A 72,089-nucleotide genomic window follows, 5' to 3' on the forward strand; every position below is an offset into this window, starting at 1 on the left:
ATTATATATATTTTTGTGAAAAATAATTAGAATGGTAATATAATGTAAAATTCATCTTCTTACAAAGACAACTTATGATATGGTTTGCCACTAAAAACTCTTGACCAAAACAACTTTAAAAGGTGCTTCATTACGTAACTTTAATGGCATTTCAGGCTCTCACATATGTCAGAAACTTCAACATTGAGTTCAGATGGGTTTTTAACTCAAGTGAAACAGGTTCCTCACAGCTTGTGATCATTAATTTGCAAGCTATTTGTCACTTACATGGTAAGCAGATAGAGAATACTCATCAGGGCGCAACTTAAATGTGAAACAAAAAAAAAATCAAAAATTATATCACAAAGCTGCCGAGACATTCAAAGACTTTGAACCATGAGAACTAAAGAGAGCTGAAGTTGATACAAAACCAAAACAAAACAAATCACAATATACAGAATGAAAGCATTTTTTCTATCCTATTTCCTAGCTGTATTTTGGGAAGCTCTTCTGTAGAAAGTTCTAGCTGCTGACTTAGATTCAGAACAGAAAAAGACTTCAGTAAAGAAAAAGAGATACAAAGATTAGAGGATTAACTCTAAAATATAACACATATTCTAACTTTTTTTCATACTCTAGTGACTTCTGGCGTTGTGAATCTGAATCAGCAGTGCAGTCTTCAGTGTACTTTCAATGCTGGACAAAGGATAAACTGGCTTTATAAAATTAATTTAAACATACATTACTCTGAAACTGCTGTGAAAGCAGATTTCCAGTCCTTTCCTGAATAATTGTACTGATTTAGAATCTAAACCAGCATCATTTCTGATACTATACTCTTACATAAACTGAATTATAACAAAGTCATGAGCATTAATCCTTTCACTCTTCAAACTTTTTTTCATCAGTATTTAGTAACCTTCAGGACTGATATCTAGAAGTTGTAGTACTTATGTTGGTGACCTCTCTTTTGACAGTTCCTGTTTGTAACTTGTTTTCTCAGATAAGAATGTGAGAAGGTAACATAAAATATAAGAATACATACTAATAAACTTGTAATGAGGTAGGTTTAGGTATTTTTTTTTTGTGAAATATAAAAGCATATATATATATTCTGTGTATGCTTGTATATGCAAGCACATGCATATCTGACAATGGATCTGTGGCTTTTCAGGTAGTTTATACAGTCCTGAGGGTAGATGAGGCTTCAATCCTTCTGTTATCTCTCCTGTAATGTGTTTTTTTTAAAATTTTTTATAGAATATTTATATTAGCCCTACTTTTGATGTGTTGTATCTCCTACATTGAAATCATAGTATTTAAACAAAAATAATCCTAAAAATAAAAGAAATTGTGGTTTGGGTTTTGTGTTTTGATTGGTTTCTTTGTTTGTTGGGTTTTTTTGTCTGTTTATTTTCAAACTTTGTATTTTCTATTCATAATTCTAAACATCTGTCTAATTTAGGGAACACGATGTGACAAAGGCAAGTTTTAATTTCAGTTTGTCATTAAGATGTTATATCTGAATTTAGTCACTCGTCACAAATATAAAACGTAATTTTCATCAAAGTTGAAATCAGCTTTGGTATTTGATCTTTTTTGATTGTCTGAAACTTTTACAAAGTTTATATGGGTGATGTAATTAGATATAATTTATCCAGTTTGATATGACTCCCTAATCACATTTACAAAGGAGGAACCATGTTAAATGAGTTACAGAGATGAAGAAAAGAGAGGTCCCTTAAGAAATTCCCCTTGATGTATATAATTAAATGTCTTGTTAGAGACAACTCTAGTGATTCCCTTTAGTTAAAACAATATTTTCTCCTAATTTATTCTAATTAAGCAGGTTGTCATGAGGTCACTTATTTGGCTGTTCATCATTCTTTGAAGTTCTTTCTATGAACCAAACACAAAGTAGTACAATTACTCCTGTCAAAGCAGAGATTTTCTACTTCATTATTGAAAATATTCAAACTATTCTATTTCCATTATTTAAGTAGAAAAATCACTGAACTAGTCATGTCAAGTGGTGACTAATTTGAAAAATGACCTGACACATTACAGAGGAAGGAACAACCTGACTAGCACAGTAACAAAATGGGAGGACCTGTTGCACAAAACACCCCCTCCCTCGAAGACCCTGTTTCTCTGGGCTGTCCTTACACCTCCACTGTCCTCAGCCCCATGCACACAAAGGTCTATGGTTTACCAGGCAGTGACTATGTCAAAGGGTGTCACCCTCTCCCCAGTGGGGCCACCATCAGAGCAGAAGCTGGAGCAGGAAGGCAGCAGTCACTGGGCCCAGCACAGGGGTTAAACCAGCAACACCCAGCTCAGGCCATGGCAAGCCTGAGCCTCTGTACTGCCAGGTGAGCGCACAGCTGGGCCTCCCCCTGCTGAGGGCAGAAATCATACTTATTGGGATAAAAGTCAACTTCGGTAGAGATTCCTGAAAATACACGGAAGCAAATTATTCACATTTGAAGAAAGGACCTTAAATATAGGATTATCACAGTTAGATAGACTCACTTCCTATAAAGCCTTTGGTTAACTTGCAACTGAAGCAAACTAAAGCACTAGAAGAAGCAACTGAAAAGGAAAAAAAAACAAAACAAAACTTTATTTTGCCTAACAAGAGATCGAAAGTCCTTAATCTAGTTGCATTGTTACTAATTCAGATTAATAATCTTCCTGTAAATTATGTAATTTCCAAATGGAAAAATAATCAGAGGAGAAGCAATAAATAAATAAATAAATATTGAAGAAATGAGAAGAAAGCCATTCCTGAAACTGTATCTAATATATCAATACTGTAGCTAGGTATTCTTTATTCAACATTAGCACCATTGTTTTTTGCTAAGGACTGAAATTGCCAAAAGGAATACAAGGTGTTCACACTGTGAATAAAATTCAATATGGTACATTGAAATGAAGGTTACAACGGCATAGAGATATGATATCAGGAGAGTGGCTTACTTTTCTTAGTGTCAAATATTTTGTAACATAGCTTTTGCAATGAAAATTCTAGTGCTTCATCTACCTGTTGGATGAGGAAGCAAAATCATCAGTGGTGTCCCAGATGCCTTCTTGTTAATCTAATCAGAAAACATGATTTCCCTTTCTCACCAAAATGCTTTCATACTTAAACAGTAACTTCTAATAAAAGAAATTAAAAAAAAAAAAAAAAAGAGAGAGAAATAGAGACAAAGCGATAAGGGGCAGACAGGGAGTGAGTGGAAAGAAGAGGGAAGAAGGTTAATATTCATATAGGAAATATATTACACCAGAACAATATGTTTGACATAGATCTTCCAGTCGGACATAGGTCTGAAGGAAATCTTACCTGCATCCATGACTAGTCATTGACAAGCATACCATGTCCCCCTTTTAGGCATAATTTATTCAAGTTCCATTTTAAATTTTTTTTTTCTGTAATAGTCATGTAAGAAAATTGTTTCTGAAACAATCATATTCAGTGTTTTAAAATTTTGCTGATTTTGCTTCTGTTTTCAGCTTAATGCAGACATGGTAATTTATGTTATTACCTTCTTTTTCTTTGAATTTTTCTCTATTCCATTGATTGTTTTGAAGCTGCATAGAGAGTGTTGAAACTGAATATTCGCAAATAAATACGTGTGTTTCAGGGTACCAGAGATAACAATGATAAGAGAGTTTTGAACATTGATATATGAGGCTGATTTTAAACTTCAAACTTTAAAACTTTAAAACTAATATCATTCATTAATAGTGCATTCTGTGATGATGGTTATTCTGTGCACAATATTTATCATCATCACTACATACACAAAACTGTTAATCATTTACAGACAAAAGTAGCTGTTAGCATACAATACCATGGAGCTGATACTATATAGTTTGTGTGATGGCTACATTCCTTTGCGGTTCTTAGTTGCAGAGGTTGAAGGGATGAGGACTGAAAAATCTTTGACAAATGAACTTGTTCTCTTCTCATCCATTATTCTTCTTCATGCCTGATGTTTTTATGTTCCATAACTCCTCCTCAAAAGGAAGAGCCTAGTTGTTTCCAGAAGCAAGATCTCAGCTTCTCCCAGTATTGCTTCTCCACTTTTTAATTCTGACAGTCATGCTTCTTGTGTATTCATAAGGATGTTCTGCCTATTTGCAGTCTTTTTTTGTTATTCTTACCCAGCTCCTTTTTGCTGCTTTAGTAGCTCTCTGTGCAAGGATACAACTTTTTTTTGCCATTGGTGGCCAGTTTAGTAGTGTTCTTCAGCTATAATGGTGCACTTCAGCTAATATATCAGACATGTCAACAGAGCTTAATGATGGGAAATTATTTAAAGATTATTAGATGTCAACATAATCAAATAGATTAAGCAGCTATGTCCAATAATTATTTGTTAGCAGAAGATTTGTCATGTTGAATAGGATCGAAGGTTCATCATGCTTATATATTGACTCCTAGAGTGATCAAAGCCAGATACATGGAGAATAGTATTAGAGGTGAGTGACCCTTTCTTCTGTGGGTCTAGTTCAACCTCCAGCCATTTTTAGAGAATTTCTGAGTTGGGTGTAGTGTCTATGCATTCACTGTCACACAATAGATTTATTTTCTAAGAACTTCTCTGCCATGCCTGGAGTCGATCTATATTTTGACCATCCTTAACATCCTAGACATTATGTGAGGATTCCTCTACCTTTGTTTTTCAGTTTCCTTCTACTTCACTCTCCTTAGAGAGAGGTAAGTAGCTCATGACTCTGTTTTAGTCTCTAGCTTTATTTGATGTCTCTTTTCATTATTAACATTAAAATTTTTTAAATCTGAGCTGCTCCCTGATTTTTACTAATACTTATTAGTCCCATTGATCAATCATCTATGAAGAGATGACACAATTCATTACACAGCAAAATTAAAAATCTGAAATCAAGGAGAAACACAGGATAAATGCACTTTTATTGAAAGGACATTTACACTTGCAAACACTTATTTATATGGAATAACATTCCATTAATAGTAGTTGATTTGATTACATGAGTTTATCTCTTGAACTTATTCTGTGCTCTGATTGATAGAGGGATTGGAAAGATCACTCTTAAAAATGAACAAACCTTTTTCTAAATATGTCGGTATCCACTGTTTTAGGAGGTGAAGTGACATATTTTTGCAAGAATTCATTGTGAAAGTCTCAGCTATCATACTAATTTCTCATCTTCTCATCTTCTAAGGCAAGCATGTACTAATGCAATATTATTTTTGTTTCTGTGTTTATATTTTTTCCTTTTTGATTCAGTGAAATTCATTACAGAAATAGAGTGGAGGTGAGCTACAAGTCTATTTTAAACTTTATAGCTGTCATTTAATAACTTATCTGTGACTGGTGTTTCCTGGTTTATAATGAAAAATGTTTCAAAATTTTGTTGGTCATGGTATTTGTTAAAATACTGTATTCAGTATTTTCTTTTATTTCTAACTAAGGAGATAAAACTGCTGTTTCTGTGTGCTTCCAGTGTACCTTTTCTAAAAGACGTTAAATGTTCAAGGAGATCTCAACTGTCACAAAATCAGTGTCAGAGGCTATAGATAGAGAGGCAGCAGTTTGTGTATAGCTTCAAAGCAAGAAAAAAACCTACCTTTGATGGCAGTCCATTTCACACTGCTGGGTGCAATTTAGCAATTCTTTCTAGATAGCTCTGCTGATTTGGAACCTGACCTAATACCCATAAAGGTTAGTTGTAGTTGTCAGTGTAGACGTTAGATGAGTTCTATTCAGGTCTTTCACTGTGGAAAAAAAGGCTTAAGATTGAAAGAGGAAATCTCTGATAAACTGCTAAGCAAATACTGGTTACATTGTAGAGTAGGTGGATAGAGAAAGACATGATCAAAACCAGCCATAAAGAAAGGCTGGAAAGTGAGAAAACTTCAGAAAATCACGGATGCATTCTGTAACATATAGGAGAATTGATTGTATAGATTTTTATTTTTGCACTATAATTTATGTTCACAGCTAGATATTATTTCCCATTATGGAATGACATATTTTTAGGACAAAAGATTTTATCATGTCATGACAGTAGTGTGTGATTTCTTACTCATTAGTATCTGTCATGTTTCGTTGAGTGAAGTGGACACTGGAAGCAAGATCAGCATTTTTTAAGTTATACCAAAATGCTCTGTGAACTTTCTTAATTAAATGGCATTCTGCTATCATCAGTAAACTGTACTGACTGAGGCTCGGAAAACAAAAAGTTTTAGCACACCAACTCTATGAATTCACACTTTAGCAACTTAACATGGCTTTTCTTAAGCCACTGTCATGTTACTTTAAACTACAAGTTCAAGGTGTGAAATTCTCACAAAGATGGGAAAGTTACACACTTACGTTGTTTTTCATAGGATTCAGCTCACATGTTCTGTAAATTATACACCCTAATTCCAGGATTATTCTGGAATGAATTATATTTAAAGTGGAGGAAAACCTACTTCTGATAAACAGATTCCACTCAACATGTATGAATTAATGATTCAGAGAGTAGAGGAATGAGTAACATGCTCTTGTACTACCTTTAATGCTTCAAATGGAGATATCAGGTAGATTCAAGTCCTCATGGGCTGTTAAAGTACTTTAGTGGCAGATGTTATGTAAGACAGAGGAGTAACTAATCCCCAGATTCCAACATAATGAACTGTGAGCTGTTCGAGTCCATGAAGTCTGCAACATTCTTGACAGATAAGTAATCAAAACTTAATTCCTCTGCATATGAAAGAAAGTGTAGCTCCCTCCTTTATGGTCTTTTTTTTTTTTTTCCCAGTTCATTTTAGTAGCTGGACTGGACCAACCAGGAAAAGGTTATGTAACTTATTTTTCTACCAAAAGCTCATTTGCCTGTTTAAAGTTTCTCTACAGCAGATGGTCTTCTAGAAAACTGCTTCCTGCACAAGTACTAAATAATAGCACACCTTTTCAGGGAAATTCATTCTTCACTTGATGAAACCATGAATATAGTTTTCAGTCATTAGATAACATTCTTCTCATGCCTTGAAAACATACTTGTTGTCCCTTGTCCCTATGAATTATTTTTTCTTCAAGGATTTTATCCAGTAGACAATTAAAAGTACTTCTGTATGATACCTCTGAATGGCATTACTAGTGCTAGTGCCCTGCTTTAGCCATGCTGTACTAGGATTAGGTAGAGCTGCTCTGGTTAGACTTCTTCTGAAATCTACTTGTCCAAAATTAGCCTACCTATTTCTGCACAAATCTTCATTGTGCCATTTAGACAGGAATTGAATTCCTCCAAGATGTTGGGGCATTTTTGAGAGAATGAAAAAAGAAACTGAGAATGAAGAAATTGGCTGGAAAGTCCAGGGACTGGTTTTGAGTATAGGAATATAGATCTGTAGTTAATGAAGTGACATATTTTAAACTACAGAAAAAGACTTGTGTTTTATCTGACTTGGATCACATGGATATGAAAGAGCTACACGTTCCTCATAAAACTTCAGTGAAGATCTATTCATTAAGTAATAAAGCAAAGGAACAGGATGAGCATTACCTGTAAGGTACTGGGGGAAAAAATTAAGATACAACCTGTCCTTGCCTTTGGTAGATAGCAGTAAGAGCTGAGATTCGAACTGCAAAATCTGACATTCTTAATTGAGAAAAACTTTATTGAAGAAAGGCAGCTGACAACAGTTGTCAGGAGTGAGATGTTATTTGGTATCCAATTACATATAGGAACTGAACATGACTCTGCATTGGTGGCATCTTCGTAAAACATATTTCCAAGTAGACAAATATGCCTTTCAAGTGCTCCCCTTCTCAGATGAGTGGCTTGGTACCATTGAGTTAGAGAAAAAACAACTGTAGCAAGAGTATTTAATGAAAGTAACAGTTTAAATAATGTTGTTGTTGTTGTTCCCCATGCACCGACCCTTCCCCCTCCCTTCTTTTTAATATATGATAACTTAATATGAAAATCACAGCATATGAACAGAACGAATGGGAAAATGATATTATAGAGGGTCAGTATGCATCTTCTTCACCTCATAGGTGAAGCTTTTCTCCCCACACAGGATCCTTGGCATGATCTTTGGACATGGGAGGACAGGTGTAATGATATCCCACTATCAGAAGAATAAGCACTCAGGAAAAGCACTTCTTGATTCTTAAAATTTGCTTCTCCTGTAGTATGAGATTGGTCTCTTACAAATAGGCTTTCCTTCAAAAAACAACAACCACAAAAAGTCAAAATGAATTATTTTCTCTGATTTAGTTGAACATAACGATTTCACCTCTTTTACAAGTAACTAAGATTATATAATATACTTTACCAGGCAATTTCTGCATTGGATTAGTTTTTAGGGCATTTCATTCCTATTTGAGGCAAAATTTTGGAAATCCTGAAGTATTCCATTTATATATAATTCAAAAACTGTGGGTTATTTTTGTAAAATGACTATATCACATAATTTTTCTTTCAGCTTTTGCTGTTGTTACATAGTCTGAATAGTATAATAAAAATTAATGTCTCCTACTTTATATTTCTTTATACTTGAGTAACTAAACCAATAGCTACTTTCCAAAGGTTGTCTTTTCAAGAAAGATTCATTATATAATAATTCAATAAATTATTGTTATTTTTATGGAATAATTTATGTTTCACAACTGAACAAAAAGTTTGATATGTTACTAAGAAGGAGTAGAGAAACTTCAGCAATTAAAGATGAATCATCAGGAGATGCCTGTTCTCTAGAGTACCGCAATATATAACAGTGTGTCACCAACAAATGAAAGAGACTAAATCATGCTTAATGGCATATAAAGAAGTCATTATTACCACCCACTCTTGCCTTGGAAGTACCAAAGATATTACTAAAACAGCTCTGTTAACCTTATGTCATTTGCATCAAAACATACAATGAGTACTACAACTCAAACACTTGTCTACAATAGTTAAGAAAAGACAAGAGAATACACCTCATGGGGCGTTTACTGAAATAGAAAAAAAGGACTTTTGTTAAAACAGTAGAAGATGAATTCAAGTGTAAGATTATTGTTTTCCAAGGAACCTAAAAAGAAACCTAGTGAGCAATAGATACAATTTCTACTATTGGTATTTATTTTTTTTCTGAATCTGGAAAATTATATAGCTACAAAATAAATCCTAAACATTATTAAATTATATAGATATAGATATAGATATAAATAATATAAATAAATACGTACAGATACTTTTTAATACTTACACATAAATTTAAAAATATGGCTTCTAGCAACATGGTCTCCATCACAGAAAATGAATAATTTCCATTACTTGAGAACCTTGTGGACTATTTGCATGGTATACTAAAACGTGTTCTTACAGCATGGAGGCTCCCCAGAATGGTGAACATGCTGAAATGACAGCAACTTACTTTCTGGGTAAAATAATAGGTATTAGTTTAGGGGCTTTGTAATATGTCTTATTTTAAATTAACATTTACTCTCTTCAGTTATATTAAAAGAAAAAAGTAGCTATGTTCCCCATTCAGAATGAGGACAGAGAAAGATGTCTGGGCACAGAAGAGTTTTTAAACGTATTACTGTTTAAATATAAGTTCTCTCTCCATTATTCATTGCACTGTGATCCCACTGCTTTTTATTTAGTTATTTAAGACCTCTCTTTCTGTGCTAAAACCTTATCCAGAGTTAGATATTTTTTGAAAAGATCAGGTACTTAAAATTATTGCAGTGCCTAAGCTGAGTATCTAAGTTGTTTACCAAGTTTAACAACTGTAGCTCCTTATATTAATTTCAGTTTATGTTTCAGCCCAGTATCTGAAAGTACGGGAACTTTCTTAATATTCTAATTATTCATAACTGAACCCTGATATTATTTGCAATTAAAAATACCTCAAAATATCATGATGCTGATGTTAAAATTGTGAAAAGCTGAAACATATCCTTTTACGGGAAATGTTCCAAGTTGAATGTCTTCCCTTGCAAGCATGATGTTTATGTTGTGTGTATGTGAGTTTTGACCACTACAGAGAAGTCAGAAGCATTCAAAACCTGAAGTGTGCCACCTTTGTTTAGTGATGATTCTCCCCTCTTTAAAGAGGACGCTACCTCTACATTCTCTGCAGTCAGAGCAGGATATCATCATGTGCTATTATTCTGAGCTAGAAAGACATAAGGCCAAAAAGGGTGACAAGAGCCTGAAGTTTGACACTAGGCTTCAGGAACTCAGAGTGTGTTCAATATGATTCAGACAGTTCTAGCTTCTTTAATTGCTCAAACCACATTCAGCTTTCTATGCTGAAAGCTCCCTTCCATGTTTAAATCCAGTACTCAATCTTACCACAGGAATTGTGGTGGATTCCTGGCAAGAGTCTTTTCCTCATGGGTTGAAAGTGGGAAAATAGTTTCTTTCAGCTGAATAAGTAATTGCATTAAGAAAAATCGTCTCTTATCTTCAAGAAGCTTCATGACCTAGACCTAAAATTTGTCAAAGTTCTTATAAAGCTTTAAAATGAAGATTTTCATTAGTAGCTAATTTGTTAGACATTATAGAGCTACTTATCAAGGTTAAAGCTAATATTACAGATGGTAGGTTTGAAAGGAGTTAAGATCTCCCTCTACTCCCCTCTCCTCCCCCCTTCTCTCCCCACTTCACCTCCCCTCCTCCCACTTCCACTCCCCTCCCTACAAAACATTATGTGCCTGTATATGTGAGAAATTGCAGTTATACCACTAACCTTCATTTAGGCATTTTCCAACTTTCACTGTTAAAGTTTCAACCTTAATATTGCTTTTCTCTACTCATTGGCATGTTGAATGTATTGTTTCATGGCTTAATTGTTGTGAATTGAGAATTTCCAGAGTATTAAAGCCAAACAGAGCCGTAAAATAATCCATTTAATATATTATAAATAAACCAATAACTACTTTAAACTAATTCTTCAATTTAATCAATGTTTCCATGAAGTGTCCATACAGAAGTCTTTATTACAAGACATTTTAAATTCACAGCTTTTATATGGAAAATAAGTGCCATTCAAATAGTTTTGCTCATATTCATGCATATAATAATGTCTTTGTTTTTAACGACACTACAGGCTTTCCTGTTTTTCATGGTTTCAGTTTCTTCATGGTACAATGAATAGATGTTCCACAAAAATTATGTTAAAATAACAGAGGAATGCCCATGAATATTCATAAGACTAATTATTATTCTTGTTTCTTGATTGTGAGGGAACATGGGAAAGCTTGTACATGCTGAAAACGATGTAGAGGGTTTTAGAACAAGGAATTTGTGTATTTTGAGTTAGTTTTCAACACTTAAATTTATGTTCAGGATCAACTTTTAACAAAAAAATGCCAGTTATTTTGAAGGCATGGGAGGGCGGGGAAAGAACAAAAAGCCCATTAAAAAAAAATCTGATATATCATTCAGATAAAATAAAAGAATCACAAGAATATAATAACTCTTTAGAAATTACAAGCGAATATTATAGTGTTCCTGAATGGCTGTCGTCTTCCTTCCCAGTCTGATCTGCTACAATGGCCTTCAAAAAGTGCTGAGGTCAGTCATGAGACTACAGAAAAACAAACAAACAGAAAGAAAAAATAGAGTCAGTCAAGTGCTAAAATAGCATAGGAAGTGCAGTTCTGATCTGCATGAGGAAAAGGGATCTGCACAGCTTCACAGGCACTCCTGCAACACCTTCTCCATTTGGATGGTTTCCACACAACGGATAGGTCCAAATTTCAGTCCCATCTGCTGGGTATGCGCCTATGTCCTAGCTGTCCTTCGGGATGAGACCTGGCTGCATGTTATACTCCCATATGGGTTAACTACTTTTGGAAAGAAAATCAAACATCCTGTCAGGGCTAGTGCTTGTATACAATCCCTTTATTAAATGACGAGAAGAAAAAGACTATGAAGCATAATGTGCAGCATATTTGCCCTGCCCCGTAGACAGTCACATTGTGCAGGACAGAGCTAATGAAGATGTTATTCTGTTCCCTTGTACAACCAAATACCAGATACTTGTAGCAGCCATTACAAAAAAAGAATCAATAAAATTCCCTACATTATTAACACATTAATCTGTGTATAATTAATTGTATACATGGAAAAATGTTGTGTTTATGTACATACACTTTATCTTCTTCCTTTATGGAGTCTTATTGGCCAAGGATTAAAATGTTTTCTACAAAAAGTCTCTTAAAAATCATGAAAAAATAGTTGATGAAGAAATAAAATTAAGAAAATCCATTTCTTATAAGAGATCTATACAGATTATAGTTTTCAACATAAAACCCCCACCTTTGTCACAAGATATATCAGTGATCAGCAGGCTTTAATACATACATTTTTGAAGTGATTGTATATCATTGTTGCTGTTGATAGGCAAGTATTCCCAGTCTTATTATTTCTGTAGCAATCCTATAGCAAGGGTTTTTCTTAACTCTTTCATCTAATAGAAAGTGGAACAGCTGAAGACATCTTTTTGTCAATGCCCTGGGACAGGTATTTGCTTATGCTCTTATAGAGTGACATCACAGAACCAGTATTATCCACTATCAAAGTCCTTAGTTCTATGATAATGTAATATCAGCCTCATTTTCTGGTTTATTGCACCTCGCATTATCACTGACATGAAATGGAGTGCAAAATGCTAATGGGTCAGAATTTGAGGATGTGGTTTGTCTGATGTAATTTAGGTGTCTGCATTTGAGTTCATCACTGTAAGTTTCCTTTAGACCCAATGAAAGAAACAGGTATTTTGAAGAGGAAATCATTCTTATTTGGAAGTAGGCTTCTGTATTTCTTCAGATTATTTTGTCATAAAACTACATTTCCACCAACTGTGCAGAAATGTACAGATTGTGTTAGGATGACCAGCCCTTAAATGGACACCAACACGAAATGACTCCCAGTAGATGATATGTAGCCTATCTAGACTCCCTTTATGGAAACACATGACATCTCAAGGGGATGATTCATCTTAGCTTACAGTAGGCATCCAGAACAGATCAATACATGAATCAGACTTCTGTTTTTCTATATGATTTTCTCTAAGTGAATTCTAAAAATATCCCCCAGGTGGAAATTATTATACCCATTTTCCATGTGGCTAAGTAGTGGTGAAAAAGCAGATATGAGAAAATGATATGCAAATTCTTTCTCAACTTCTCCACTTCAATTCTGGTTTGGTTTTTGTTTGTTTGTTTGTTTGTTTGTTTTTTGTTTTGTTTTGCTTTGTTTTTACTTCTATGTAAAAATATTTACTTATTCAATGGGCTAGGGTTTTCTTCATGCATGCATTCAGAAGTCTTTCAATCAGCTATTAGTACAATCTTTCTTAATTATGTGTTAACTAATCATCTGTTACTCAATCTTACACTTAATAAGTCAAACAAACTAATTAGCAGTAACATTGGATAGAATTTGCAAGCTGAAGCACAGACTTAGTTTTATTATTAACAGAAATGTATGGATATATATATTTAAGTTTGAGGGTCAGATACAGCTTTCACTTACTTTCTACTACGGCTTTTAACGAATGTTGCTGTTATTTATTTGTAATGTCAAGCGGCAACTTTGTCAAATATCCATTATTCACATTTGGTTATCTTATCATGGCTGTATTCAAGTTACTTAGCAGTCCTTTTGCCTACCTAGTCGCCAGCTAAATGTGAGAACATGTGAAGAATGCCTCAATGTCTGCAGTTACAGTCTCAATTCCTTCCTTCAAATGAGTACAGTTAATCAGAAGGTTCCTAGGAGCCATATTTGCTGTGGCAGCTTGCTCCTTCTACTCAGAACTAGCTATGTGAAGTGGCAAATTACTCATAAACAAATACATGTATTTAAAAAATTATTTTCTCACTCCTTTTTCACCTGAAGATGAATCTCTGTACTGATATAAGGAAGATAAAAAAAGAAAAAAAAAAATTACCTGTAAAGAAATTTCAGCCTCACTTTGCAAACTGGAAAACAGACAGACTCAAAATACTGGGAATAGTCAGTTTCAACAAAACCACACTACAAAGCAGGGACACATATAGCAATATAACATAGGGACAGCTAGGCTAAGCATACTGGTCAACTAAGCCTCTTCCATCTTCTCCATTACCAACCAGGGAAGACCAATGAGTGCCAAGGAGTTCTCTCCTTCTTCACTTATGTTAAAACACCATAATAGTTCCAGTCACTTGTAGGAGTAAAGACCTGAAAAAACCAGGTGTGTTCCACCCCACTTTTCCACCTTGGAAACTGATTGCCTGGAAATGTAATTAAAAGATGAGGAAGGAAATCATTTAGTCTCTTTCAATTAATGCCATTAATTTTGTTGGCAGCAGACTAAATTGCAGTTACATTTGTAAATCTCCAGTTTGAACTTTTCCTCTGGGTTTTTATGTCTTTTTGTTTGGTTGTTTTTTTGTTTGTTTTGGTGTTTTTTTGTTGTTGTTGTTGTTGTTTTGTTTTGTTTTGTTTTGTTTTCTGGAAAGGTGCATGGAAAAGGCATCACTGGCAACAGTTTATCCAGTTATCCTGCATAATTTACAGAAAAGTGTGTTTCATTTACACAGATATCTTTCTCTTGTTGTTAATGGGTACCAGATTAACAAGGGGAAATGATAAGGAGTTCTTATCTGTATGGATACAGAATTTTGGTGGCTTCTTTGCAAGAAATGAAGCCGCAGCTTTTCAGGATGATCACAAATTAATTTATCAATCCCAAAGACATTCCAAGAAAGTAAAGTGGTGCAATTTATGCCTTCTTTCTTTTCTTAATTACTTTAATATAACTTCATTTTTCAATAGATTTTATCATATTTTTTTTTTACTTTTGGACATTCATAGGTACCTCCTTTCAAACTATGGAATGAAGTCCAATTTCTTAGTCAAAGTCTAAGAAAGTCATTGAACCTGAAAATACATTCTCACTATTAGCCTGGAATACACAAGACATGTAGCAAGAACACTACTGCCTTTTTCATAATCTGCATATTCAACAAAACAACTTGACACAGCTGTCCATACTGGAAGTTATATAAATCGAGGAGAAACAGGAATCAGTTTCACATACTGAACAGTAATCTTATATTCAGAGTTACTACTGGCTGATTAAAGGAGCTCTCCTGCTCCTAATTTAACATATTTATTGTTTTGAATCATGGGTACCTCATTTAGCACTGTGAATTCCACTGCTGTAGTATGATACCTAAAATTTTCATATGATGATACTGACCATTGTAATTCCTGACTCTACTTATGAATATAGGCTTGACAAACTAAAATAGAACTCATCAAGAAAAAATAAATCACTATTACACAGTATTCAGTATCAGGTACTAATAGCTATTTCAATCTTAACAAGATGTCTCAGGTTTGGAAATTGATTTTATTTTGGGCTATGAAAGCACAAGCCTTCCTTGTCTTAAATTACATATCTGTTTCCATAGTGTTTTGTATCATCTGCATGGCAGTATAGCTTTGTTCTCAATTTTTATATTTTTTACACTGGGGAATACAAACAAGAATATTGTAAGATATTCCTTAAACATTTATCTGTGCTGATTGAAAAGAAGCACTATATTCCTGTAGAGAAACTGCAGAAAGGTGCACTAAATTTATTTCTATGATCCCTAAAATTATATGTAGTAGTTTTATCATACAAAGAAGAATCTAAGAAACAATGTTCTTGTCTTTATAGCTATAAAACTTTACCATGATAAAAGGCAAATGTTAACTGAAATGCAATAAACGAAGAAGAATTATTTAATCTTTATCTTCCTCTACTCAACATCTGCATGCTTCTTATCATATCTGAAGGTCTATCTATGTCTATTGTGTCCTTTGCACCTCCAACAACTTACATGACAGAATGCCTCCAAACCCAACTGTGATGCCCTTCTTGCTTCAGAGGTGTTTGTCCTTACTAGCTCTAAAGCCACTCCACTAGTATTTCAAGAAAATAAGTCTGTGCTAGACAAAAGTTTTCTGCTATTTAACCCCTTCCAGAACATACAGCACTTTCTCAGTAGAGGGGAACATACTTCTTAAAAGTAGTTTAATTAGTAGTATAAATGCTCTGGTCTCCTTTCTGTGTACCCTGTCCCAGCTGAGCTATAAAAACATGTGTCTTGTTCTATACACAGGCATATACACTGATACGGTTCACTTAGTAGGCTAAGAACATGAAAAGTGTACTTTAATATAGCCATGGACGGAGGTATACGCCAAAGAATGCAGACTGGGAGTCCTTTGCTTGCATTACAGTGACAACACGGATGGACATCACAGGGAATGAAAAAACAAATTATTGTGTGGTTATATAGGTGGGAAGTCAAAATACAAAGGTGTTTTTACTTCTATGTGCAATACATGTGTTACAACGTGTACCTACATTTTAAAGTGTGGAAAAATTAGAGGAAAGGTTGGTAGATGAAGCCATATAAATTATTTAGGGACTAGAGAAAATGTCTGGCAGTAGGACCACTGAAGAGTTCAATCTATTTATCTAATTGAAAGTAGATAGAAAAGTGAATTGATTACAGCATATAAAAACCTTCAGGCAAAGAAGACTGAACATTGGAATGAGGATTTTGCTCTCTTTTTCCCCTCTTCGGTAAATTTCATATACCTCTGTACTTGTTCACCTTGGGTAAAGCTTCTGAACTTTGTGAAATCTATCTTAAAATAATCATTATTAAATATGATATATTTTTGTGAAATAAGGTTAAACCCTTTATTCTGAGCACTGTGATTTTCCAGAAAATTTAATATAATCTGAGAAATATATCACTTAAGAATGTCCTGAAACAGACAACATTATTGCTGCTAGCTTGAGACCAGCAAGAAAAGAGATTACACATCTTGGTGAAGAATATTTTTTCTGGTGACTGGAAACTCACATTTTAAAAAAGAGAAGACTCAAAATAGTGAGTTCTGTCTCAAAAAAAGAAAAAAAAACACAAAGAGGATTTAGAACAATATGAACTACTGCAAATGTGAATATTTGCTGAGTTGTGGAAAATTGTATGAATGACCTAATTAAAGCAGTTAGTGTCTCCAAAGGGAGTGTCAGCTCCTAAAGTCCCTTATCTTCAGCAGGGACCCTGCAAGCCTTGGCTTTTCAGACTTTCATATTGCTGGCTCTGCTGTAGGAAGTGTGGGATCCCTGAGCCCTGCCTGAAGCCTGGAACAGAAGAAATCTCATCTCTCTGGGCCTGAATGAGGAGCCAAGTCCTGGTGAAAGCCAAGTATCCATAGGAGTGTACGACAAGAAATAAAAGAACTTACTCAAGGCAGATTTTAAAGTGTGTCTGTCCTGGCAATACAGATCTGATAAGTGGGCTGGCATGAAAACACACATAAATCTTTTGCTTCTTTTGTGAACATCTCATTAGAAGTTTGCCTAGGTTGAGGCTTTACAAAATGTTTAACTGTACTAAAACATCATTTTTGTGTGTGTGTGTGTTAGGATTTTTTAACAATTTATTCAAATATTTCTCACTGTTTTTTTCTTCCAAGCCTGACAGTTGCTTCTCCCTTGGTTCAACAAAGAACAAGTCTGTCCTGATTTTGTTAAAAACAAGTTTCTCTTTTAATGAATTTGTGTGCCAGCTAAAGCTTTCATATTTGCTGCATTTTCCTGAAGAAACAGATATGTGTTTTGGTAAACATAGCAATGGAATGCAAATTTATTGATAACAAATTGATTCACCTCTCGCGAGAGGGACAACGAGAAACAGGTGACCAAGAAACTGACCAACAGAGTATTAGATCCCATTCACGTGAATACTTCATATAAAAGTGGGAGATCATGGGGATCTTGTCCTTTTTGCTTATGGCTGACATCAAGAGAGGACCTTGCTACTCGTCCCTACGAACTGAGGCCTAGTGACAGACTGAATCCAGCTCCGGTTGTCTGCAGAGTCCAGTCCAGGAGTTTGGGTGCCGGCTCTGCAGTTTCTGGGACTTTCAAGATTGGTTTTGTATATTTTGTATTATTTCCTCTATTCTTATTAGTAGCATTAGTAAAACATTTTTAATTTTTTCAGCTGTCTTCTCTCTGTCCTTCTTTACCTCCCAATCGCCTGTCCTTAGTGGGAAGGGGGGACAGGGAGGGGCTAGAGGGGGAAGCAGCAGGAGAGGAGGTTAACAATACATCTGCCACGGTTTTATTGTCACCTCACAATCAAACCCCTGACAAAGACTCATTTCATTTGAGATATACAAGTTGTTTAAAAATGTTGTTGCTAGCAGCAGGGAGAGGGGAGTCCTTATAACATATTCCAAAGAAGAATTACTTACTTTCTTTACAGTTGTAACTTTCTTATAGAAAGTAAAAGCCTTTCAATTCCACTTGAGACCCATGGCAAACCAGTCAGAATTTCACCAGGAAATATAACTCTTGATCTTCAAGGCCACAGTGTGGATCTATCCCAGATACAATGCAAGATGTGTTCAAACCTTTTAACTTTGATTTTTAAAATAAAAACTATCTAACTCTGTTCCCATTAAAAGGTGCAGCATTGACACAAAACCTACCTTTTGCATTGAAAATCTTCATTCTAGATACCTGATGTCAGTTGATACTTGCCATTGAGTGTGCTGTGAGAAATAACTTTCTAAAAATATAATATTTGCTCATGATGAGTAGAAGTAAAACAGCTACTACCTCTTCATTCAGTATTTATTGAAAAGTTAAATAGGAAAAATTACAAAGCAGAAGATGTCCTTCATTTTGTGAAGCAGAAAGCAATGTGATAGAGTGATAATAGATGACATAAATTAACTGCACATACTTGAAAAATCCAAGGGAGATATCAGCCTATTTATCTACATCATTTAATAAAAAAAGTTACAATAAAAAGGAGGTTATGTGTTCCTTTTGAAAAGCAGCATAGAAGAGAGTTAAATCAGTCAAGGCAATAATATACCTTTATTTTTTCTTTTCTTTTCTACATATATTGTGGTAAGAAATACCACAAGTTTAAATGACAGTGAAAAATGTTTTTGTGCCACACCCATTACTTTATTTCATTTTTTATCATTCCTTTTTCTACTATGTAAGGTATGCATAGTAACACCAGCATAGCCGTATATAAACTACAGATTCATTAATGATTTGTTCACAAAAGCAATCCTGAATAATCCAGAAGGGTCACAGAATGTAGTTATGTCCAAAGAAAAGGCAGTTGGGTCTGAAATGGCAAGTAATGCTGCTTCAGACGTGTAATGAAAGTAATAAATCTGATATCATCTGAGCTCTTTCTGAAACCCAAGTAGAAGAAAACCTAATTCAAAGTTTATCTTACAAATATTTTCACCTGCATGTAATGCTCATTAAGGATCCTGAATGACAATATTATATTGATTCCACTCTAAAATTCTATGACCCTTTGTAAACCTAATGTAATGATACCATATTGTTCAGACTTTTGGGCACCATTAACATGATAAGATAATTAAAATGGAACATATGTATTTTCTATGCTGTATTTTTAACTGCTGGAAAACCTACTGAAACTCTATACTCAGAAAGTGAAAGATGGTTCTGCAATATAACTACAGAATGTTGGCTATCATTCCAAAACTATTTACTACTACTAATGTCCAATTTACTGAGTCTATTTATAGTGGATGTAACATTAACCACAGTCTACATTGTTTTGCTCAAAGTTGTAAAAATGTTGCTCAATTGACATGCCAAAAATCTATAAGTGTTCCATGTGACTACATGATACAGTAGCCAAGAACTACATTAGATCATTGATTAACACTACTGGACAAGTTTAGCCATGGTTCATTCAGTAAATATTTGAAATTTATTTAGCTGTAGAAATGTGTATGCATGGTAAGAGCTAAGGTATTTTACCTGTGGGTACTACTAGTGTACAGACACATAGATGACTCAGTAAAAGACGCTAGGGTTTTGATGTACCTAAGCTATTTTGACAGGAAAACTATGATACTGAAAAGAATACTACACTGAATTAGCCATAAAATTGAGAGAGAAAACAAGAATCATCATGAACATAAACACAGAATTCAGCAATCTTGAAGAAATGGACAACAAAGGAGAAAAAAAAGACGACCTGCTGTGGAAACTTCAGGAAAATGAGATAATTCTAAGGACCTACTTCAATTTTAAATTTAATGGCAAAAGTCCAGCTGAAATCACTGTGAGCAGAAACAAGCCCTGAACAATGAAAGAAAGAGTCTGGCAGTATTTCAGGACTCCATTAGTTTTAATGATTCATGCAGTGCCAAGTGTTTGTGTATCTGAGGCTGAAAAGTAAAGAGTTTCTCATGTATTATTGCTACAGGTATAGCTATTTAGAAAGGATTGCAACATGTTCATATGCATAGAGTAAGTATTGTGAGTATGCAGATTTTCCTGCTTGGAAAATAGGATAATTAGGCTAGAAATACATCGAAACAGGAAAAAAAAAAAAAAAAAAAAAAAAAAAAAACCATATGTTTGTTTTGTCCACATCTGTGTCAGACAGTATTTTACAAAGCTGTAACCCAAATAAAATAAAGTTTTGTATTCATAATCCAATGATATGATGAACAGAAACTGTCTGCAGGTATATTTCTTAGGACATCTATTGCAGATTACCTGTCTGGTTTGACGGCAACCTCTTGAGAAGGTTGGAAATATTTCTCCTGATACCATGTGTGTTTATGATGACTGATAGCATGTTGAGGGGAAAGTTCCAGGTTTGTTGAACTAGTGATTTCAATGGAGCCAGGTTTTCATTCTTTGTACATATAGCTATGAGCTATCCACCATATGCCACAAATTACTATCCATCAGTCAGAGATAAAACATCTACTGGACAGGTCACTTATGCAATAAGTATGTCTGTTTTCTCAATAAAATATTATTTATACCTTGTTATAAATATTTAGATCATCTAAAGAAGAAAAGATTAAGAATATGATCAGGGTTATTATTACTAGACTGTTAAATCATTTCTCAAAGCTTTCTCTTTAAAAACAGTATCAAAACTTTTACTGACTTAAGTAAAAGTTTTTTGCAGAAATAATTAATATCTGCTAAAAATTACACTACCATTCTTTTTTTATATTCCACACACTCTGAAAGGAAATATTGTGGTTCTCGAACAAGGTGAATGAGATTCCTGCTTAGTCAAAATAAAGGCTGAGTACATGACAGGAAATAGGTAATACTGAGTGTGACAACCTTGAAACACTCTCCCCATCCTTAGCAGAACAAAGGGCCATGTTATGCCTTAAAGGTCTATTTTTTGTTACTTTGGGAGGAAAAGATGGATGATATCTCGTATTATCTTTCCCAAGGTTTTATGGCTATGGAGGCAGACACCTTGTAAGATAAGGGCAGTTAACAGTGTTGCTGTAAAAGGTCTCACGGCCTAATTGGGATGATAGAGATGAACCATCTGTCGGACAGCCAACTACCCGAAGAAACCACAGAACTACAGCTACACCTGATGACCTCACGCATAATACAAGCTGGTGGAGTGTAATACTTCAATGCACACCCTCCCCCCCACTTCAGAGGTCATCACGGGACCGATGTACCTGTGCAATAATGATATCTTACTCTCTCTGTCTCTCTCTCTTTATGATATCTTAGTTTTTCTCTCTCTCTTTTTCTTGAACATATAAAAGTAACATCATTTTAAGTTCTGCTGTTAAAGTCTTGTTAAGTTTTGCATTATAGTTACCAATTATTGCTAATCCACCATTTTTAGAAGGGCTTTTGCTGACAATGTATTGATAAGTTTTGTGGTATTATAATATACTTTTGCCAAGTCACTAGCCACTGTAATTTGTATTCCATCATATGCTTTTAGCAAACTCATAACTGAATTGGACCCCTGGAGTGATCGTCTGTCATTCATTTTGCATAACTGCGCAGAAATACCCAGAGTTAACTCACACCTGATCTCATCTGTTGAGTCAGGGCGCGTCTCGCATTCAGAGTTAACTCATCTCTCATCCCATCTGTTGGGATGGGACACTGAGTTAGATAAATCTGTGCTCTGAATTAATGTAGAAATTCTAAGGCAGGATTATAGAAATACTTTTTATGGATTGCATTACTCACCCCGGAAATAAACCGTGAAATATTTGTTTTTATTACTTTGACTTTTTTTCCCCTCAGTCTTGCAACCGATCGATTGTTTTGTCTCATTTCTTATTACTGCATCTTGATCACAATTTGTGCTGAGATGCACTTTAAAGATGGAAAGTGAGCCAAACCAGCATTTTCCTAATAATGGATTTCATTGATATGTGCCATTCATTTTAACTAATCAATAATAATGTTGGTTCTAAGAATATTACTGCTTTTACTTAAAAATGAATACAGGGTATTCCAAACTTCAAAGATTGTCTACAGATTCTCCAATGGATTACATTGTTTCAATAACAATGGACTTTTTTTTAAGGATAGCACAGTGCTAGACTCTGGGTGAAATACATTATGTCCACAATGACATGGGAGGGGCTGAAAAGCCCAGCTTGCCTTCATACATAGTAATACTGCTTTAGCATTTCACACAATGATCTGGTATTTTATTCAGCGAAACTGATATTCTGAGTCTTTTACAGTTAGACTCAAAGAAAATAAAATTTCAGACTGACAGGTGGAAACACCATAGATTGGTAAATTCTAGAAGGTAAGAAAAACTGAAATCAGTGACAGTTTTTAAATGCTACAATGCAGGACAGTTCACACTCCAAGTCACAATCCAGCTATCTATGCACCAAGGAGTCAGTGATGTAACTGGAAAATGGTCAATCAATTAGCTAACTCAAGACAAGCCACTTCTTTTCATAAATCAGGGTCCAAGAGTACCCAAGGAAGGAATTAAGGGGAATTCTCGAAGCCCTGCTCATAATTAACTTGGAGGGAACTTTGATTTCAAAACTAAAATTATCAGGTACCTAAAGTTCTTGTTATGGTCACAGTTGAGACTTGCCTCCTGGCTCCACAGTCAGAGCTGTGAGAGGAACAACATTAAGGAAAAGCCTTGAATAATTTTCAGTAAGTTTTATAGGCACACAGGGAGGTAACTCCTTTGAATAGAGAAAAAATTACTACAGTATCAAAGGAAATAAAAGGAAAATTTCCTCAGGGCAAACTAACTGAAGACTAGAAGTTATGTTTTGTATTCTAATCTTCTTTCTAAGGACAAATGATGTTTCCTTTGGATAGTCTTTTTGTGGTCTCAGTCTCAACATTCTTATAAGAATGTATACAATGAAATCCCTGACATAATAATAATGAAAACTACTAAAATATTATTTTGTCTAGTAAATATCTTGTTATGGGAAGTCATCAGTCACTCTTTGAACATGTCATAGCTTAAGCAAAATTGCTTTTTCTTGAAATACCCTCCATGTATTGATGTTACTACTTGATCTTTTTTCACCACAATCATGTTTAGTTCCCACCTGCCTCCAACACTCACATCAGTGGACAGCTAGGCGAAGGGGAAAAGTTTCAGGATTACTGACAGGGAAGTCTTGGTCAGCTTGATTCAGTTGATAACTGACTAGTTAACTATTAACTAATAGATAGCTGATAACTAATAGTTAACTAATAGATAACTGATAGTTTTCAACTATAAAAACTTGAAAAGGAGAGATTTAGTTATTAGCCAAAGGGAAATACCTAGATGCCATTTTCCAAATGGTATGAAGGTTTCCATATATTAGAACATCAAAATTGGATAAGTTCATTTTATAAATACTCTTTTCCCCTTTCAACATCTTTTCTGCTGTTAGTCTGAAAATCAACTAATGTATCAGGAAGACATTTGACTTTTCTTATATACTATGTACCAGTCAGGACACAATAATATTGTATCAACATTCCCCTTCCAGGAAATACTGCTTCATTTTCTACATTTTAGAAGTAAATCCAGGCTGAATCAATGGTCCTGGTTTTTTGTCTGTTTTTTTGTTTTTTTTTTTTTTTTTCCTCAGTTTTGGGCTATTGGATCCATGTTTGAGGATATAGATATTTTGGTACACAATACAAAGTTTCAACTGCTAAGTTTTTTCCAGACTACAGTTTTTTGACACCAGCTAAATTTTTCTTTTTTTTTTTTCATCACATTCTGTGAATCTCCACTTTTTATTTATTGCTTAAATGGTTTGCAGTCATGTAAATAAGACAACTTGAAGATTACATGCCTTTCCTTCTTATGTATTTCAGTGAAAATTCTGACTTATTCTGCTTATGATTTTAAAAAAAGTTAAATCAAAAAAAAAGGTGAGGAGGAAAGAAAACGTAAAAAAAGGTAAAAAATAGTATAAAGGATTTTCTCCTTCTTTTTTTTTTTTTTTTTCCCTAACATGAAGGGATGTTCAGACATGTCTCCTTACTTTTACTCTTCTTAGAAATTTAGCTATGTTTATAGTAAGATCCCCTTCAAATGGCTCATCTATAGGCAAATTATGCATTTTTGAGCAATTTGTAGGAAATGTCCAACATTATAGATGTTGATTATAGTCTTTTCTATTCTTCAACTATCTTCTCACACTCAGCTAACAAAGCTGACTGTATCAGTGAACAGGGTCGTCAACTCCCAAACGCTATTTTTTGGTTTATTTTATTTTGGTTTGGTTTTGTTTTTCTCAGGATGCTAAAACCTATTTATGTCTTTGGCTTTGATAGCTATAGACTCTGCAGAATTATGTATGTGAGGCTTGAGCAGAATGTTAATGGTAGCAGGTATTTTAGACAACATTACATCACCAAAAGACAGCATAAGTTTCTGATATGGTTGCACTGCCTGGTTTTAATACACATGTATCAAAGCTGAATGTAAATGACAAAGACATAATCATGCTGTTTGCAATCATATATAAACCATGCAGGGTAAATAAATGTCTTTGCTTTCTTCAATTGACTGCACAAAAGGCAAATATATACACAGAAAGGTTAAATTGAGGAGGGGATGGGAAGTGGGGAAGAAAAAAGAAAAAAAAAGGAAGAAGAATGTTGCTTTTCCACCTGAAATCCTCACCCCCAAGTATTTACACATGGTTTAAAGTATGATTGCTTGTGGGGATGTTTCTATAAAATGTTAATGCGTTCCCAAAGAATAATAATATGCTGCTGCCTTTTTGGTGGTACAAGTTCTCCACTCCCTAATTTCCTGACATAATTTCAAGCATGAATTGTCAGATCTGTTTAAGCTTTCTGTCATGGATGGTAGCTTTCAATCACACTGCTGAGCAGAGCACCTTGGTGACTAGGTGACACTGTAGGTGAGTTCACAGACTTTCCCTTAATTATCCTCTCCTGTACATATATAACAGTTTCTGGATTCAGACAGAATCCTTTCCTTTAGCATTTTAAAATTTAGTATTGTATTTTTCTTTAATCAGGGAATTCAGTGTTTGACCACGCCGAAAATCATATTAAAAATAATGACAAGAGTAATGACTAAGATCCACAGATATGTCACAACATCAGAAGCACACTCTTCCAGACTCATGATCATGTTAATATTCAGAGTACAGATTAGAGGAAATAAATATCTATTGGCCAAGGCAGAAACCTATGCACATTTTAAGGTATTTTAATAAGAGTCTTTACACAATATAGCAAAAATTTCACCATGAGAATAATATAATAAACATTGGTTTACTCATTAAATGTCAAGAAAGGTACCTAAAAATTACAAAAGCAAGATATATTTATTCCTGTTTAACTTTTAAAACCTATAAAACCCACAGGAAAAAAGAAAAAGACCCCATACCTGATTACCTTGTGATCTGCAGCTATTTTAGGTAGTTGACAGAAATTTATGACATATTACCATAGCAACAATGGACTCAATAGCTGTATTGCTCCTGAAGAGAATAAATTCTCAGGATGCATTATAATGTTTATAATTATTGCTCGAACTTCTACATGTTCTGTAGATACTGAAAACTGTCTTGTTCTTTTTTTTTTTTCTCCCTTTTTTTTTTTTGTTTGTTTGTTAAAATAGGGGTATTTTTTTCTTGACACTTCTTAAAAGAATTCTACTTGTGATAAGTTTCAACAGTGCTCAAGTAGTCCACTAGATGGAGCATCTACCATTTCCAGAAAAACAAAACAAAACAAAAACAAACAAATAAACTATTAAGGAAGCTAGTTTTCACAAGTACGTCTTAAAGCCACTGAAAATTTAGGAGAGGGAAGAAGCAAATTGCAACCTATTTAAACTTCTGTTTGCAAGGCAGTCTTTTGACTCAGCCCCATTTACCAGAATAAAAAATGTTTCACATATACATAACATATGAAGGAATCTATTTGAGGAATGAGATCTAATTGAAAACAAAAAAAAAAAAAAAAAAGAAAGAAAGAAAAGTAGGAGAAGTGGAGAGGGAGAAGATAAATGCTTTCAAAATTGTCTAGTAAGATTTCAGTGCTTTCCTTATTTCTGTATAATTTCATATGTTTTAATTTAGGTACACAGCCTGCAGAAATCTTTGGAGGATTGTTTGCATTAATCCTGCAAAAGAGTATTTCCTGTGGTAAAAGAAAAGAAATTTTAACGAAGCCTGTGAAGACTACTGTGGATGAGAAAAGAGGGGAAAAATGAAAGATGTGTTCAATGAAAAGGAAACAGCAGTGGACTTTGTACTGCCATAGGATGGCTATGAAAATTAGGCAGGAGCTCCAAAGCGTTCTTTCAGTTCAGTGAGCACTGAGAAAGTAAAGCTGAGCAGCTGTGAGTCTGGAGGTAGTAGGTCAGGACTGATCTGCTCAATCCACAGGATTGGCCAAACCAATGATGTGCACCATTTGTGAAGTTCAAATAAATAGGATGTTAAGTAAGAGTTCCTTTGCTCCCTCTACCTTCTTCCCCTTATCCCGGGAGACAAGACATTTACTTTCAGCAGCTAAATAAGAATGGATTTCCTGAAAGCTGGCTTTTGGCCAAGTTAATTTATGCATACGCAAACTTATGCTTCACCAATTTACTAAAACCCATCATTTAAGCCTGTTCAAATGTGCAGCTGTTTAAATGAGGTTGGAAGCAATTTTGCCACACGATGCTGATGTCAGTTAAAAACTCAGTATTAGCAAAATGGGAAGGCATCAACGGAGTGTGTCTACTACAGTGATCTGTGTTCCCTAGTGTATAATGGATCAGGGAGACAGATATGCCTAGCTCATCGGCCTGTAAAGTTAAATTCAGATCTATTACCTATTACACACACGCATGTATACGAGGGGAAGCGTTTTAAGTAGAATGAGAATTAGTTTGGTTCTGGCAAACATCCAGGGTGAGTCTGAATGGAGACTTTCAGGAAAAGCAGAATACAAAACTGCCAAGTGTGAAAACGGTTACAAACGATGGTTTATGTAAAAAAAAAAATAAAAAAAAAAAAAAAAAAAAAGTGCTCAGAAATCTAGACATAGAAGTAAGACGACTTGAGTAAAGAACATGTTTTCCAGGATGTTACACTATAAAAAGAAAATGCAATGCTGTATGAAAGCTGTGGGTGAGATCAGCATCAGTTCTGGATTCTAATTATCAGCTTCATGAGCTGATGAAAATGGAAATTTCTGTTAGATAAAAGAAAATACTTAGAAGTAATTGTAAACTGCTTTGCATTATGCAGACAAATAGATGTTCTTGTTTCTAAGAAAACAGTGAAGACCTGTTGTCACAGAGGCACTCCAAATGACAATTTTAGGCAGATAACAAATTCCAAACCAGACTTTTTCCTAGCCAGAAAGGTGTAGCAAATAAATCAACCAGAAATAGGTTTAATGCAATTAGTTAGCTCTCTAAAAACATAAAATACAGGTTTGGATATCAGTTGAGGAGATTATTGGGGTACGACAATATAAGAATAATGAGGATCCACAACGTGTGTGCATTCACTTGCAAGAAACAAAACCAGAGGCCTCTCACTCCAGAGTACTCACAAGAAATAAGCACTCGCCTGTGTTAGGTGAGGGCTCACATTCCTGGGTTAGGCAAAGACTCATTCAAGGGTATATCCAGTAAATAACCACTCTCCACAGGAAGAGGTGAGGCACTCTCAATCCCGGGAAGTCTCCTTCGACAGCATCACAGTCTAAGGGGAAGGCTTCAGTTCACAGACCTGCTGCTCTGAGAAGACCACTCAAAGGGGGTCTTTGATAGGGACCACGTTTTATAGCCTGGTCAGATCTGGCTGTGGGTATTACAACATAGTCCAGAAGCTTCCCAGCTTCTCTGGGCACCTCCTTTGATGAGGACCTGGTCAATCGACTGAGGGTCCCACTCCTCCTGACCCCCTGGCTGGGTGGAGGTGAAGTTACTCTGCTCCAGGGTAGTGGAAGATGTGACTGTCAGCATTTTGGTGCCAGCCAACCTAGATAGGTAGGTTGGGACAGGGACAGTGGGGTAAAAAAGGTGATAAGGAGCCATCAGCTGCCCTTTTGAAAGTTCTGGATCTCAGGAATGGTGTAACTGCCACACCTCTTTATCTGCAAATCGGCCTACCTTATTGTGAACCACGCAATATTTTTTTTTTTTTTTTTTCTGGCTTGGTTGTATCTATGATAGATTTGATTTCCATTCTGCATGTTTTAAATATGAGGATACAAATACAAAGCTGCAGGATTTTTTCTTTAACAATATAAATAAAAGGCATCATGAGGGATCTATTTTTAACTATCTTTTTGGGCAAACAGCAGACTAAAAGAGAACTCAAAATATATAAATAAATATAGAACAAAGTCCATTTATTGTAAGCTTGAAATTTTATGAAAACATGTTGAAATTTGGATTAGACTATTGACATTAATTGTCTAATAACAATATGTAAATTTTTATTGCTCTCTCTGACATATAGATAGCGACATTGACACTTTGAAAGCTTAGTTATTATCTTTTATGATATTAAAATAAGTAAGATGAGAAAAAGATAGAAAGTTAGAAGAGTGTTCTTTCTTCACAAGTCCTACTGAAGCAGCATTTTTCAGTTCCTGCCTTACAGTACAACACTTATGTATGCAATTGTTGGAGTATTTAAGCATGGCTTATCTGAGATGTAATCTTGAAATCATTCTGTTCTTCATCTTTCTTTGGAGTGAATTATAAAATGGACTACAAACTTCTACTTCTGATTGTACTTGTTTTATATTTTTTGATTTTTTTCAGAAATCTATGCTGTTCAGATTTTGTTCAGTTTTCATAAATTTTAAGGGAGTATTTTAATTACCGTCTGCTGCAGCTGGGTTGAGATCCCTTGAATGTAACATGTTGCTATACTAAATCAGTGGCAGGTAGTTTAAAATGGTTAGTAGATGATTACAAAACTAGTTACTTTACAGAAACACATCACTTGCATTAACCGAGAAGAATGTAACAATTTCTGGACTTTTTAAACATGGATTATTGACTTCCTTATTCGATAATTGCTTCTTTAGAGCTATTATGTTCTCATGTAAATACATATTTAGAGGCATTTCAGAAATGAGATTATTAGACTAGTAGACCATGACTGTTCTGAAGGATTTACAGCGCATACTGCAGTAAACCTGACAAAAGTAATGTATAAAGTGTTACAAGCCACTCTGAATGTCTTAGCTGCTTAACTTTTTCAGTACAGCAAAAACCACAGAAATGACTGTGACTTTGCATAAAATCGTGTTTGTATTAATCATGTAAAGAATTTTGTAATCTTTAAACTGTGTCATTCCCGGAAGTTCACAAGGGTGACAGCTAATTCTGAAAGCTGCTCCCCATCAGAAAACCTAAATTGAGTGGAAGTAATATAGCAGAAACAAACTCAAGAGTTTTCTCATCTCTTACATAGATACTTTCCAAGAATGTATTTAGAAATGTAGGAATAAAACCAATTTGGCAAACTGGAAGGTTCCTATTCGGAAAAATTTATCTGCAAAGAGGGTTGAGTTCACAGTTAAGATATTTTACTGGGATTCAGGTCCAGAACAGATCTTAAAATTTTGTGTCTCAGAACAAATTATCATTCAACTATCATAGCATAACATAACACTGGTGATTTTACAGCTTAATTTAAGTGATATTTTTAATGGAAATTATAGCTAGATGCAGTAAAACACTACACAATGTTGTTTCTTGATACAGCTCACCAAACTAGAACAGAAGATCACAGAATCATAGAAACATAGAATCCTGGAATCATAGAATGTTTTGGGTTGGAAACGACCTTGAAGATCATCTCATTCCATCTTCCACTAGACCAGGTTGCTCAAAGCCTCTTCCAATCTGGTCTTGAATGCTTCCAGGGATGGAGCATCCACAACATCTCTGGACTGCCTCTTCCAGTGTCTTAACACACTCATGGTGAAGAATTTCTTCCTTATATCTAATCTAAATCTATCCTCTTTCAGTTTAAAGCCATTACCTCTTGTGCTATCACTACATGTCCCTGTAAAAAGTCCCTCTTCAGCTTTCTTCTAGGCCCCTTTTAGGTACTGGAAGGCTGCTATAAGGTTTTCCTGGAGCTCTCTTTTCTCAAGGCTGAACACCTCCAACTTTCTTGGATTGTCTTCAAAGCACAGGTGCTCCAGCCTTCTGATCATCTTTGTGGCCTTCCTCTGGACTCATTTGAACAGGTCTCCTTCCTCCTTTTCTTGTGGGCCTCAGAGCTGAATGGAGTACTCCAGGTGCGGTCTCACTAGAGTGGAATAGAGCAGGAGAATCACCTCCCTCGACCTGTTGGTCATGATTCTTTTGACACAGCCCTGCTGGCTGCAAGCCCACCTTAATGGGTCATACTAAGCTTCTAATCAACCAACACCCCCAAGTTCCTCTCCTCAGGGCTACTCTCAATCCATTCTCCGTCCAGCCTGTATTTGTGCCTGGGATTGTGTAGAACTTTGCCCTTGGCCTTGTTGAACTTCATCAGGTTCGCATGGGCCCACCTCTCAAGCCTGTTAAGGTCCCTCTGGATGGCATCCCTTTCCTCCAGCATGTCAACCGCACCACATTTGGATTTGACTAAGCTGCTTGATTACTTTCTTTATTCAAGAACAATCGTTTGATTTAAATGGGCTTCATATGAGCATTCAAGAAATATTTGAGCAGTTGAATGACAAAACAAAATTATTTTTGAAAGGAAATAAAGACATTTAATTCAGATGATCCTTTCACAGAACACATGAATCAGTATCATGTGACTTGTACAAAACCTGACAAACCGACCTAATCAGTTCTAAAATGCAAAAAGTTATTAATTTAAAGGAGGTTTTGTTTACAAAAGGGTTGATCGATTAAACAAAGGGTCATAATCTGACTTTGGTTGGCAATCCACATGTAAAGAATAATCTATGTTTTGTGTTAGCTATAATTTTTAATGAATGCTTGTCTAATCCTTATCATAATTATAAACATGTTAAAATCCATCATGTTTACAACAATACTGGGTATAATGTGATGGACAAGGAATTTTTCAAATAGTACCTGCTAAAACTGGTGTTTCAGTGTTGCTGAAAGTTTGCTTACCACTGTGTGTTGCACACTTGGGTAATCTCTTATACTCCAAGTTGCACAGGACAGCACAATATATTAATGAGCACAAGGCAGACTGGCAAATGTAGGCAGTGACCCTTCACTAAACTTGGTTAACCAGTTTTGCTGCCCTTCTTTAATTATCACAATGTTTACTATGAACACAGTATAGATAAAACTGAACTTCTCATATTTTGTGGTAACTGGAAATAATAATTCTTTAGGCTAACTAGATATTTTTGTGAGTTTTACTAACAATGAGTTTCTTATAAAATCTGGAAAGAATTTCATTTAGATTCTTCTATTAACAAGCAAACTTAACTCTAATTTTCATATAGTTTAATTTCAGTCACCAAACTTAATAAAGAAGGCACCTTCTCTAAACTCCTCTTACGGGCTGTCCAAGAAACAAATAAATGCAACTAAATAATAGTTCTGATGTTCATCTGCTTTGGAAGAGCCTTATTTTCTTGCTGTGTTGAGAGGGAGATGCTTCCTAATGTTCCTGGTTTCATGTGCCAGAGTTAAGCAGTGTGACTCTCCCTTATGCTGGACAGCTGCATTTCTCAAAGCCAGCAAATAGTAGACTTCAACATAACATCAAATGTATGCATAACTTTCCTGTATGCATCTCTCTAAATAATATGCACCAACAAAGGATGAGTAATCAGCCCAGAAGCTACTTCAGTACTGCTACATCTATAGGATGAAGGAGACTGGGCAGTGGAACTGATATATTTCTCCATCCATTGAAGATTTTTCATCTCAGCAATGCAGTTACATTTCTAATATGTTATGAGGACTCTTTTTCTACATTCCTTTTAAAGTGTGTCCTATTGTTCTTATCTTTATGTATTCTTAGACTTAAAATATTTTTCTGCCACAGCCAACTTCTCATTAATATTTCACTTGGAATATTTCAACTATTTAAACCCTTCTCATCACAAGTTTCTGAAAAACAGCTTTAAAAATCACTGTCAGGGATGATCTACATTCAGCTATCCTGCTACAGGGTGAGGAGGTAGATTACAAGATCTTTTGACAAATCATTTCTATTTCATGATTAGGTCGTTTTCTCCAAAATTATATAATTTTGTAGTAATATTTGAATTACTAAAGGAAAAATATTAATAAAGTTGCAATAATTCATAATGAGGTTTTTTCGCATTAAATGTGGAAATTTACGAAGGAGGAATAACTTTTATAACAACATTGAAATGAAGCATTTTGAAATTTCTCCCCAAACTACATTTTTATGTTAAAATGATATTTTCATTTTCAAAATTAATTTTAGAAAAAGGTGTTTAACTTCAAAAACAATGTTATTTAAAACAATATTTCAAAAGGAAAAATGTTTCTTTCTTTGAAACTTTGAAGTCAATTTTTTCTTCACTTTTCCAAACTAAGAAATCACAATGTCATATGTGAATTTTGTCAGAAAAAACCAGTTTTTCTTCCTGGTCCCTGCCTGAGGAAATCTGGTTAGTGAAAGAAAAGCAATGGATGTACTAATTAATTACTGAATTAATGTACTAATTCAGTTCTTTCTATTTCTTTAGTTAGCTTTCCATACTTTTGACCTGGAAATGAGAGATCACAGCAAAGCATATAGTAAAATGGTAAGATCTACCATGTGTTTATGCTATATATGTGTAGACTAACTGATGGGAAAAATTGTTCATTTGAGATAAAAAAAGGATTAGTACTAACACTTCATTTTATGTCTGGACAAAATTCCTGTTTGTTTTGAAGGAAATTAAGCCTTCATGTTGGTAAATGCAAGGCACTTTTAATGTTACATAACTCTTTCCAGTCTTTTTTAAACAGTGCTAGAAAAGAAAAGTGAGAAATCCATGAGGAATAAACAAAAGATAATTTTGTGAGTGGCTGGCTAATGAATTCTGGTTTCCATGGATTTGATCCTTATTCTTGTGTCTAACAGGAGCCCAGTGTAATGTTTTCCCTTTGGCTGAAGTTTCCATGATTTTTTTCTGTGTGGATTATACAACATCTAATAAAAGGTGTGTTTATACTGCAGCTTTTCTCTCAAGATAAGAGTGAGCTTTGGCAAACTACAGCCAGGAATACCTAGATAGACCTCTTCAGTACTGGAACCTGTTAAGTCCAGGCACCAATTCTAACCAGCTTGTAAGGGTAGAATTTATGAGCTCAAGTACATACTATGAAGGCTCTAACTTCATATAAAAATGCTGTCAAGGAGGAGAGAAAATACTACTTTACCTTTGCATATAAAATGGAATATATCTATTTCAGTCAAGAAGGCATTTCTTACAGCCCAAGTGTGAGTGGCAGCAGTGTGTGAGAATTTCTATTAAGTGATCTTTGCTAGGTAATCATTTGTCAGAGTAGCATGTCATGCTACACATGCATCCACCAATGCAGTAAGTGATCAAGTTTATTATGAAACTAGAATAAACCTACTGATTTTGACCAGTATTATTTTGGCCTGTTGCAAATAAAACTTTGATTGAATTTAATTCTAAGAGAGGTTTGTCATTACTGTTGGACTACAATAAGAAGAATTTTCACAGTTAATTGAAAAGCCAAACAGTCACTCAGCTGGTGTATGAAAGTGTTCAGTTAAAAATATTGTCATTTGACTTCTTCTTTTACTCGTACAAACTACTAAGACAAGAGACATTAAAATGCTATGAAAGTTAGGTGAATGACCACCTGAATGTAGTCTCACTGGAGTAACTGAACTGAAGGATTTCAGAACATTTCCATAGTTGACTATTTACATATTTGTTTCACCGTATTGCTCAATGATGAACATATTTATAGAAATCAGAACTGGTCCAGGAATTATTCAATAATTGAAAAAAAAAATAGTTCTAAATTAATCAAACAGTAAAAATATTAGCAAAAAAAAAAAACAAAACCAAAACTAAAACCAAAACCAAAACCAAGACCAAAACCAAAACCAAAACTAGTTATTTTGGGGGGAGAAAAAAAGATTTTTTTACAAATATGATACTTTTTTTTTTTTTTTTCCCTAAAATTCACTCACAATTTCAGTTTGCATTCTTACTTCAGTTTGCACCATAACATAACATTTCATTTTAGCATTTAGCAAAAACCAGTCTGCCTCTTCTATTCATCTGTTAGTATCTGTGAAGCTATGGAAAATAATGTAAATTGTTTGCCCATGCTTCTGTTCTGTAATAAGGCAGGCACCTCCAGAAGGCAAATTACCCCTAAGGCTGTTAGGTAAGAGGGGCTGCTCTCTGGGCAAGAGCATTTCTCTATTGATATTGAATAAGTCTGGATGGCTAGCTTAGTCCACATGATTTTAATGCAGCTAAAGCTGGATGGTTGAATCTCATCTCTGGAGTCTTTACTTGGCATGTACATAAAGCAAAAGATGGATTTGAGGAGGAAGAAGAATGTCTAAACCCTAAAACCTCCACATATAATTAGATTAATGACAACTCTCCAGAGACTCCATCACAGAAGGAAATTATTTGTCTGATCCAAATATTAGAGACAGCATCTTCAAGATTCTTAGTGTCTTCAACAGAATTTGTATTTTGCCACAGCTTACAATGTTTTTTCTTCTGCTCATTTGTATGAAAATGTTTACACCAAACTGCAAAGCAAACTAATAAAAAAGGTATTACAAGTATGATTTATCTCACCTATGTTTAAACATCAAACAATTAGTTGTCTTAGGATAAGATAATCATTCTGGGCTCTTTTTGTAGCTTAGTGAAGATAAATAGACACCTGCAAAGGGCAATCCATCTCACTAAGTTTAGACAGTCAACTTGAACCAAGAAGAATATCTCCTGGATGTGTCTTTCTCCACTGGATAAATGGGAGCAGGCAGTGATTAGTTTAGAATTCAGCACTTCACTGTTATGAATCTCAGCCAGACATATTGAATCCCAATGTGACTTCATCATTTTCTAACTCTTTCCCTTAACACTTCCATTACCGGCTATTCAGTAAAATTACCAAGCCTAGAAACAGAGCAAATTTTGTCAAGATTTGTTCAGATTTAATAAGCTTCACAGGGAAAGCAAAAAATCCCAGACATTATAGTCTATAAAAGAGGATTACAGGAATGCTTGCACCCTTCTCAACCCCCAAAGATTGATATTTCTCATAGATAGGACAGCTTCTCACAAAGCAGGGTCCTTTCCTTGCAGTCTTTATAGTACAGATGGCCTCTCCTTTATTCTGTTGAACAGTCTTAGGCTATATTTAATGAAAAGTTTTAATAAATAGCAAAAACCTAACACGCCAACACAACCCTGTAAAAATAAAAAGTATTTATGTCAATCTAACATTTAGAATTGCCCTAGTTTTACATTTTGTTAACCTAAGTAATATTCTTCATAATTTACAAAATTCAGAGTTATAAGGCTGGACATCAGTCCAGCCCTTTGCTACACAGAAGATTTATACTGCGTCGTCCTTTCCAAATGTTCGTTGACTATGTTGTAAAACTACCAGTGACAAGATAAAAACATTTTTTTCTGGGTAGAATATAACTCATGAATTCAGAGGAGGAGAGCAATTAAATCTCTACAGGAGGGATGAACAACTATTCCTCTTCAAAACATCAATATAGTGATAGTCAACATCACCTAATGTGTGAATTCATTATCAATAACTTGATGCTTACTGCAAATAAGCAGAATTATGTTTGAGGTAGATTTGAACTTATCTGGCACCTCTTCACAGAGAGTCCAGGTTTTCTTATTGTGTCACATTCCTGGTGTTTCTTCTTGACAGTAAAGTTAGGAACTGCTTTTCTATTGTTTTTCTTTTTGTCCCTCCATCCCTCAGTTAGTCTTTCTAAGATCTTAGGAGCTACAAAGAGCTAATTTCTTCAGTCAAGGTCTTTACCACATTCATTTCAGACAGCTATTTTCATTCATCATATTTATTAATATTTTCATTCAGTTTTCATTCCTCATGCTTACTGTGATTTTCAACATGACTGCTACTTATTAAAATGCTACCTTATTTGGCCATGTAGTTCTTGGTGCACTTCAACACTGTGTAAGTAACAGTGCATCTAGCTGATTAAACCAAGGGTTTTTGTAATCTCCAATGTGCTACAAAACTTTTAGGAATTATCATCAACATAAACAAAAAAAAAGCTCATTGCTTTCTTATAACAAGCTGTCTATTAAATTAAGAGATAACTGGATCCATTCTGAGTATTATCTTCAACTTGTCTTATGAATTTGATTAAAAAAAAGGTAGGTTTTTGGGTTTTTTTTAATTTCTTCTCTGTGTTCTCTAATTTGCCTCCAAGTTTCTTTAAGAAAAGTGCTCAAATATTCATTTGGAAGCCCCACAATACTTCTTTGTGTTCTTGAAGATCTTCTTGTTTCAGTACAGTGCAATAGCTATTTCAGATTTATAATGAACTATGATCATTTTCATTCATATCAAACTGAAGTTAACTTCTGTTAATCCAAATAAGGTGTTAAATTCTACTAGAAATCCTGATATTTTTCTACCAAGTGTTGCCTCCACACTTAGTCATCTTTGGTTTTGATTTCTCCTCCAAATACTTTGCTTATGGTTTTGTTGAATGGCTTGCTAATTTCATATCACTTTTCCAAGTTATCAAAATTATGTTGAATTTTCACTGTTTCCCAAAGAACCCCTTCACTTTCTAGAGACTTTTACAGATTTTTAAACAACTCCCTAATAAGCCACATATGTTATTAAATACTGAACAAGACAAGGACAAAATCCCAAAGAACATCGATCACAGGGGTTGACTACTGACATGAAGTAATTGATATATATCCTTGAAATATATATAATTTAATCTGTAATGCTCACGTTGATTAGTTTATTCAGATTTTTATTGTTTAGCTTTCTAATGGTATAGAGGGCTCCAAAATAATTTTTAATAAACTCATAACTAATAAACTAAGAAAATAAGTCTGCTAAAAAAAGGGGGGAAAAAGGAAAAGGGGAAAAAAAGGAAAAAGGGAAAAAAGGAAAAAGGTAAACAAAAGAAAAAATCACCTCTAAATTAATTTGAGGTAAGCTGTTCTTGAAATATCCTTGTGGGCTATTTCTTTTTCCAGCCCCATTTTCTAACAGAAAAATGAGTCAGTTTAATTAATACCATATCAATTTTATTCATAAGCAGACAGGTTACTGAAGGTTTCCTTTCAGGCTTTATGACACCTGTAAAATTTAAACTTTCCTGGTTTTCGCCAACAATGAACTCCTGAAAGTCTCATGTGATCTAACTGGAAAGATGCATTACTTATAGTATGGTTCAGCACATTGACATATACTGAATGATGAATACAGATGCAGTAAAAATACTGTAAAAACAGTGCTTAATTTTCATATAAAACATTTCAGAAATCTTTATCTTTAATCTCATTTACTGTTTTTCTTCTGATTAGCTGCTGGTACTAGTGTTTGTATCTAACTTTTATTATGGTCATTGAAAGGTTCCAGATCTGTTCAATATTTGTCCCGAAACTCCTTCTGCCAAGTTCCTAAATTAAATAAAATCTAGAAATAATTAGAATAAAGGCTATTTTTCTTCACAGATATATAAACGTGTTGTTATTAACTGGGAATCGCCTAGCTAGTAAAGTATCCTCTGTTTCGATTAAGTATGACACTAGCCTCTTTACTGGACAATGTATATTTCATTGACTTTCATTTAATCACATATCAGTCAATAGAAATTACAAGTATCTTTACTGACTCTTTTTATATAGTTTATTAGATTTTAGACTGATAAGGACCAAGTATGAATGCAATCAATCACTTTAGAGAGAACATTAAGAACCTATGACTCAAAACTTTTTTCCTTATCTTTTCTCCACTTTTGTATCTCTTTTAATATTCTTTTTTCACTTATTTTTCACCAGTCAGTACATGAAAATCTGTTCTCCTTAGTATTTACTGTTTTCTTTCTCACTGATGTTTAAGATACAAGAAGAAATCGGTTTGCATAGCCAATAAGGCTACACAGCTAGCTGAACATCTCTTTGGGAGCTTCATGGACATTCCTTTCTCTATGCAGGAAATGGTACATTGCTTCCTTAGGTATCTAATACTTACATGTTCATATGCATTTCATTCTGCACAATCAGTAGAACTGTAATAAACATAAAGTCTTTCATTCCTTTTATTCATTTGAAGATGAAACAGAATGGAGTAGTTTGTTGAGGTTTTATTTGGTTTGGTGTGATTACTTCCAGAAAGCTCGATAAGTAGTTGAAAGCTGGTTGACTAGAAATCTAGGAAGTCAGACAGGATTGGACATTCGCATTTCAGTTCACTGTTCTGTAAAACTGATGAATGTAAAACAAATACCATTTTTACTTGTTCTTTCTCCTCACAAACAGTTCCCATCTCCTGCCAACCCACGTGTATTTGTTCCTGCTGCCGATGTTGCTTCCCTACTCCTGATAGCTGGTGTGCCCCTAAATGACATTACAACACAGATGTTGACAGTAGTCCACTGTTCTTCCCATTACAGTGTAATATGCAACAGATGGTTCAAATGCTCCAGCATACATTTACTGGAAAGAGGTAAAGAAGAGCTGCTAGATTGCTGACTTTTTGGATTTACACCACATGGTATGAATGACAGGTTAGGGAAACAGATATAACACAAAATATAATTGTATTTTTTAACAATGATTTGCCACTTGACTTGGTTTGCTTGTTTGCTTGTTCCTTTATCAAGACTATATTGACAGCATCCCATGTCACAAACTATTCTCTAACACTGAGGTGTCAAACTCATTTCATCAGGGGCCACACTGGCCTCACTGTTGCCTTCAAAAGGCCAAAAGAAATTTTAGGAACCTATATATGTAGGAACAGTTACATTTATACGTTCCTAAAATTACATTTGACCCTATCAATTCAACCATGAGGGTGATGTGGCCCACCATAAAAATAAGTTTGACACCCCTGCTCTAACAGATCTAGCTTTCTGATGAATTCTATGTTTTTTGAGAAATAGAGGTACATTAAGTATTTTCAGTTTTATCCAGGCCTTTGATGTTTTCCCTTAATTTAAGAGATACACATACTATTTCATATTCATTAAGCAAGGTTAGAACAATGCAGAAACTTAGAATTATGGAATAATTCAGGTTTGAAAAAATGTCAGGACATCTTGAATCCAACCTCCAACTCAAAGACATAAGTTATAGGTCAGATCAGGTTGCTCAGAGTTGTATCCTTGTGGTGAGTTGACCCTGGCTGGATGTCAGGTATCCACCAAGACTCTCTATCTGTCTCTGTCATAACACGAATGCTGCCACCCTCCCCCTCCCCCTTTCCCTTAGCTTTTCTTGCTGCGCAGATGTTATATGGTATGGAATATCCCTTTGGTCAGCTTGGGTCAACTGTTCCTTCTCCAAGATCTTGCCCACTCCCAGCCTAGTGACCTTCGGGAGTGAGGGTGGGGAAAGGTTAGAGAGATGGTTTTGATACTGTATGAGCACAGCTCAACAGCAGCCAAAACACTGGTATGTTATCAACACTTTTTTAGTTATTATACCAACACAAACTACAGAACTTTGAGGGCTGCTATGAGGAAAATTAATTCCCTCTCAACCAAACCAAATACAACCCTCTTGGGTCTTTAATACCTTGAAGACAGAGACTGCACAACTTCTCTGAGTAACTGGCACCACTGCTGGACTGTCTGCATGGTGAACAAGTTCTTCCCTAAAGAGCTTGTATGAGAATGATAGTTAAATCTTTTCAGCTAAAGAGGAAAGAAATAATTTAAAATCTTTGATGTTATTTCTTGTCACTCTTTGTATTCTTACAATATGGTTGAATGCATTACATACACATTTTTTAAGATGCTTTTGGCATGCAGCTTTACTGAGTTAAAAGCAATCTTTCAAATTGTAGTTGTGGCAGAATCCTTACCCTTTCTCCTACTGATCTTATTCACTTATAGAGCTCTCTTTCGTCTAAATTTTAGGTGCTACTGTGCCACATATTCCTCCATAAACCAGCACTATTTGTGTGAGTCTGATGAGCTAATACCTGCATTCCTGTCATCTTGTATTTGACATCTTCAGCACAGTCAAGGAAGTGAGTTTTGCTGCTGTTTCTTCTATTGCAACTCTGTGGTGGTTGCAAACTGCCCCCGACCTTTCCTGAACCACTTGACCACCTGGATACCAGAGCAGGTCAGGCGTGATTTGGGGAAAATAATTCACACTGTGCAAGTGCAGTAAGACAGGACACTGAGGCACCACCACCCATGCTTCTGTAACTCCTGCTGAGAACAATTCATCATTGTGTGAGTGTAGTGAAGCTGGGAAACTGAGGCACAAGTGGGGTGAGTCAAGACACGAAAGCATGTCCTCTGTGCTCTTGGAGCTCCTGCCATATGGTAAAAGACCACATTTCTGCCTGGGAAAGGTGGCTACCATCAGTCACTTCTGACAGTTTGGTACACCTGCTACAGAGGATGCAACCTGAGCAAAACGGTAGCAGAACTACACAGTCTGGAGAGTCTTAGACATTGCCAGAATATTATCTTATTTTAAGAGTGGCTACAGTGGAAAAATACTGACTAAAAGTCAATGATCTTTTGACCCTATAAATAGTGATCCTAAAGTGCTGCCCTTTCATCTCTCCTGGGTTATAGCAGACTGTGACTCAGCTTCTCCCTCTGAGATGGAACACCCCTCAGAGACATCTCGTGATGAATAGACATCACAAAGTCATGGGCTAGGACAGATATCTCATGTCTCAAGGAAATGCCTGTTGAGAAATGCTGATGCATTAAACTGCTAAATTCACTTAAATCGAGAGGGAAATTTTATAAGCGTACCTCCATATATATCCCATACAGATGTGCACAAAGCTATAGGTTAGTGTGTGCGAATATATTGAAATATCCATGGATTAATGCACATGAGTATGTGTGTGTTTATAGATTTGTACATAGGCTTTTAACTATATACTTGTGTGCGTTTATATGTAAGAGATTTAACTATCCCTTTTGTAAGTACACCGTGACCCCTGACATCATCAAATCTGTAACCAAGTTGCTCTTCTAACAAATCGTAACGAATTGCTTTAAATCATTTTGTTAATCAGCCATTCATTGAGTGTTTTTAGAGATCATATATTAAACTGGTGATCTATACCAATAAATTTTAAGGTGCTGCTAAACCAAAACACTGTTAACATTCCATTCTGCAGCATACTCTGAATACTGACAAACTCCATTCCAATTCTGAGCTACTGTTTACACAGATTATTGCCACAAGCCGGAAAGTGGAATAAATGGATCTATCATAAAATCACATTTACATTCTCCAAGCAAATACAGAAAAAGGCTGCTAACATCCAGGCCAGTGAAGCTGTAGTATAGTATAGTGTCAAATATTATGACTACACTTCAGAATATGTAGCATACCTGAAAGAATCTGTATTTATTTAATTATCTAGCAACCTATAGCTACTAGTAAACCGGTCTAAATCTCTCAAAGAAGGGTGAATTTTCTGAAACTATTGGATCTCACTGGTGCACACACAAAATCACAGAATCACTGAATGTTAGGAATGTAAACAATTATGATGCTACCTATATTTTGCTGTTTTGGAGTGTGTTCCATCCTTCCTCCTATCACAGGCATCCTATCCAAGATTATATCAGTGAGTTTCTTCATAATGGTTGTAATACTTACCTAGCAATGGTATTTTAAAGATTAGTATATTCCAGTTTTGTACATTCTCCTCAGATTCTTCAATAAACAAAAGCTAGTGAGTACATTAGAAACAGGATTGAATGCAAATGTTGTCATATTCATAGGCTTAATATGCTGGAGAAATTGAACTTTTTGGAGGCTTTTTTAAAGTCTCAAAGACAAAATGTATCTTCAAGAGATGTTTGAATAAAGAGAGAGGTGCGAACTTATTGTTATACACATGTCAAATAGATGTGTAGAATGAGAAACAAAAAAGAGATGTCTTTTGGGTGACGTAGATGAATGTCCACTTGAGACTGGCACCACAAAAACATGACAAGTGTGGTAAGAGTTGTTGAAGAGCTGAGAAGTTTTTTTTCTGGAATAAATGGATATTTTCATCAGGTTTTCATTATGTTATTGAATAATACTTTTTCATTGTTGTTATACAAATGTCTAGAGCTTGTTAAAAAATACCCATCAAATAAGATATTGCAGAGTTCTTTTGTTTGGGTTTTTTGTTTGTTTGTTTTTCTTTTGACTGATGAACTTTTGCATTAGTTGCCTACTTGCAAATTCACAGATGATAAGGGTGGTCTTGGTGCCTTGAATTTCCTTTAACTTCTCTTTCTTCAGTTCTGTGTAGAGGTAGATCTTCATCAGATTACCACCTTTCATCTTCTTTTGATCAAATACAGAACAACTAAGTACTTATAACTGTAATTCTTCAGCCAGTTCAGGCTCTTTCATGACAGTTCACTTTCATTAGAGTTTCATCTGAGAAGATGCATCTTCTCAAGCTTTAGAACTGTTCTGCAATATAACCTGGTTCATGGTAAATGGGAATGACAGAAAGAATCGCTTCAAAAACAGGCTGTTTATGATTTTTTTTTTTCTTTCTTTTTTTTTTTTTTTTTAATCCATGTTGTCCTCTAACTCAGGGAAGTCAGAAGAAAATATTTCCATATGGCATGCTTTTTGCTACATATTGCCATCCCCACATACTGATGGGCTTTCCTTCTTTCAGGAGTTCAGGGATTCCTGAAACTAAGGAGAAAATCTTGAGTCTGCTTGTGTCAATAACAAATGTGCCCTTTACTTTCACTAAAGACAGGATTTCATTAAGTGTGAGAAGACCATTAACTTAGCTCCTAAGTCATATAATCTTCTTTACTTTTCTTGAGTGCCTCCATATTTGTCCTTTAGTGATGACAGGTACACTTCTGGAATTACTTCCCCAGTAGTACTCACAGGCTGTACTTTGGTTCACAGCGATGCTCTTGCTGAGTGTTTATTTTTGAATGAAGCTAGACTGAAAGATGCCTTGATCAACGTCTTACATAGCATCGTAGATTCATAGAATGTCCTGAGTTCTAAGCGACCCACAGGGATCATTGAGTTCAACTCCTGTCCCTTGCACACAACAACCCTACAGTTCACACCATGTGTCTGAGGGTGTTGTCCAGTCTCTTCTTGAATACTGACAGGCTTGGGGTAAGAACCTTTACTTAATGTCCAACCTAAAACTCTCCTGGCACATAATCCTGCCATTCCCTTGGGTTCTGTTCTTGATTGCCAGAGAGAAGAGATCAGTGCCTACCCTTTCTCCTCCCCTTGTGAGGAAGCTGTAGACTGTGATGAGGTCTTCCCTTAGTTTCCTCTTCTCCAGGCTGAACAAACCAAGTGACTTGAGCTGCTGCTCATATGGCTTCCCCTCCAAAACATTCACCAACTTTGTAGCCCTCTTCTGGATACTCTCCAGTAGCTTCATACCTTTTTTATGTTGTGGCACCCAGAACTGCACACAGTGCTCCAGGTGAGGCTGCACCAGTGCAGAGTAGAGCAGGACAGCCACCTTCCTTGCCAGTTAGGGGAGATGCTGTGCTTGATGGAGCCCCAGACACGGCTGGCCCTCTTGTCTGTTAGGGCACACTGTTGGCACGTGTTCAACTTGCTGTAGACCAGAACGCCCAGATCCCTCTCTTCAGAGCTGCTTTCCAGTGTCTCATTCCCCAGTCTATATGTAGAGCTAGGGTTGCCATGTCCCAGCTGTAAAATCCATCACTTGCCCTTGTTGAACTTCATGTGATTGGTGATTGTCCAGTTCTCCAGTTTGTCCAGATCCCTTTGCAGGACTTCTCTGCCCTTGAGAGTGTCAACAGCTCCTCCCAACTTTGTGTCATCAGTGATCAAACTTAGCATTCCCTCAAATCCTGACTCTAAGTCACTTATAAAGACATTGAAGAGTACCGGCGCTAAGATGGATCCCTGTGGAAACCACTAGTGACTGGTCACCAGCCCAACATAACCCCATTTACTAGAATCCTTTGAGCCTGACCCATCAGCCAGTCGCTCACTCACTCTATTGTGTGTCTATCCAGCTCTATGCTGGACATCATGTACAGGAGGATACTGTGAGAGTAACAAAGGTTTTACTGAAATCCAAAAAGATCACATCAACAAGCTTCCCTTGGTCAACTAGGTCGGTAACCTTGTCATAGAAAGAAATTAAGTTTGTTAAGCAGGACTTTCGCCTCATGAACCCTTGCTGGCTGGGACCAATGACTGCACTGTCATTCAGATGTTTTTCAATGACTCCCAGAATAATCTCCGTGATTTGGCCAGGCACTCCAACTGCTTATAGCCATTCAGTCTGAAGGAACAGACTACAGTTAATCTGATATAAAAATACCCAGAACTGTAGTGTGGATGCCTGGTCCTCCAAAATAACTATTTTACCCTATGAACATTGTCCCACACCATTTGTTAATATAGACACAATTATCTGTGATTAAAGAAAGATACTGTGTAATTTGAGTGGTCAAAAGTCACAGATAGTGATACAATTTTCACTAGTGTGAAGCTAAATCAATAATTTGATTTAGCTAGAGAAAACTAGATGGTTTTTAATTACATCCATTGTTACTGTATCTAAATACCTCCCACATAGAATAAACTGCAGACAATGAATTCTCTACTGAGTTCAAGGGATTCCCAGACCATATCAGGTAACAGAAATATCTGTTTGTGGCTTGTTTTTATTAGTGTATTGTTTTATGTATATGTATGTGTGTGCTTAATTACAAATGAATGCCCACTCAATTAAGAGTTTTTTTGTTTGCCTGCAGATGGAGTATAAGCAGGAGGACTGTTGGTTTTGGTTTTTTGTTTGTTGTTGTTGTTTCGTTTGTTGGTTTGGTTTTTGTTATTGTTTTTGTTTTTTTTTATTTCCACTTGAACTTCTTGGCTCTTTTCCCTGAACTAAACCTTAGTAATCAAAGCAATGTTTTACTCTGTTCTGTGATTGACAAACTGAGTAAGGGACCTGAGAATTTTATTATTTTCTAGTGCTGACCAGAAAATGATTTTTCAATTTCATTCGGAAAAAAAAAAAAAAAAGACATGCGGTTTCAGAATATTTTATTATTGTTCATATATAGGACCAAAATGACACTTCTGGAGAATATTTTTGTGAGAAGGCTATGACAGATACTATCTCAGCCTACCCAATGCCCTGATAATGACCCACTGGCTAGAACATTTAACTTGGATGTGGGAGTAACTGATCTGCTTGTTTATGACACTTTAGGCTCACACAGACTCCATCCCACATACCAGGTGAGTTTCTTGCTCAACAAATTATAACATCAGCTTCTTTTAAAATGTCAGATTCTCCTCTTGCATATCTTCCTTTCTATATGAACAGCTAAATAAAAGACTGATTCTACACTATGGTGATTATGGGTAATTTATAAGAAAAGGAGTCATATTCCAATATCTGTTCTATCTGATTCAAAGTAGAGATTAGATTTTAGCTTCTCTATGCCCCTTGAATATTTTGTGATATTTTTTCCCCAGAAATTGTTCTAGCCTAAAACAACGAATTGAAACATTTCAACGCAACAGTTCTTAATTCTTTTTTTTTTTTTTTTTTTTTTTTTAAAGGAGAAGGGGAAGTTCTTTAAAGGTACTTTGATGCACCACTATGATACTCGTCTCACCTGACTGAGTGCCACAATGGAATCCATAGCCATTATTCCTGCATTATTTTGTAATGCTTCAGCAATGGTAAGCTTATGTATGAGAATATACCAGTGTAATTCTCTCCAGAAGCTAAAGTAGGTCTGAGGTAATATGGGAAACTGGAAGCTTTATGAAAATGAGTAAGTGATTATGTGAGACATCATTAACTGGTATGTGTAACACAACAAATTTTATGTCATGGAATGTATATTAATAAATAGAAATGTGATTCAAAGTTTGAATCTGTGACTGGATGCAGATACATGTCATTAACAGAACTTTACTGAATGTGGCACTTGTGAGTACAATTTTTTCCTTAATGTTTGTAGTGAGCATCACTTTGTATGTTAGCAAAAGGACATTCCATTGCAAAATATACATAAAAAGGAAAGGATGAAGGAAAGTTCATTAAAACAGACACTGAACACAAGGTCTTTAAAAGCAAAACATCAACCTTTGAAACTAAAATATTGGAAACCAGTCAAAATGTATTTCTACAAAATATTGCTTTAGCACTAATCAGAAAACAGAACAGAGGGACAAAGAAATATGTTACAACTACATAAATAAACACTTTCATATATGTTAATGTCTAGTATGTAACAGGATGGTTAAATGCCCTGAGAATATGCAAACACACAGAAAGAAGACAAATTGCATAGTCCTGCAACTATCATTTTTGGTTCCAACACACTAGTAACCAGCAGTAGAAAATTAAAAATTAAGAACTCATAATGGCTAAGGCAAATAAAACTATGATTAAAGAAAAAAAACGACACGCTATATACAAATCTTTCCAAATTACCTAGTGCAAAACAGGTTGTTTGAAATGGCCCTGACACAGCTAGCTGAGGTGTGCTTCAAATACAGCTATATAGTGAAAAAATTGTGATAAATTACCACCAGTTCAAGTTCAAAGAAGCTTTAGAGAAGCCAGCTTCTGAACTTAGTTAAATGGTAAAAGAAAACAAGATGAAAAAAATTGCCATTCGAAGGTAACTAACTGGTATGTTGTTCAAGTACTTTTGTCTCCTGACAAACACAAAAGCCCATTTTCCACCTATTTTCACATTGACTTTATGTAAGTCTGAAAAACAAGCAGTCCCGTTATGTTATCTTTCTCAGGTAATAGCTTCCATCCACAGAACTCAAAGTGGACCAAAAGGCTAAAGCTGCAAAGCAATGACTCCCCTTATGTGAAGTGTCTTGGCTGACATAGAAGCTTATTTTCAGGAAAGACTAAAGTGCTGGACACATTATGAGACTGCAGTGTAAGATGTCTGTGATAACAATTTGTCTTTATATTATAAGTATCTCTCAATCATGGAATTTAGTTCTCTGTAATGATGAGGACTGCAAACATGGCAATTATTTATTTAAACAAACAAACAAACAAACAAAAAACAAGAGGATGAGATCTGAGTTCTTCAAAACACAAAGGACTTGCAGCAATTTCTTTAATATTTAATTCATATAGGGAACAAGAGACTGTCTTCCTACTTCAGAACCCAAAATATTTAAATTAATCTTAAGAATTTTTCAAATGATGTGATTTCTAAAACAGGAAATACCTTTTTTATGGAAGAAATGTCCATGGGAAAATTTCAGAGATGCAAAAATCATCATCATCATTACCATCACTTTTATGCCCAGCTAGGAAAAATACACTGACATCTTTTTGGCTGTCCTCCTGGAATGGTCTTGTCACTTTCACTCTCTGCTTGCAGAGAAAAAGCAAAGTGAACATAAGCCTCCAAGACAGGGAGCCACAAAATCACCACCCACTTTGAGCAAAGCTGGATGGAAGCCCTGTGCTGGCAGTCAGGCCACTGGCTTGACAAAGAGGCAGAAAGCCTGTGTCCCAGTCCTGCTGCCGACTGCCCGGGCACCCTGCTCAGTCTCACTCACCCTCCCTAAGACTAAAGAGGCACCCACTAGAGTCTTCTAGGATGGTCCTTGTCAAACTAGTAATTAAATTACTTTTGCTCAGGAGTAAGTCCATTTTGGAAATCCCAGCTGCTGAGAAGAGAGTCAATTTCATTTTAATGTTTGATTTTGATGTTTGATCTGCATTTGGGATAGAATTCTTTGTCTTTTTTTTTTTTTTCTCTGCTTAATATATGAGAGTCCTTAAAATGTCCAATGTTTTTCTATTGATCCAGTTTTATTTTGTTTTGGGAAACTTTTTATTTGCGTAAGTCATGCATGCATACTTAATGCGCACATATTAAAATGTACGTATATAAAATATATATTGTACGTATATAAAATACATTGATTAATTTATTTATAGAAAATAAGCTTGTACACTGATGAAGGGTATTATATCTATACACCATATCATGCAGTATCTACATAAAACTTCTGGTGTGATCCCTGGTCCATTACAGTGAGCATAGCTTTTGGTACTGATTTAAGTGAAGGCACGATTAAAGAATTAGAATTAGATCTGAAGTAACAGTTCTTTAGTTTAGTAAGTAAAACTAAAATTCAGGGAGAGGCAATTGTTTTGCATTGAACAGAAAAAAAATGCCTTATTTGACGAAATCCAAAATATAAGAACAAGATGAGGAACTTTCCTCCTAAAACAAAAAACAAACAAACAAACAAACAAACAACAACAACAACAAAATAACAACAAAAAAAACACCAAACAGACAGTTTTAAATATTCTGTGTCTTGTTTCAATAACACTAAAAGTAGAAAAGCAAAAGACACATTTCACAATAAAAAATGAAATATTTAAGCATTACCAACATGAAGCATTTATTTAGAATATGAAAAAATGGAAGAGTTCCAGAAAAAAGTTTTTGCTGAGTGTGACATAATTACCTCCAAACTCCCAATGATAAAATTCAGATTGACTGGAGAAGAAAGCTAGATTCAAACTGTGTCCTTTTGAAGGCATATTCATATTTAGCTGTTTACTGCACTGAATAGCTACGCTCTACACAGAAATAGGGTAACTGTCATAATTATTTTTAGTTTCATTTTATTTATTGTTGATTTGAGCTTTTTATGTGGGCAGTTCATTTTGATTGGGAGTAATTTTATTCACATACATTATATGAGTAATTTCCATTTATTTTTAGCTTGATAAGATAGAAGTACTTCCATATTTTACATGAAGTGTTAACATCTGATGATACTGTTCCTTTGTTATCTATAGCTCAGCAGTGGTAAGAATAATTTATCACCATCAAAGTAATAAAAATCTATTTATTCTTATAAAATTCTGTCATTTTGAAAGTGATGGGACTACTCTTTCTACAGTTAAGCAAATGCTGGTTTTGTGCCACTAGTCTTCAATATTTAATCTACTCAGAGAAGGAACATTAGACAAGTCATAAAGTATTATCAACAAAGTTCTTACAGTATAAGGAATAGCTCTTTTATATAGTAAAGTGATGGAAAAAAATGCATATTTTTGTGCACACCTTCACTATAGTGTTTGTTGCTTAATGTATTAACAGACTAAGGTGTACACCAGCCAGCTCTTTGCTTGTTTCCAAATTCCCTCTCCGCTGGAATATGTAGCTGGAAGTCTATGCTTCTTGAGTTGATGACATCATTGAACAGGATCATAACAGTGCATATGACCATCCATGTACATGCTGGGCACATTATGACAAATTTGATTACAATTGTATCATACCCAACCTACATTTGCAGAGAGGTTCAAGGAGCTCTAGTGTCATTGTTAAAGCAAGATTTTACAATAAAGTTTTCTTGCTTCACTCATGAACTCATATACATAGGTTGTGATACCCAGAAAGAAACAGGTGAATCTGATCTATTGAGCTTTCTTCAGACAGAACAATGTGTGGTTGAAGTACTTAGTATTCTTTTTTTATTATTTTGGAAAGTGTCAAAATTTGACAGATGGATCCATTGTACAAGTCCACAGTGAACCATTTATTTAGTATTTTTTGTTCAAAAAAATTTTTTTTTTCTCTCAGGTAAGCTGAAGTACTTCAAATTCTTGAAGGCACTTTTGATCAGAGCAGTACTGTATAAGGGAGATTACTGAGCCTTAGCTTGTTGAACAAAAAAAAGCAAGCAAGCAAACAAGCAAGCAAACAAACCAAAAAAAGTACCCATAACATAAAAAGACAAAAAAAACCCAAAACCAAAACCAAAAACCAAAACACCAGGTTACAGTCCAGTTCAGATAAGTTCTGGAAAACTCTATATGTGCTCTCTGCAAAGCATGTGTCTATGTAGAATCACTAGATAATACTTGTCCAAACAATAAATAAAACAAGAGAACGTTTAGGAGGTTAATTTCTAAAGATTATTAAAATGCCATTATATGTCACTTAGCAATGCATCATAAAGATACTGCCTGTGTAGCATTTTGTATGTATTTTCAGAATCACAGAACCACAGAATGGTTGAGGATGGAAGGAGTCTCTGGATGTCACCTGGTTCAACACCCCTGCCCAGACAGAGTCACCTAGAACAGGTTAAATGACCATGTCCAGATGGCTCTTCCATATCTCCAAGGACTGAAACTCCACAACCTCCCTGGGCAACCTGTGCCAGTTTTTGGCTACCCTTACAGTGAAAAAGCATTTCTTTTTGCTCAGATGTAATGTCCTGTTTTTCACCTTGTGCCTGTTGCTTCTTGTCCTGTCACTGCATACCACCGAAAGAGCTTGGGTCTGTCTTCTTCACACCCACCCTTCAGGTATTTGTACACATTGATGAGATTTTTCCTGAGCCTTCTCTTCTCAAGGGTGAACAGTACCGGCTCTCTCAGCCTTTCTCATAGCTGAGATGCTCCAGACTCTTAATCATCTTCATGGTCCTTCGCTGGACTGTCTCTTGCATATCTGTCTTTTACCGAGAAGCTCAGAACTGGAGAGAGTATTTCAGGTGGGGCCCCACCAATTCTGAGTAGAAAGGAAGGCTTGCCTCCTTAGACATTCTGGCAATGTTTTTCCTAATGCAGGCAAGGGTGCAATTAGCTGTATAAGAGTTCAGCTTAAAGGTTAATAAAATATAAAAATATAAGAATTTTAAATTTAATTTTCGAAGACATAGTAGATCAACATTCTTTACTCATTTACAGGTTAAATAGAAATTCTAATATATCCTATCAGGTACAAATTTGGACTAGGTACCTTAAAAGTATTTATTGAAACCTTTGTTTTAGTGTAAATTACATAACATATGTTTAAGCAGTTTCAGTCAAGAAATATTTTCTTTCATAATGTTGATGTCATAATATTCTAAATTTTTCTAACTTTAGTAAAATATTTGGGTATATCTTAAAAACATTGTGGTTGACAGCAGTTTAGATCAGGCACTGAAGCATAGTTACCTGTCAAAGGCACACACTTACTGTAAAGAAGGTTAGTAATTTTTTAATATGCTCATTCTTCTGCAAGCTGCTTTTAGAGCTGAAATAATATATTCAGTGTTAAAAGATATATTTCTGTTCACAAACACACACACTTTAAAAGCAGTTACCTTGAAAGAAGTGAGATAGTTCATCATTTTTAGATCTTCCTTCTGAAACCAGGCAATAATATGAGGAAGAAAAAATCATATTGAAAAGATGTGAGTGATGTGAGCAGAAGGCAGGCTTAAGGAAATATTTCCCAGTATAAAGTTAATGCCATTGAAACTAACCCTTGATTTCTTAAGATGCTTGAACCCTTTTCTGTTCCATGAAGGTGAGGGCTTTCACTTCTATCAGGCACCAGGATGGATACGTTTGAAGCTGTGAAGTTGCTTCATATTTTCAATTGATTTTGTGTTTTCTCCTGGATTTCGCTTTAGCAGAAGAAAAAAAGGATTATGTGTCATATGCTGTGTACAAAATGATGGTTGCATTTATTTGGTCTTCCAGTTATATGCTTCAGATCCCTAATAATTCTACTACCTCTGTAAAGATAAATGACAAATTTAGAAATCAACCTGCAGCTGTGTTTATGTGAATGCGACATCATTCATTTTCTTTCTAAGACCATCTGCAACTGAGATAATGTGAAGATAAAAAAATTCTGCAGTGCCCGATGTATGTGTCTATGAGAACTCACAGAAAATGTCATAACATCTTATTTAGCGTAGTTAGCAAATTAATCAATAATGAAAAAGTCTATATTTTTTTTCTGCACAGAACATACAATTCAATAATATTATACTAAATTCTATGCATGTTTTAATTGTCAACAAATTATATACAAGATAACTAATTTCCTGGATTGGTAAGGAGAATAAATGTACTCTCTTAACAAATGGAAAACATTTATCCTTACTTAAAAATACATTTTAATTTTTTCCTTATTTCATTTCACAGAAGGATGAAGTTTGAAAAAACAACACCCTAAAAACCATGAGATGTCTTTGAAGTTAAGAACATCTGCTAAGAAAATTCCTGTCTAAAAAATGCTGTGGCAGTTACACTTCCCCTCCCCCAACCCCAAGAACTGACATGGCAGTTGCATGCACATCCCCCTCTCCTTCAATGTGGCAGTTGCACATCCCCCTCTCCTTCAATGGGGTAGTTAATGGCTTCTTTTGTGAGACCCCCGAGTTGGTTAGCCAGGATCATTAGGAGAGGAAGAGGAGCGCAGAGAAGCTGAGAAGCTTCTGGAATGCCCACAGCCAGATGTGATCAGACTATAAAACGGAGTGCCCAGTGAGGATCCCTTTTGTGTGGTATTCTTGGAGCAGTGGGTCTGTGTGTCGGATCCCTCCCCTTAGACGAGAACGCTGTCTAAGGTAACTTCCTGGGACCCTGAACGCCTCAACTCCTTGTGTGAGTGAGAGATATCTTACTAGATATATCTTTGAATAATTCCTTGCCGGACAAGCAAGTGTATTCTTGCTGGATAAGCAAGTGTAAGTCCTTGCCTAATTCAGGTGAATATAGCATCCTGGAGTCAGATGGCTCTGGCTCTGTTTCTTGTGAGTGTGTGTGTGCACACTGCAGATCATCATTATTCTCATTTGCTACACCCCAATAATTTCATCAACTGATATCTGAACCTGTATTTTATGTTACCGGAGTTCTAACTAATTGTATAAACCCTGTTTCTAATCAGTGCAAGATACGACATCTTAGAGGTCAAAGTATTTACAGATTTTGGGTTTGTGAGGGGAAGACAAGTGTTGAAGGACCTTGAGAGAGAAGAGAAGAAATTTTTTGGATGTGACAGAAAGTGATGAGTCAGGAATGCAAAGATGAAGGTGACATTATCAAAACAGGTGTGAAGTTTGCAACAGAAGCTTTGTTAACTAACAGCAGGTTCAGCTTGTATTTGTTAAGGGATGGAAAAAAAGATGTAACAAACTCTGGTGCTATACGATGCCCATCTAGATTAGCATTTTATCAAAATACATGTACTGTAAAGCCTCCTTCTTCCCATTGTAATGCAGAAACAGATATAAGATTTTGTTACATAAACCCAGGTAACCTGAATGTGAAAACCAACACAGAGGTTCAAAATGAATAGTTAGGAGTCTTGGTGGCAGTACTTGCACTTCCTTATAGTGAGGAGAAAAGGAGAGAAGTATGCTTAAGAGAAAGAATGGCATCTCTAGTTATGTCAGAACCAATGCGATGGCAAAACGTCTACTCAGAGATGTCATAAAAGCTGGCCAGATTTCAGTTTGAGAGATCTGTGTTTTCAGAAACCAATCTTGAAATAGAGATGTAACACAAATATAAATATGTGTGTTTGGTGCTGATGTTAGTTGTAATAAGCTATGAAGAAGGGAAACAATGAAATGGATGGCAGTTTGGGAGAGGAGTTTTTCTTGAGAGAGATAATGTAAGAATCAATGAGAAAAGAGAGTGAGGAGAAGACTGCTTAAATGAGGGCTTTGCTAGATTTTTAATCACTTATATGTCTGTTAGAATAGTAGTCTGAAAAATGAGATGCCTGAGTTCATTTCCTGAAAGAATCTGAACTATTCAAGCTCCCAGACTGTGGAAGAGAGATCTGACCTTGTGCATGTTGATGCCCTCATCTGTACAGTGCTCAAGGAAGGAGTACACTTTTGCTTATTGTTAAAGGTAGGTCAGAATATCAGAAACCGTAAATTCCTTTTTCCTTGTTCTTCCTTTATCATGTTGAACTGATGCAGTTTGGAGACCAAACTTCACATCTCCAATCAAAAGACTGAAAATGCAGATTGAATTCTAAATGCACATGAGCATGAAATTATTTTCCTTTACTATGTTATAATTTGATGCTATAACCCATACGTATCTATATGTGGATATAGCAGAAGATTTGGTGAGGAGATCAGTTAAATGCAAATACGCTCAACTGACTTGCACCTGTCTGTAGAAAAAGCAGATACATCACACCAGTTGTTTTACTGCCCTTGTATGCTTGATGAGTAGTACCTCTGTGTTAGATAACATAGGTCTGTCAGAAACTCTAACCACCTTATCACGATGTCTGAGATTCCTGGTTTGTTGTGAGGAAGAGTGGGAGGCTGTGCCTGCCTGAAGCCTTGAAATACAGATGAGTTGAGCAGGCTTAGTGATCTTCTAGCGGGGCTGAACTGACCAGTGCCTGTGTCCCCACTGATGTCACCTCTGCCTGGGAGCTTAGGTGCTACTTTGGAGATCCTCCATTACAGACATAACTAAAATAAAACTTGCTCATTGCAATGCATTTGTGGCCTCTGGCTCTTCTTGCAACGTGCCTGCGTATGTGTACACAGTATCTCATTGTGTGACTGGGATGACAGAAAACTTGTTTTCTTACCTTTAGCTTCAAAAAGAGAAAGATGTCTATCTTGTATTAATAAGTAAAGAAACTGAAATAAAGTTCTGGTCCATCCATTTTACCTACTCAAATATACAGAATACAGACTATACAGAATAACAAATAAATATAATACTAAAACAATATTTGGATTTGTTTGCTATATTATTCTATTCCAAGTCATTTTCTGAAAATTACTCTCTGTAATTCTAGGAATAGTTAGTATTTTTTGTCTGTACTTTCCCTTTGCCTGCTACATTATGATTATGTCTCACCACTACCTAGCACTTTCAGTTCTGTGTGCAATGTGAAACCAATTCTCAATAGGGAGTATGCATCTATGAGAATATTAAGATATAAGGCTGGCTGAATTATTCATTGCAAACTACTTTCCTGACCAGTGATTCTGATCCTATTAATACAGTTGTTACAAGCAAATTTTGCCAAATTGTTTTTTGAAAAGCATGCCAGCTGGTAGATGGTTGAAGAATTATTCTTTTATCTGTTTTTCTTAATTGATCTAAAACAAAGCACATTAAAACAATGAGCTGAAGTCAGATTTTTTTTTCACTGATATTGCTATAATTTGGAGGAGTAGTTGGCAACTTATTAGTTGATAAACAACATCCTGTTCTTTTCTGTCATTTCTTTGCTTTATAGCAAGAGCTAATACCATCATGTGAATATTTAAAGGTGAGATTTGGGGAACTGTTCCATGATGAAGTGTTATGATTCAATTACAAAATCAGCAGATATGACTACATTGCTAGATACAATACTTTTATACAAGTGTTTTGTTTATTTCTCATTAAACAAATCGATTTATGGTTGTTGAGTTTTAAGTTCTGTGTTTTTAAATCACCAGGTGATTATTGTAACTGCCTGGGAAAACAAACCACTGAACTTACTTTTTTCTTCATATCTAGATCTATTTGTACAGTCCTATGTTTGAAAGAAAAATAATTTGTTTCTGCTCCCTGCAGTGATCAGTAAATTCCCTTAAGCATCAGATGTCATTATCTGCATCTGAAAAGGTTTATAAGTATAGAAAACATAGGTTTAAACCAAATAAATGCTTATGTTTTCAAAAGTAACCCTTGATTTTGTGTATGTAACTTTACAGATCCTTCAGAATAATTTTAAAAGCTCAAATAAATCATAATGAATTTATCGTCACTGAATCTGGACATTGCTCCAGGAAGCTTACTGATTCCTACATTTGTTCCCACACAGAGAACTTTGTGTCCACAGCTTAGTCTGACTGCAGAGTGCTTCCTCTTCCTTGCAGTTTTGAACTCTGGTATCCACATAGCATAGCTGTCCATTTTGAAGGTGATACAAAAAAAGAAGTTAATTGGAGTTTATAAGATGGTTTCTGTCTTCAGAGAACAGAGATTCTGAAAGAGTGTGGTGGGTTGACATTGAATGGCTGCCATCTGCCCATCAAGCTATTCTAGCACTCCCACTCCATCAACGGAACAGGGGAAAAAATACAACAAAAGGCCAGTGGGTCAAGATAAGGACAGGAAGATCACTTACTAATTACCATAATGTATACACCAGACTTGACTGAGGAAAATTAATTTAATTTATTGCTAATTAAACAGAGTAGGATAGTAAGAAATAAGAACATATCTACAAACTTTGTCCTCTCATCTATCCCTTCTTCCCAGGCTCAGTTTCACTCCTGACTCTTCTGGCTCCTCCCCCCATAGTGACAGGGGGACAAGGAATGGGTGTTGCAGTCAATTCATAATGCTTTGTCTCTACTGCTCCTTTCTCCTCACACTGTTCCCCTGCTCCATCATGGGGTCCCCTCCCATGTGATACAATCCTTCATGAACTTCTACAACTTCAGTCCTTTGCACGACTTGCAGTTCTTCATCACATGCTCCAGCATGGATTCTTTACACAGGATGCTGCCTTTTGGGAACAGACTGATGTGGGGGTCATAGGCCCTGCTCCACTGTGCATTCTCTGTAGTCTGCAGTGTTATAAAAAGGTTTTAGAAAAAGACATGGCAGGAAAATGCAAGTATTTCAAGCTGGAACATCACAGTTATTTGAAAGTGCTTCTCTACTTTCAAGCAATAGTAGGGCGCTAGACACGGTGGTGCAGATGGTTCCTCATAGTGTATGCCACCACATTAATTTATACAGAAGTTTCAGCTTTAATTGCAAACATATATAAATATGTACGTCAAAATCATTACCCTATGTGTACTTTCTGATGACATGTAAAAATATGCTGTACCCTTTACTCCAGTGTGCATAGTGTGGAGTTTCTGTTTGATATCTGGCCAGCCATTTTCACAAACAAAATAGAATGAAAAAATTGAACTTCTTCAAAAACTCAGAGAATGCAATATCTATAAAGGTTGGGTCTTTTTTTTTTTTTCACATTCAGTTGTAAATGGCCATTTTGTTTAAAAGTTATTTGAAAGACCATAAGGATGTATTGCTAGGCTGGACCACTGGGACTCAATGGTTAACATGGTAGATTGTTATTTGCAGTTTCAGGCTGTTCCAGCACAAACCAGACATTGACATATGGTAGCAACTTCAGCAGAAGACACCAAGACAGTTGGAGGCTGGAGCACTTGCCCTGTGAGGAGATGCTGATGGAACAGGTCTTGCTCAGACTGGAAAAGACACAGCTTTGGGAGGGAACAGTAAAGTTGTTTGACAGCACAGATGGAGGCAAACTCTTCTCAGAGATGTGTAGTGATTCAATGAGAAGTAAGAGACACAAGTTGAAAAACTAGAAATTTTAACATCTAACTGGAATTTTTTTTCACTGTATTGGTAGTCATACACTGGAACAGCTTGCGCACAGTGTCTGTGGCATTCCATCCTCCACAACGGAACTGCATGAGACCTTGAACAGTATGCTCTGGAATGGCCATGCTTCCAGGGAAGTGTTGAATTACACAACTTCTAGAGGTCTCTTCCTGCCTAAGTTACTCTATGGTTTTAACCTAATCCCTTTTCCATCAGGAAAAATGTTTTAAATAATGATTAAATGTAATGTTAATTTTTGTTGCTGTTGTTTTGCTATCTCTAAATCTGCAATACTAAATACAGAGAAGAACTTTCAAGTCCCAGTCTTGACACCACAGTTATAAAGGTGGTTGTAACCGCTTTTGTATCTGTTATGGCATTTGTGGATTTATAGAACACCTAGAAAAGTACATTATTTATGTTTACGAAGTTATATGAGCTAAGACATAATGTTACTTCTTTGAAAACCAAACCTAATTTATTAGGAAAAACCATACCAATTTCAAGGCATGGTTGTTTTTTGTGGTTTGTTTTTTTTGTGTGTGGTTTTGTTTTGTTTTGTTGTTTTGTTTTGCTTTGTTTTGTATTGTTTTGTTTTGTTGTTTTGTTTTGTTTTGCTTTGTTTTCACATTCTGAGGTACTTTTCTCCACTGCTAAATTCAACAGTAAAGTGACAAATAATGTTCAGGAGTGTGGAGAGTTTTTGGAAGAAAAAGGACATGGGCTGTGTGCTGTGAACAAGCCAGAGCTTGATGTGGCTGACGTGTAGGCCAGGACCTGCATGGAGGGTTGTCTGGAGACACCAAAGACAGAACGGAAGTCGCTTAAATAAGCAGAAGCTGGTCTATCCTCAATTCAGGCTGCAGGAGGGCTGTTGTCATCACTGTGCGTGAACAGCTCGTGGACAGTGCCCTGCAGCTGATCACCATAGGAGGGGGACACGCGTGACTGGAGAGAGTAACCAATCGTAGCCTGCGCTTGTCACATGATGACTAAGTAAAGAGTATATAAGGGTTGTTAAAACGTGTATTGGGGGACACAGATATTCAATGTGTTAAAACATTCATTAAAGGGCATTGATATTATATTATATTATATTGATATTATATTGAGCCTGAGTCTCTGTCCTCGCGGGTCGCCCGTCGCACTCAAAGAGACTTACCGTGCTAAATTCTTCTTTCTCCACAAAAGAGAGGGAGACTAAATTACAGAAAACCTTGACCTATTTTCTTGGAAGAATTTTAACATATTTATTATTTTAATGTCTCCTCATCAAAAGGCAGTAGTCTTTCTTAAGTCACACTTGGTACAAAAAAATTAATTTAATGCTACAAATTTTCAAGGGTATTTTTGCATTTGAATTTGAATTTTGAAATGTAATTTATGGCTATTTTCTCACAAAATTTTGAAAAAAACACTCTTGTTAATACCATTGATTACATATGTGCTCTCTATTAAGAACAAACAAACAAACAAAGGCAACAACAACAACAAAAATATAGTTTTCTCCTAAAGAAAATGCTTTAGCACTTGTTTTCTTCATTTTTTTCACTGTTAAACAAGCTTCTTCCTAGCTCTTCATTCCAGTACATTGAAATGTACACATAGTAAAAATCTGAGTGATTCAGCAAGTAAATGTAACTTTTATAAGAAAAAAATATATGTTCAAAATATGAGGTAGCTGAAGAGCTGGCAGCTTTACCTTGATGTCTAACAAAATAATATAGCAGCTGAACCTGAAATTATGGATTGACAAATCAGAACATTCCATTCAATTATGTCTTTTATTTCTTAAAGTATTTCAGTACTATTCAGTATATTCAGTACTAACATAGTCCAATACCATAAGCATTTCGATTTAAAATAGTCAATACCTCAGTCTTCCTTTATTGCTAACAAGGGAAAGTAGATATGTTCCCACTGGTCAGATACAAACATGTACTTTAGGATGAAATTAATAAAAAATGGCATTATCAGCTTCCATCCATTGTGTGCAAAAGATTAGCTCAAATGTTAATATCTCTAAAGAATAAGCACATATTTGATCAGATGATAAATTTCCTGTCTGAATAAAAATTAAGATTTCAAGACACTTTGCTAGCTGATCTCCTTTGTTGCTGGATCAGAAACAAATAGCCTATGAGTCACTTCAATCCAAAATCCAAAATCAAACCACTTCCAAGTTTTGAATTCAGCTATTATAAAAAACTGCAATTCAAGTTTTCAGGTAATGTTAAGTAAAAGCTTTTCACATCTTTTTCTCTCATCAGGTATTCATTGACCCAAAATGTGTGTTCTAGGTTAAGGTGAACAGCTCTCTACACCCTGCTAATTGTATTGAATTCTCCACAGACTAATGAGAGCTTAGATAGCTAGCTTTTTTTTTGTAGACATCTTGTTATGCAAACTGGATCTCAACCATGAACCTTTACTTAGCAAATGCCTTTGTGAAGAAGTTCCTTATGTTTTACTAAATTTAAGAGGGGAAAAAAGGGAATTTGCCAAAGGTGAATGTGACATATTCAGACAATCTTTCAGATTAGTTGTGTCTGTGCCCATTTATTAGCTTTATCTATTCTTAATCTTATGAGCAGATTGAATTCTATTGCATCTGTCTTTCCATTCTGTCTAGGGTGAGACAAACTTTTTATTGAAACCTTTTTCTAATCTTCTATTACTTTTCTTCATCTGAGGTTTTCTTTGTAACTTAGGACTTACAAAAGAAATGACTACCTATCTTACAGTATAGTATAAAGCCTTGGTTGCTGTAAATACCTGGGTTTACGTTTGTTTTGCTTTTTCTTTTTTTTAATCTTTTTATTGAAACCTTTTTCTAATCTTCTATTACTTTTCTTCATCTGAGGTTTTCTTTGTAACTTAGGACTTGTAAAAGAAATGGCTACCTATCTTACAGTATAGTATAAAGCCTTGGTTGCTGTAAATACCTGGGTTTACGTTTGTTTTGCTTTTTCTTTTTTTTAATCTTTATATTCAACATTTAATTTCAGCATTATCCATGGCCACCTAGAAGAATCTTTCAGCCTTGTTCACCTTAAACCTACATATTACTGTTAAGTGGAAAGAAAACAACAACAACAGAAACAAAAACACAGGAATGTAACTATACCTCTACCCACAGAACAAATAAATCAATGTTAATGGAATTTTTCTTGCATAGCTGATTAATTCTTATTTTGCATGCTTGTAAGAGATTTCTGAGTTCTCAAGCATTCTCAGATCCAATATCGATGTTTCTGGCCTAATTTTTGTATAATTATTTTATTTTTACTTAACCCTCAGAATTCATTTCTGCCATTTTCTTCCTTGTAATCCTCATCTGTTTGTTCATTCAGAAAGATTTTCTCAGCTTTAATGTATGGGTTCAAGCCCCCTCTATCTAGGTTACTATTTTTACATTGGTAACATATCACCACTTATACGTTATCTGTCAGTATTTCAGTGAGATGTTTAAAGATTAATTTTATGTGCTAAAGTGGGCAACATTGGGACCAAGTCTATTTTCTGAAATAAGAGGGAGAACATTAATGGAGGAAGTCTTACTGAGCTGAAAGACTAACTGAAAGCTTCTGTTAGGAATTGTGACAAGTGTTCTTTACAGCATAGACACAATTAAAACATAAATTCATTACTTACCTCTACGAAAATATTTTAGTGCAACACCAATATCTCTTTCTTTAATTGGCTTCTTCAGCAATTCCCTTTCATTTATTAAAAGACAGAGAAATTTATAATATATTTTGTATATCACCTCTGGGTTCTGACCTACATACATTTTAGGAGAAGCTCTTAAAAATTTGACTAGGATGTCTACTAATGTTGCTATTGGAATTGTGCCCAGAACAACTCATGACTGGCAATTCTGGGTGCTATAATAATAGCAGCAAGTTTTCCTTCTGCAGTTTCCATACAGTATTGCATTATCCTAGCTTCCTGAATTATATTTAATTAATTTTATATTTATCATATATAATTAAATCTTCTGTCAGAGTTTTTGATGATGTGGTTACACATAACGCTATGTTGAACGGTCTTCCCAAATATATTTTGTTTATTGATCTTGGAAAATTGTATTCCCAGTGTTTTGTTTTGTTTTGTTTTGTTTTGTCTTGTCTTCTCTTTTTTTTGTTTTGAGAGATGTTATAATTGAATGGAGCAGCAGATGGAATTTCCCTTCTTTTGAAGGTACAGTGTGTCAACCGTGTATCCTGTCCTACTCAGTGGGGTGAGGACAGAGTTAAATTCTGAATACTCTGTGCAATAACCAGAAGTAACAATTACTCAAGAGGTTCAATTAAACCATGAATTTACTTAAATCTCAGTGGAATTACAGTGAATCATGTCTTGGCAAAATTTTTTAACTATATCATAAAACTTAACAAGACTTCCACAAGAAAGCTCACAATGATATTACCCATATGTTCCCGGAATAAAGTTAGACAGAGAGAAAGAGAGAGAAAAGAGAGAGAAATTAAGATATCAGAAGAAAGGTAAGATTTCACCACCCGAAGGGTCCATCGATCCAGCAATGATCTCTGTACCTCTCCTGGTGGCTAGTGCAATGAAATTTCATTACTAGTGTCCCGAGTGAGCAGCTTTTTATACTTTAGCTCATTTGCATGTGAGATAGGAAAGGGTGGCTCATCTCCTCCCTCTGCTCACTCCTCATGCGATTGTTCCAGAAATGCATCACTGGTTCCAGAAATGAGTCAGAGGTGCCACAAGTGCCCAGAAGTAAGTTGGCTGGTCCTTTAGTGGTGGCTGGTGATTCATTATTTCCCCTCTCCCATCACAGAGAGGAACTCACTTAGTGAAGATCTTAATGTGTAACCAGCTGTTAAGCAGTTTTACCTTTTTTACCTTTTCTTCAACAATCAAACATCAGCTAATAACAAAATACTTTCTTACTTAGTTTCCATCACTTGGCAAAATTGTCCTACAGATTCTAGATTGTGCCTCATCTTTTATCAATGGCTGTGTCTCTGTCACATGGGGTTTGTGATAAGACAAAATTTTGGACAGTACAAATGTCAAAGGGAAAGCACCTGTCTAGGCACCATCCTGGAGAAGGTATGGGATTTTGGTTATATCAGCCACTAAAGTTTTCTCTGGTTTTCATGGACTCATTCATCTTATATAAATACATATATGTTGGCTTGTTTTCCACTTGTCCTTGGTTAATATCTATGGACAATACAAGACGTAAGTCTATACTGTGAGACAAGGAGCTTGTCACTGCTCTCCTGGTGTAGATTCAGTCTGTCATACTTATGCTCACTGAAAGGAAAACAAATTATTTCCTTATGTGGAGTCTTGGAGCTGAGTAACTCAGATTTTTCTGTCAGTACTTTTGATTTTGGCATGCACAGTAATCATGGAATTGTCTTTTACTTTTGGTATTTGAAACTATGCCTACTTCATTTAAACTGAGTACTTGCAAGGAGGAGCAGACAGAACAGGTGACCAAAATTGATCAACTATATATTCCATCCCATCCACAGCATACACCATATAAAATTAGAAGATCATGAGGGTCTTGCTATCTTCATTCATGTCTGGCATCTGAAGAGGACCCTGCCTGTTCTGCCTGCTGTCTTGGGCCTGGTTAGAGGCCACGAATCCCTAAATCCAGTTCTGGTTAACTGCCAAATCCAGCCCAAGCCTTCCAGGTACCTGACATGCAGCTGCTGCCAGGTCTGCCGTGGGCCATGATTGAACTACTCCAGGAAATTCAGTTTTGGTTTTGTATATTTTACATTATTTCTCTCTCATTATTAACATTGTTAGTAAAGCATTTTTCACTTTCCAACTTGTAAGTCTCTCTCCCTTTTCCTCCTGTTCCCTTTCCGAAATGGGGAGGGCAAGGCGTTAACAGAGAGCATCCACCACAGTTTATTGTCACCCTGCAATAAACAGTGACATACACCTTTCTTTTACCTTTAGTTTGTTGTAGGAGCATAGGAGTTTGTGTAAATAAAGTCTTTGGTCTGTGCCCTGCCAAAGTCTGTGTCTTCATCCTCCACAGTTTATTGTTTTAGTGGTTTATTGGTTTTATTTTCTTTTTAAAATATTTCCCCAGCCCCGCCTCAAGATTTATGTGACTACTGGTGATGTTAGTGTTTGTGATTAAAATTTAGATTCCATATCGACCATCCTTTGAGGAATGTCATAATCTAATGCAATTTGTCTTTAGACAATTAGACAGAAGTAGTCTCAGTGTTTTTCAGTTTCCTTTCAAGTCTTCCCCTTTTTGTTTAATAATATTATTTCTTTCAGGGTGGTGAGAACTATCCATATCTTTAAAGTAATTTGATTATTTTATGTTTTGAACAGTCCTACTCCTTATTAGCACTTTTAAACTCTTTCTTGAACCTAGTATAGAGAGGTTAAATCATTGCATCATTAATATTTAAGGCAGGCTAAATGGAAAGAGATTCATATAAAGTCCAGACATCTTTGTCACTGATATAATAGCACAAAGAGACAATTTTCTTCATGAGAACAGGAAGATAGTTCTCTCTGTTCCATGTTGGATCATTTATTTCTGTTACATTGATGAATTCATTTTGGCGACAAAACTTTGTCTGAATAATGAAAAGCTGGATAAGATAGCCTGATGGTCAAGATGGAATATTTAAATTTTCTCCCAGTTGCAGGAAACCTTACTTTTAAGATTCACACTTCAGGTAATCTTTCTCATTTTCCTCCCCATCTTTCACTCTGTACATTCTGGGTCTTTCACCATGATTCTAGAGAATCCATTATCATAATATTTATAGCCACTGGTTTACTATTTTGTTAAACAACAGTTCTCCTCACCCTCATTAACTAGCAGTTTTATCTGTGCCAGAAATTCTTGAAAACCAGGTATTATATTTTACTGTAGCATTTGTGCACATTATTTTGTCAGTTACACCAAGTTTATCACTATACCACAGAGCAGAATTTGATGACATTATTTTTTCTTTTGAAGAAGCTAACACTTCAGCAGCAGTGCTAACCATTTGATTTAATGGGATGATAAACAGATTTATATAGTCTACAAATGTTTAATTCTTAGAAGACACAATTGGGTTATCTAATTTGACTTGCTGATTAACATAAACTGTACAATTGGATGCCTTTAGTCCTATATTAAATTCACTGACTTATGGATGACTAAAGCACTTCCAAAGAATGACATCCATTCATAAATTCAAGGTGTCAAAAGATATATAATTGACAACAATTTCAGTAAATGCTAGATTAGCAACTCAATTAAAAGTTTATCCCAATGTATATTCGTCTGACTTTCACTTTGTTATGCTTTTCTCTCATGGACTACAGACCTTTTCAGTACTCAGATTTGCCCCTCTGTAAAGGTACTGAGTAATAGTAAAGCTATTAAATGTACTTCTTCACTGAAATGAAGAGTTTTCTTGAGAAGCAAGATGTCAAATTGTTTGACTTGCTATAAGTGAAGATGTAGAATAAAGGAGATATTAAGACATAAGGAAAAACCAAAATCAAAACCAAACCACAGAAAATAATCACATCTCCCTATTTCCACTTATTTACCTCTTAAAAAAAAATCAGATTTGGTAGTATTGGTATCATGTGCTCAGTGGTACAAATATTTAACTTCTGTAAACCTCAGTAGCCCTAGGTAACATATATCTCCATAGATTTACACTATCTTAGCTTATTCAGTAATGACAGAAAGAGACTGCCTTGCCTGATGTGGCAGTTCTCCTCCTCCCTTGAATTAAGTTTTCAATGTTTTTAATTAGAATATCTCATCATCATACAGATAAATCTATTAATGTGTATAAAGGGGACAACTACAGCTGGAGATTTGCGAAGCAAAGCTATTCACAGAGTGAGAAAGAAGATGGAAGAAAGGGTGATTTATAGATGTTTATATTCTTCCTGCAGTGTTGAAACAGTAGTGCTGCTAGTGGGACTGAAATGTATAAACTCAAAGATTTCACAAATCTTAGAACAAATTTTAGTAAAGAGCAACTGCCTAACTAAATGAAGTCATCCAAAGAAAAGCAGTGACAAAGGTGCTTTTGGAAATAATAATTTAAAAATTAACTCAAACCAAACATCTTAAACTGAAAGTGCTTTGCGTAGGGTTACCATGGTGGTTTTAGTTTTAAATTGAAGTCATTATTCGAAAAAGAGTACAAATTCTGTTGCTTTTATTTGATCTAAAACATAGGGATTATAAGACTCCCTTTACTGTAACATCTTGGTTTTGTCTCGTCTGTGTATCCAAAAATATGTGTAGTTCATATAGAATGTGATTTATTAATAGAATGACCTCTTGAAAACACTGGAAAGAACAATCTCTGTTAAATCCTGGATTTAGGCAAATGTGGCTAAAATGTATCTCTCAGCCTAGGCTATTGCAGAGTACTCATGTGGTCAACAGGACTATTCAGATTCTCAAAGAGAGGCATATGCTCTGCGGAACATGATGCTAACAGCTCTTCTGTATTGAGTAATTTAAGATTTTGTGTAACTGATATTCTCTCTCACTGCTGACACTTCCTGAAAAAGGAATTTGAACATATGACTGACCACATGCAGCCTGCTAAGCAACCTTTAACCAAATTGTCTGAGCAGTGTCAGCCTCTGTTTGACAGGCTTTCTAGGGTATACTGAAAAAACAGATAAACTTCACCTTTAGAAAACTGAGCATCAGAGGTATTTTAGATAACATACCAACTAAACCCTATGGTTTCCCTGTTTAGGAAGATGAATGCATTCCTGATATTTGTCAAATACCATTGCACAAAGTTGAAATTTTCTCTCGTGGAATGGTTGCATACAGTGCTTTGAACAGTAATTTTTTCTTGGCCAGTTAGTAGAAGATTCAGAGAGACAATTAGAATCCTGTCATTAAAGTTTCAGCATAATTACAGATAGATGTTTCATAGAAAATCCCATCCTAGCCTCAAATTTCCTAAGTGGATAAAATCCACTTAGAACCTGAGACTCCAAAAACTACTATTTCCCTTCTTCAGGCTACTTTGTTTAGAAAGGGCAGTTCTCCGGGAACTGTTTTTTAACATAGAGTGTTTTAAAAGCCTGTTTCACTGGATAGTATAAGTTAATCTCTAATCTTTTTCTAGTGTGTAAAATAACCCTAAACCTGATACTCATTAAGATCTTGTATCTTCAGTTGTCTGCTGCTATGTGTCATCACCACTGGCTTCACCTATCTCAGCCTTTGAAGCTGTGCCCTAATTCTCTCTCAAGACATCAGCACCAACCCACAGACTGGGTTGAAGCCATTTGTGCAAGTCCCCTGCTTGTACCCTCCTCCTATGAATTTTAAGTAGTCTCCTTCTTCCTACCAGTACTTCTGTTTGAGCTGTGATCACAATCTTTAGTACTAATTGGTTGCCAAATATAGGGAAATATATAAAAATATGGACATGGATGTCTATATTTATTTCTGGTGTACTTCTGTCTGGCCTTTATGCTTGTTGATTTAATTACGAAAAGCTTCAAGTTACAAAGTCCAACCTTAGACATTTCTTATTAACTTTAAAGTTTCAACATCCATCAAAAATTCACTGCAGATCAGTGTCTTCCAGTTAAAAGTGGATGCACATTTAATATCATGTAAAAATTGTGATTTAATTCTGGAATAATCACTCTCTTTTTTTTTTTTTTTTTTTAATTCATTGTAACAATAGAAACTTTCTTATCTAGAACTTTAAGTATAACAATGTTGTCTTTGCCAAAATTATGTATGACACGTATTTCCTTTTTAATGATACTGTTATATATTCTATGATTAAAGCTCATTTTAGATCTATTCATCTGAATTAATTTAGTATAAGTTCCTATAAAATGATACTAAGGAGAAAGAATAAATCTACTATGAAACTTAAATTTTTTATTTCTGTAATTTGAATTAGTCTTATTCTTAGGATAATCATTATTAATAACATTCAGAAGTTGGATTTAGCAAGATTTTGACTGAAAATCGTTTCAGACTGTCATCTCAGAGCTGAAACAAGTATCTTCTCAAAATATTAAGTACATAATAGAAGCCTGAGTAAAGCTTGATTTGCAGTGATAAATTGCTTTATTGTTTTTCTTCTAGAAAATAACAAAGGTTTTATGCAACTTAGATAAAAGTGAGATATATGATGACATGGTAGTGGTCATAACCTCTTTGTTTTTTCAAAATAGGTTAAAATCATTGTGAACATATTAAAATACATACAAATCCAGTATTAGCTAAAATAAATCTTAGAAAAAGATGCACAACTTAACTCAGCCAAAGGTAAATTGGAGGTAGAAAACAAAACTTGAATTTTTTTACCTTATGGACAAGTGAACAACTTATTCTGCAGCAAATCAATACATATTGATTTTTTAAAAGGTCTGAGCATGTCATAACCCTTACAGTCAGTACCACTGTACCCTGATTCCTGCACTGGTCACACCTTCATGCTTACCTTACTGTACTGTTTATCACAAACTTAATTTTCCTGTTCATGAGCTCTACAGCAAATAGTCAATACATTCATTCCTCAGAGAGACTGAATTGGTTTTAAGTTGGGAAATGTTTGTCTCTTAACCAGAAAAAGAGGTAAGTATACCTATAATAAACTTGCCCCACACACTTTTTTTTCCCAGATAAGGACTCTCTCTAGATATGTATACGAGATTCAATTTGCCTGAAATGCTTGACACCAAAGAGCTGTACTTGGACAGTATGTATTTTACTTGCAAGTCATGTTAGTGACATACATGCATAAAGGCTATAAATAATTTCATAGCATTAATGAACCCTGTGCTATGTATAGAATATGCATAAATCATAAAAAAATGGTGTTACTTTGTCCAAAAATGTTTGAGTCCTAACAGAAAAAAAAAATTAAAGTAGTTTTGTTGTTGTTGTTGGTTTGTTTTCTGATTTTATTTTTTTTTAATTACTTTCCATCTGAATCATCATTCAATACATCTGACATCAATGATAGGAACTGTCTATGTCTGCTAATGTACATTTACAAAGACTCAGTATAGAAAATATATCAATTCCTTAGATATCCCTGCCAGGATTGTCTTAATAAAAAACTATCAACTTATTGATATCTTCTGCTCAATAATCATATTTAAAAATCATTTTATGATATGCCTCATCAAGCTGCTACTTCAGTTCTCACTACATAATTTTGACAGAATCATTTGAAAAATCAATGCCCCAAAGCTTTATTTGGATTTACTGTTGTATCCAATTACAGTGTATTATCATGAAAAACATCGAAGTGAAATTTATTGATGGTGCTTGTTTAGTCACTGTGCAACTGTTAACTCTAAAGATAGATATTTTAATGGCATGCTTTCTTACCATAAAAAAAGAGCAAAGAGAAATATACTCTGTAATCTGGCACAACAGACCACTTACTTTGAGAGATAAAGAAAGACTTTAGTAGGGAGCACTGTACTATACAAGAGTCTGCTCTTACCTCTGACTACATTTCCAAACAGAAGCACAAGTCTTAAAAACATTACCATTATTATTTTTTTATTATTTCTGTTATTGATTTTTGTCTAAATAAGATACATCAAGTATATGCTATTAACTATAATAATGAAAAATTGCTATTTTATATTTGTAGATTGAAGAGCACTTGAAGCAATGTGATTTATCTGTCCAAAATCCCATATGAGACTGACAAGTTTTTGCCTCAGATGGCCATTGAGTTAATTGCTATTCAAAATTAAATCTGGCTTATAAGGTTCAGTTATTTAGTACATTAAGAAATTGGTCTATGGGATTTGTTTTCATGTATCTCTGAGGTGCCTTAGCAGTCTATGCTATGCTAGCTTTGAATCTGTGGATCTTTGTAAAATGACAAATAATTATCTTTTCATACACAGTAAGAAACATTATAGTTTCCATGTCAGCATTAAAGTGAATGAAGGATCTTGCACAGGTGCTAGAATAACCTGAGATCTTAAAATGTTAGAGCAAACAGAAAAAGGAAAACAAAATTGAATATAAACTTGAATTACATTATAATTTTTAATCTCTTTTAATATCTATGTAAGATACCTTTTCAGATGAGTCTAATACTTGTGATTTTTTTTTTTTTTTTTTTTAATTTCTCATAGGAAGAAAAAATATGTTTGAAAATATGTTTGGTGGTGAGGGTGGTTGTTTTGTGGTTTTGTTTCTTTGTTTGGTTGATTTTTTTATATACACACTAGTATGTTATACAGTCATTTCAAAGGAAAATTTCAGAGATATACATTTATTAAAACAAACAAAACGAAAAAAAGAACCATCCACCACCAACAAAACAATAAATTCTGATGTTTTGTGTTGTTCATACTTCTGTGTTAATAAAATCCACTTGCTATGTTATCAAATGAATGGAGTCTAGCAAATCCTTTGGTGACTAGATAATTTCTCAGTTCTACTCAAATGTATTCATTTCAATGTTAAAGTTTTAAATTTAATTTTTACTTAGTTCATTTATTTTTACTTTTGACTTTTCTATTCTGGTCTTCAACTGCTGTATTTATTACTTTGCATCTCTATTGAAGATTCCTTGTACTTCTAGGTTCTTTAAATGGAGGTGGAAAAATAAATTTTGGGTCTAAAATCCTTTTAAACTCCCCAAAAAATCTAAAATCATATAAATAGCTAACCTGATAAATGGAACAGTCGGAATAGGGCGTTTAATACAACTAATAGTAACTCAGGCTGTGATTACATGCTCGTAAAGATAAACATGAAATTGGAGGGGTTTGTCTGCAAGTTTGAAAGTAAAATTCTCTGAGAGTCACTTTTTGACTACAAAGTTGTGTTGCTTTTCAGAGTACTATGATGGAGCAACAATGTCAGCCAGTGTTTAGGGTTATAAATCCCCTGCTGAATAGTACAATATATATCTCAGAATATGTTTCCAGTTTAAAGGCTAAATTTGAGTAAAAACGTATTTTATGGTTTTTATTGATTAATTTATACTAGCAATGTTTACCTATTTGTTAGTTACCAAAGATTACCTGAATCCAAACATGGCTTGCTCACTCTCTGCTTATGACTATAAAAATATAAGACTAAACCTTTACTTTGATGAGTTTTAACTTGCTACATGTTTCGTCTCTTAGAGGATTGTAGTGATTAAGGGAAAGAAGCCAGATGTTGGAAATCAGAAATGGAATAGCACTTCTAAATTATAATAAAACAATGTGTAACTTCTGATGGTATGTAGTTACTTCTTCAGTAAAATCGACATTTACAGAATTTGAGCAAGTCACCTAAATGGCAGTAACTTAAAAATTCTAAATGCCTTAAACACAAATAATTGAACTCCTCAAAAGTACTTCCTACATTGTGTGGGAGTCTACATCCCCATCCATCAAAAATACACAAAATTTTTTATTCAGTTGTCTGTTGAGATTTAGCAACTTAAAACAAAGCCTGCCAGCCAGTATTTATTCATTAAAATTGTACTGCACAACAGTTGTACAAGCCCAAAACTTCTCATTACTTCCTTTGCAGAGTCACATAACAATAACCAGTCTGTGCACATATCACAAATCAAAAACAGTTATCCTCTCTCTACTTCCACCAAAGACTATCAGAAGTCTCAGTGTTGGTGTCAGCAAATAGTTATACTTAGGGGGACTTAGTAGTGTATTGGACCTTATCATTTATCTTATTTTATAAAGTACCAAAGTGAAAGATATCCAAAGTTACACAAGTGTGACAGATAAAATTGCAAATAATAGACACTGAAAACACCAATCCGCTCTGCAAAAGTCTCTGCTTTTATTTTCACACCAATTAAGACAAAGAAACTTGAATTTTAAAAGTCTAAGGTGACTGACCTTTCTCTCTCTGTTTTTTCTAAGTTCATCTAATTACAGATGGTCCTAGTGATTAAGACAAATAATATCCGTACAGATGGATACAGCGATAAATCTTATTCAAGGTATTCAATGTATTTCAATGTGGAACAAAAGATAGAAAGAGCAGCAGAAGATTTCAAGGATAAAATTTTTAAAATATCATTCATTCAAAGAAGAACTGGGAAAGCTTACAGGAAGGGCTGGATGACAATACAAAATGCCCTGGTATTAAATTAAGTATTATAAAATGTAGGGAGATGCATATAGGGAATAATAATGCAAATTAAATTAACAACTTGGAATGTCATGTTCTTACACAAGTGGTTCTTGGACAGTTTCAGTACTCAGTACTTAGTACAATAAATAAGATGAGTCTTTAGGGCATAATATTTAACCTAACAAACGTTTAAGAAAGGTTTTAATAAGGCAGGAGCTGGATCTATAGGTCTTGTCTTTTCAAAGGTCAGCATATCTCTACAAACCCACCAAACTAGTCTACTGGAAATATTG

This window comes from Nesoenas mayeri, assembly GCF_963082525.1.
Source record: "Nesoenas mayeri genome assembly, chromosome: 3".
Classification (NCBI taxonomy): domain Eukaryota; kingdom Metazoa; phylum Chordata; class Aves; order Columbiformes; family Columbidae; genus Nesoenas; species Nesoenas mayeri.